Source organism: Megalops cyprinoides, chromosome 12, assembly GCF_013368585.1.
Source record: "Megalops cyprinoides isolate fMegCyp1 chromosome 12, fMegCyp1.pri, whole genome shotgun sequence".
NCBI classification, from domain to species: domain Eukaryota; kingdom Metazoa; phylum Chordata; class Actinopteri; order Elopiformes; family Megalopidae; genus Megalops; species Megalops cyprinoides.
In genome coordinates this window covers 28,159,808-28,231,896 of record NC_050594.1, presented here as the reverse complement: position 1 = coordinate 28,231,896, position 72,089 = coordinate 28,159,808, and the positions used below count along the sequence as shown (strand labels likewise).

The following is a 72,089-nucleotide window of genomic DNA, read 5'->3' as shown; positions in this document are numbered from 1 at the left end:
TTAGCCATTGTATGCGGAAACATCTAGCTCAGCCGAGACCAGTGGTGGCAATTTAAGCCTATAACTACAGCCTTCTGTAAGTCAACATGTGAAGGGATGGAATTTTTTAATACTGTTGCTCCTCTGGAGTGTGACCTGAACTTGCCATTTAACCTCACAGGGACAGTAATAACATGTGCATGTAACGTGTATCAGTGATGTACATTGGTCGTAATTGGCCAGCTTTCATTATGGTGCGGGGAGAGTACAAGCGCCTACCATTTATTTCATCTTCTTTTACATCAAGCCAGTCATCCCAGATCTTGTGTTTCCTCTAATCAAATAATGCATTCCAAATTGCTAATATCTTAGCACAACAAATTTCACTGCTAAACAGCCCCCGCCTCCCAACAAGAGATACATTACAGCTTACAGATTACGGATATCCATCCGGCATCCCCCCCATTATCAGATGTGAGAACACAAGTGAGATCACCGCAACACTATCTCATCAAGAGCCGCACGGATGCTGTTGATAAACGCCTTTTCATAACCCACTGGAGATTGCATTACCTTGAGCTGGTCTTTGTGATAATTTGCTATTTAATTAGGAGCTGGATGTCGAACATGATTGGTAATGAGAAAACCGCTGATGTTTAATAAAGTCAGTGACTGTGAGAGGGATTTAGCAGCCCAGAACTGCTTATTGCATACTTAGGGCTGCAGGTGAGGCTGGGAGTCTGCAAGAAGAGGGGAACGGAAGTTTTCTGAATCTGCACTGGAAAGGGGACATGCATGGAAAGAAGTTTTATATTGAAATTTTTTGTCCATTCTTATTATTATTATTATTATTATTATTATTATTATTATTATCAAGTGATTTGATCAGCTCTTGTGCTGAAAACAATTAATTCCTTTTGATATAAATTATGCTCTTTTAACACTCTATCAGACATAGTATCTTTTATTACCTTTTTGATAGATGATTGGTCAATGGCTCTTCTTTAGCATATGACTGGTAAAGCACTTGCTCTAGATCAAAAACGTACATGTTTTTTGTTTTTTTTTTCTCACTGTCAGAACACCGCAGACTGTGGCCACATATGCTGAGCTACCCCTCCTCTCAGGGTTACCCCTCTCATCCCTTTTGGCTCTGGAAAAGTGCTCTCTCCTGTCCCTTTGCAGCGCATAAATGACATGGTAATTTTGAACGGGATTTGTTTGCCTGGAAAAGCCGTGGGTCTTGAAAGCCGGAGGCTTGTTGGGTTATCCAGCGGGGGCCTAATTCCACAGGCGACACGGCCAGACAGTCTGAGGGCTTTGACCTTTAACTGTGTCACAGGCCCAGTGTGAGCGGGGCATAGACCCACACCACTCGGACTGCAGGGGACCGATAACGCCACACAAAAGAGGACGATTTTAATGCTTCTTATTCGCCTGGTATAATTTTTTTACCAAAACCGTCTGCTTCGGTGCCAGGCTTGGATGTACAGTTGGTTGAGGAAGCCAAAACAGGGAAGAGCTGGTTTTAAACATTATTTTCAGTTAAATTTAACCTTAATGTTATCACAGTTTTTCGATTACAGTTTCTAGAACAGATTTTCTCATTAGCGCTCAGTTACAGAAAAGGCAGTAGAAACCAAAAATACAGAGTTTATCTCAAAAAGGTTTGTAATAGTGTATTGTAAAAATAAATGTGGTATCTTAAAGTAAAATAACTGTTCATACATAATTCATGGACACACTGAGAAGTTTATATGAACCATACAGAACCTACAGAATAAGATAAAGTCAATGAATAATCCACCCCTGGGTGCGTGGCGAGTCTTCCCATTGCCGATGCGTTTCACTTAATAAGCATACTTAATAACCCGCCTGCTGTGTAAAGGTTAATGTATGATGTATACCTTCTTGGGGAAAAGAGGTTCCATTTAGATTACATATTAGATTAGTTGCTGCAGTAGACCGAAACAGAATGCCTGGGATTTGACTATAAGAAGAAAGCAACCACTGTAGGCCTACTGTATAAATTGCATATTTGTTGTGGATGTTAAATACCAAAATTGTGCGCAATTTGCCTGAGCATATTCATGAATGATTCATACAGATTTAATGACTGCATTTCTTGTGACACTAATGCGCTTACAGGTCATTTAAATAGAATGTTGCGTTGAAAAATAATTGGTGAATTTATTTATTTGGGAGACAGGGGTCCTGCTAATTCAATGTCTGGGTGTCACCGCTCAAGCTGCGGAACATAACTCTGTAATGTCGTTTTGTAGACTACAGCAGTTTTTAACAAAGCGAGTAATGCAGCAGTCATCATGATTGCAATAATACTAATGATTTCAAAAATGATTAAATAATGCCTCAATGCTCTTGCAGAAGGGCAATCCTCTCAGTCATTATGTTCTATTGACCAACTGTGATCATTTGAACTCATTCTCTGTAACTGGTGCTTAACTTTTTACCCTCAACAAAGACATGGTTTGAGGAATGAGTGACAATTCCTACAGCATATGGACAAAGTGGTCACAATAGAGCAATCGTTGTTCTGCATCTGCAGGATAATCGTTCCATTGTGCAAATGAATCCTTTCTGGTTGGAGAATCATCATTAGAGCCTATGTTCCGGAGTGTAATGATTCCTGATGATCTGTCTGAGGAATTGGCAAGAACATTAGTTCTCTTGCAAAAACATGTTTTTTAGCCCTGTGGCTAAAGGCTGTGTTTTGATTTTAGTTTGAACTGACAGAAGATGATGGCCTCAGATCAATCAATCACACCTAAATGAGGAACATGTATTGTGATTTCCAACATGCAATAGCTCTTTAGAGTTTTATTTTCTGTGTGTGTGTGTGTTTGCATATGCACAAGTCTGTTGTTTTACAAAAGACAGGCCACCACAAGGTGAATCCCTCCTTTCCAGTAGGATGGAATAAATTAAGAACATTAAGATCATAAAGAACAATCCACTTTCTCAGTAACCTTTGCAAAAATTTTTACCCAAGCCATGACATCAGAAAATAATAAAGAGATCTTATGGCAGCCAGGTGCTGTCATACTTATTGTTCCAAGCCAGTTTACAGAGATTTTCCCTGTACGTCTTAAAACAAAGGTCCTTAACACAAAAGGAACACATATAATGTGTTTACTTAATTAATGTGTTTATTTGACAAAACAGTTTCTATTAATTCTGAGTTGATGATTTATTTGCAATTGATGTTCATTGTCAAAGAATGCTGCAAAATAATGTAAACTTTTGGAAATAAAATAAGGGTGGCATGGCATAAATACACTTATGTCTTGAAGCGCTTTAAATTGTGTGTGACAGATTTGTGACGTGAATAAGAATGACCTGTGTGGATCGTGGTTTCCAACATCAAACTGCAGTCACTTTTGACCCCAGACAGTGAATAAACTACAGCAGCAGGATACTTGACAGGCCTGTGACACAAGCCTGCATGTCATGCAGGGTCATTCCCTTGATTTGTGACCTTCCAGAGGCATCGATTTCATTAGACGTGAGGCTACACAAGGAACAGGACACAGGATCTAAAAACAACATCCTGGCAAGGCCAGGACCATGTTATCTTAATTAGATGATTGTACAATCAGGATGAGAACATCATGGTGCAGTAAGACATACACAGTCACCAATCACCAGGCCTAAACAGTACTGCTTATAGCACCATTCATTTCTGTGCAGATTACGCAGGTTGGATTCACGCTTGCTACTGATTGCTACTGATAAAAGATCCCATCCCAGCTGGTACAATTTCCATATCCATCATTTCCTCCTGGTCCCCCCATAAGTCTACCCTTTCTCCACAACAGTGCTTCTCAGCAGGGAGGTGGCTGGTGGTCCCCAACAGGGTGAAATATGGATCATGATTACAATGGAGAATGAATGAGCACAGCTCTGCAGCCACTCGTTTAAGCACTGGGCCCATGTAAAGAAAACACGGATCACACCTGTGCTGTGCCATCCGGCTGCTGCGTACTCGAGAGGACTGCTGTAGTTACCAGACACACACTGACCCAGCGCCATGTGTTCTCCTTCACCATGACAAAGTGGGGACTGGTTGCAGGGAAGAGCTCCTGTTGTTTAACAATCACACCGATGACTCGCCGCTCACTGGCAGCAGATGAGCCCTCTTTTGCCGCCACACCGGGTCCCCCCCTGCAACAGGTCGGGTCTGCCAGGTCCCTTAAGATTAGATTTGAATTTATGAAGATTGCTTCACCTGGCTCTGTGGCGTAATCTATGCCGTTGTAGTAATTCACGCCGGCCCTCATTTCCAAAGCAGTCAAAGAGCCTCGTATTTCACCATGACAGTGTAATCACAGGTCCACATTAAAAAGTCATTATTGTTTAGAATCGAGCTCAGCTTGGAAAACACTTACTATAAAATTCTGCAGCCTTTGTAGTTTATGCACAGGTTTACCCAAGAACACAGGGTGGAGTGATTTAAGCCGTCAACTTACAGCCTTATTGATTTCTGGGGAGATTTTGGTTTTCTGTGGCCCCAGCCGATGCATGATTAGCAAGTAATCACAATAATGAACTCTGATCTAAGGAAATAAATACAGCACGTGAGATTTAATACTTTAAGCAGGGTATAATCTTTCATGGCTGCAGTGGCTTTTTGTTTCAGAAACTTGATCCGGCGCTCCCATTTTTAGCCTTGGATGAATGAGTGTTTTTATTTTCTAGTCAGCAAAATTTACTCATTGCTTACTCATTGGTTGCTTTATGTATGTAATTGCGTCCATTAAAATTCAAAGTAGCCTGACAAAGCCTGTCTCAAAATTACATTTTGCAACTGAGTTTTGTGCCCTTTCCACAAAGGGAGGTTCTCTGTTAACATTCTTCTGACGCTGTTTCAAGCATAGAATAATCATGCCTGTTTTCACACTGCTTCTGCACCCCTCTGTTAGCTTTACCTGAGTGAAAAAGACCCAAAGACCAAAATTGTGCATGTACAAGCTGGGATGAAGTCCTGAGCCATTGTGTTTTATATCTAACCCCCCAGGCCCAAAGCGAGTGCAGATCATGACCCCAAGGGTCATTGTCCTTGACACTCCTGGGCATCCAGGGTTCAGAGGACAAAGAGGTTTAAGAGTGAATAAAAGGTGATTTACTCAGTGTTTCTGCAGCAATGACACTGGGTCTAAATTACATGTTGGGCTGCCTTTGAGGAGGATTAAGACTTAGACAATAAGCGTGAGCCAGAGGTGTTCACTGGTGGAAATCACAAAGATGACGTGCCCTGATAAGAAGCAGAGCACGCTGCACTGAATGCTGGGAACAGCTTCCCTGTGTGTCTGAGCCAGCCACCCTGTGCAGGCCTGTGCGCATTCATTTTGACAAAAGCAGATTTCATTATGCATCTACATCTATCTGCACAGGCAGTTTGTCATGGCCGTGATCAATTCCTGTCTCATTCCGTTTTACAAATTTGTTCTCAAAGCCTATCTATAATGTATTTGAGTGTCTCATATTTCTCATTAATTGGGAATTTTCTTTGCAAATCAATATGGTCCCTGATGTGTTGCATCATAACCCCACCCCCACAGCGCCATCGCCTTGTGACAGGACGTAGCGTTGAACCTTTACGTTCTATTGATTTCATTTGATTTCCTTCCTCGCCACTTTCAAAAGTACACATTTGTCATTTTCCCTCAGAACAGCCTGGATATCCATACTGTGTACTGTTGAATGCTTCAGTGAAGGCAACTGCATTCTCCAAAACCATGGAATCACACTGTTGTGTGAATCACACATCACACAACAGAGAATGGACTTTTACTATATATTCAGTTACTATGGGGTAATCAGAGGCCATTTTGGGTTTTGCCTGACCAAAATTATGTGCTCTTAGCAATACGTTGCTCTAACAAGAGTCGCAAGGTGTCTCACAGGACGAGGGTTTACACAGAATGTTGGCACCTGGGGATGAGACCGGTTTGCCAAGCCTTTGTGTGGGTAGCGCTTAGTTTCTGCTTTGATTTACGATCAAGGGGGAGGGTGAACGAGGCGGGCGTATGCGTGATTACTGGTTACCTGCTGATTTATCACTGGCTTTTAATTACGCAAGGTGTCTGTGCCAGCCACCCCGGGGGCTGAGGGGGGCGGGGCCGTTCCGTTTGTCCTCTCTCCACTGCCACGGAGAACCGGTTGACCTCCTGATGTTTCAGGAATGCTTCAACACTTCCTTACTGCTGGAAGAACCAGGCCAGATAGGTCAAACTGAAATTCATTGCTGATATGAGATGTACCATATCTGGTGTTTGTTAATGGAGTTAATGGAGTTTTGATTGAACATGTAGTGCAGAGCCTTCTTCAGGACTAGAAAAGACACTGTTGAAGAAAATACGCAGACTGATGTTGGTGTCTACTCATACAATATTGGTGTAAGAGTAGAGTACAAACAACAGGGGTGTTTGTATGGGGTGTTGTGGTCTTTGTTAGTGCTTTTTTGGTCTGATCATCACCTGACATCAAAGTAATCTGAGATGCAAATCCTGTGGGTGGTTTTTTTTAACTTTAAACCTTTACCCTGAGAATGAGGAGAAGCTTTTACTGTTATCAGCAGCCTAAATGCAGACTAAAAGAATACATAGAATCAGGTCATTTGTTTAATTGGGAAAGCAAAAAAAGCCATAAAATGAAAGCATGCAGTGTGGAGAACGATGCCAGCTTTCTGCATCATGAGCAGCCCCTGCCTGGCTTTACAGCACAAAGCCTGGCCTGGAGAATGGAGTTGTGTGTGATCTCTCATGGCTGCCGGGGAGAGAGAGCGAAGCGTAGGGCGGACGACTCTGTGTGCGCAGGCGATCCATCCCTGTCTCCTAATGTTTACACACACATTGCAAACAGGCGATGCAGAGCAGCCCGTCTCTCCGGGGTAAACATATGTGTCCCTAATACTGATTAAATGTTTCATGCTCCCCCTGAGAGCCCCTCTCCCAGCCTATCAGAGGAATGCATTCTGCGCTTTCCTGTCTCCGTACATAATAGGCACGCAAAAGGCTTTGATGCTGAGCAACATTTCCAACTTTCTGGTGTTGTTACAGTCATCTCCACTGCAAACCTTATGATATTGGCAAAAAACACATATAAAAGCATACACAATTTGCCCACACATTTACAGTTTTATTTGCTTTCTTATTTTCAAATTTAACTGATCACTATTTTACATATGTTATTTCTTTCTTATGAAGGCTGGTTGCCATTGCATTATCATTTATTTGCTGGTAAGGTTTTTACTTTATCCATTTAAACTGCTGTTTGAATGGTTTTCACAATTTAATTCCCATGAAGTTGCTGAAGTCCCATTGAATTTCCATGATGTTGCTGAAGGATACTATTGCCGGCCTGGGAGTTGAGCCTGAGGATTAGAGGTTTCAAGTCTAGGTTCTTAACCATTTTGCCATATTGCCATTGCATAGTGCATTGAGCTGAAACATGTCAATGACAGTAACCTGAAGGAGCTTCTAAATCTCTCCTGCACTGGATACAGGGCCATGATATGGTAAATTGATATATTAAGACTCAACTAAGAGTCAGCCATTCCAGAGTAGTCAAGGAGAAAAATGATCACAGCTAAACAAACATGAAGTCACCTTTAAAACTGCAAGCAGTGTGATATGCTGTGTCACCTGCACTTTGCCCTGCTGCCAGAGCACCAAGGCATTTGACCAATCAGATGGGGCAGTGACTCAGATTGTGCTCTAGTGGAGACATGAGGTAAGCATCCTCTCCCTCTGTCTGATGTCATCTCCAATTAAAATCAGACCCCAAAAAGGGCAAAAATACACGTTCATGCAAAAGAGAGCTGGCAGGTATGGTTAATGTGGGGTTTACCCCCTGTCATTTTAATTTGTTGCCCAAGCAATCAGTAGCTCATCCCAGTAATTTCACTAATGAATGCTATTAGGGTTCCCATAACCAAAGACTGCCCAAGAGGGTTATTTTTCATGTGGAATCTCCCGCCATGCTCTTTAAATCAATACTAAGCTGTAATTCCTTACACATTCTCTTTATCCATGATGGGGATATGGTGGAGTGGATAGCCAGTACCAGGGACAGCACTGACAGGACTGATGAATAATGTCAATAATTTTGAGAAATGAATTATTCGGTGTTATTAAGTTAATTCTCCTCTCCGTGTGATGAAATGCAAGCAGGCTGGCCTTTGTCTGAACTGTCTGATTACTGCAGGAATAAAGCAATCATGAGCTTAATCAGTTTGGACTGAATTAAATTAAGCATAGGAAGGTGAGGTGGAGAAAGTGTCGTCAGGTCTTCACCAGTGAAGTTCACTCCGCTCATATGGCTTCTCCATTTGCAAACACGGTCCTATACCAGCAGGGATGCAGTCTTTCCCGGTGTCAGTGTGCATGCACCCCAGTTGTCACAGATTGTCATGGTACTTCATGAAGGCATCAACCGTGTCATGAAACAAGCAAGACTATGAATTGACAGAGGAGATGGGTTGTGGCTGGTGGTGACAGGTACAACTAGTCCACCTATTAGATAGGAAATCACCTGCAAGTGACCTGCACGTTATGCTGACACACATTACATTACAACTGCACTGCTGAATTCAAGAATCCAGAGCTTACACATTACAGTTACACTTACAGTTTGGAAATCAGAGAATTGTACTTCGTGCCACCCCCTCAGGACTTTCAGAGCCATTACCCTATAATGATACAAAGCCACTTAACATTTAACATGCATGTTACTGTCTCTCTGCCCTTCTGAGCTGCACAACCTTAGACTGCATGCTGGGGACTGCATGTATGAAACACCTGGCACATTTGTTAGCTTAGTTTTGCTAAAATAAATTATTCATCTTCCACATGTGTTTTCAGTTTTCTCTCCCTTATTCTATTTTACTCTTCATATTCCACAGAAGATTGCTGTTTTTGTAGGGTTGGTTTGCTTGAATATTACATTATCATTATATATTGCATAAAATATGTATATTTTGTCACTACAAGCCCTACTATGAATAGCAATGGATGAAAATATCCAAACTGCTCGATATGCCCTTGAAGCTTGTATGGTGCATGGAAGAACAATTCACCACCCGTGGGGCCTGACACACCACACTGGGGCATGACTTCACTGTGTGTGCCGAATTCCTCAATAAATTGCAGAAAACTTGCAGCAAACTCAAAAGGCCAATTAAAGGGGCTAAATGTAGGCTAAAAATCATGGCCTAAATGTGAATTTAGCAGTAGCTATCAGCACTGGGTGGAGCTGCAGAAGGAGAGAGTTCCTAGTACACAAGCATGTCACATTCAGAAGCCCACGTGCGTTGTTTGATTTGCCCAGTTTGTGTTTTCCGGTACCTCTGCAGATGCTTTCTCTGAAGTCCTTCAATCTAATTTAAATTTTAATCCCTTTTTGATAGCGATCAGCAAGGACTCAAGTAGCAGGTAAATGGATGAAGATTGTAAATTACAAATGTTTTTTTAATCCTTTCCACCCGTTCATTAATGCTAGAGATGACGGATTGGAAGCACCCAAGCCCTGTTTGGTGTTTAGGGAGGAAAATCCATTTCAATCTCTATAAATGGTGGTCTCATGGGGAAATGGCAAAGGTCATTCAGCCTAATCTCATTAAGGTTGTGAGCTGCAGTTAGCACACTCTCTTATGAGTAAATAAAATAGGAGAGAATATGGTTGGCTGTTTTCGTTGTTGTTGTTATCTTCATGATACCCACATATTACCTCCATATCACTGTTTCCTTAACACTGAGAATGAGAATTTCCTTATCATTGGTAAACCACCACAGAAAGAAGGTATCATATTTTCTTGTAGTATATTATATTTATTTTAGCGGTTAATATGGATTTTTGGTAACTTTGCCCATGGTGGTAATTAACTGTGACAATTGGCCTAGAGCACATTTGTGTCTGATTCGTTTATGCTTGTCAGACTTCAAACACTCACACATAATTCCACAATAATAAGGTATTGTTTTAATACCATAAGCAAATGGATTAGATATACTAGATATGCCACACAATTCATTCTGGAAGTGTTTTTCCACATATGTGTTTTTTCAAAGGGCAGCCAGGCTGTAACGTTTGGATAGTTCTGGCTATTGCCGTGGTCAAAAACATGTTAAAATAAATACACAAACACCTATTAAACACAGCATGAAATCAGTCCAGGGTGTGCAGTCAAGGACATAACTTGCAGATTGTGCTTACTGCTAGTAATACCATTCGGTCTGGGCTTATGAAGATAAAGCTTCATTGACTCTGTTTGAAACCATTTCTCTGATTGTTTGTCTGTGTTGTTAATAAATCCTTCAGGCCCAGGTATGTGAATTCATCCAAATTCTTGATAACAGACTGTGGAGACAAATAAACTATGGCCTGCGGGTAAGCCAGCACACATTTACATAGGCAGTATGATACATTGACAAGGCATATAATAATGTTCAAGTGATTATGAGCCCTGTAACATACTCCTCTTTAAATAAGTGCATTGCATCACTTTCATAAACGCATTCAATAGGTGGCCGGGTGCCCACAGAGCAGTACTTTGCAGCTGGGTCTTACAACAGAATTGAAAAGACATATTTATTTTCATTTTGTAAAAAGACAGCCCCTTGGATCCTCTTTCCAAATCAAACATAGACATACAGTATCCAACACTTTTTTCTTCATTGGATGTGGAATGTTATTAGAAATGGTTCTAAAGTGATGTTGCCATTGTAATTAAGTATGGCTGCATCCCTTTGATTCATCAAGATACTGCCATATTGGCATGGTTACTGGGATCAGTGAAGTCCTGGTGTACATCTGTACCACTGCCTGGTCTGCTGGTTTGAGTTTTTGGCATTGTGTCTGGCCCCTCTGTTCAACTCTGTCTTGCCCATGGCTTGATGAGAAGGTAATGGGCCATCACCAATGACCATGTTTAGAGAGGGTGAGAGAATAGGGCAAGCTCTCGAGCTTCCTCTCTGGCTGATTCACAGAGCAGGCCACAAACACATTGCAGCTCATAACATGCAGTTGTTATGATTATGACTTCTATTAGTGGTGGAAGTATTGTGCCTATTATTATTATAAATGAAGACTTTCCGGACCCAGGGGGGTGTAATTTAGCGGAAGACTGTTTTTGCCTTTCCTAATTATTTTTAATGTCACTCATTAGGGCTTCCCTCAGGGAGCGTTTGAGCGCTCTTGTCTGTTTGGACATGATATCATTATGACGCTGTCTCTCAATTAACCTTCCTCTGCTCCCTAATCTGTTTCATCTGCCTGCCATTTCTTCTGTGGATTAGGGGAATGGTGACCAGGCATTAATGCGAAGAGATGGAAAGACAGCTCAGAATGCACCTCCTGTCTTTGCGAGATTATAGAGTAGTTCCAAGAGGGATTCTTTCAAACCGGGATTCTTATCATGTATTTTAACAAGATTTCCCTTCATACGTGTATTTTTTATTCATATTGGTTCATTAACTGGGGGAAATGTCAGGGGGATTTGTTCAATAAGTGAATGGGAACTGACACAGATTCGGGTTTGAGATCCATAGTAAAAAGACATCACTCTCTACACGCTGCTCACTGTTGCTGGCCACTTGGGTTTACAGTCCACAGTACATGTCATTTGTTGAATTGACAACCACCGTCCCTAACGGATGTTCCCTGACTTGAAGGCCAATGTGGCCTTAATGAGTCTGCATTAGATTGTGCCATATAGCACTTTCTGGCCTCATACTCATTCTGGCCCTTTCTGCTAGTTGTTCAGCATCTGCTTCCGTTGCCCATTTTTATGCTGCTGCCTTCACTAGCACCTCCGAGACACCGCATCACATTCCAGCATGCACAACAAGCTAGATGAATCACATCCTTTTAAATGGCCTCCTCTCGTCTCCCGAGCAGGGCTAAAACTCATCAGCTTGGCTGCGGTGCAGCCAGCCGCCAGGCTCAGACAGGTCCAAGAATACTGTCCAACACTGACAGTGCAGTGGGGCAGCGGTATGTGCCATCAGAGGGAATGTAATTACAGCCGCATCTCCTGGAAGCAAGATCATAAATTTGAATGGGCCCCTTCATCAATACCAGTTGATGGGAGCAGTCATTCGCATTAGTATTTCATTGAAGAGATAAGCAAATCAGGTGTCACTGGTTGGGCTCAACACCCCTGGGCTGCTTAAACACTCATGGCAGTCCTGCAGGCACTGCCAAGCAGGCTAAAATAGTGAGCTGAATAAACAGTGATGTTTCGTGATTAATACTCCTGTGTTTCCTCCCCCTTTAGTCAGATTGCTGATGCAAGCACCCCGGACGTTCTCACCGCCGCTCTCTCACATTTGCATAGTTTGATCGAGAAAGACCTTGAAGCCATTTGGCCTGTCTGGGTCAATGATGGTAAAATGATAGCAAGAACAGAAGAGCACGTGTGCTATGATACAGCATCACAGCAGACAATGAGATGTCTCAGTGACAGAAAATCATCCATTCATACGCAGATGGGAAATGGATGCGGATGGAGTTATATGCATGGAATTTGGTTTTTACTCCTGTCACTGTGTGTGCCCTGAAGTTAACAGACAATTGGATTTGATTGTGTCACCTTCCTGTGTTTGTTAAATGCCATCCTCCTGGAAGACATATTGGAGGGAACTGGCTGTGAACCAGAAATGTTTTGTCACCATGAAACTCTGACTCTCCCCTCAGGCAGCTAAGGAGTTTGTCTGCCATGTGTAAGGGTTTGGCCCATGGGTGTGCATCTTAATTTGCACCCAGAAAAATACGGGACAACTGCAGAGATTAATATGAATTTACAATCTGTTCACTTTTTGTAGAATGTGACAAAAAATGCAATTTCCTCCTCTGTGTTCCTTTGGCTTAATAAATATTGATATCAGTCCTCTGCTGCGAATCGAAACCTGGTCCAGAGAAACACCTCGAAGTTATATCCTCAGCGGGAAGAAAGAGAGGATGTTTTACCAAATAAACCCTGAGCCAAATCTGTGAAATCTGCTTTCCTTCCTCCGAGGGGACACCTGCCCATTATTCACTGTATTACTGTCCTCGGCTCCGTTGGCAATGATGCAGTGACTTATAATCGGTAAGTAAGTCTAGCATCAGCATTTCTCAGCAGGCAGGGCCTGTCTCCTGGGCTGGTGACCTAATCGCTGGAGCTAGCAATGAGAACGCTAATCCATCAAAGTGACACGATCAATCCCTTGCGCCCGGCGACCACGTTTAGTGCGTGTTTTCAAACAAACCCAACAGCAGCCCCCTGCATTTCCAGATGCAATTACACTTGCTTAGCGGGCGTGGAGAAAAAATACGATGTATGTGAAAACACTGGGTGGAGTTAGAGGCAGGGAGGGAAAGAAGACAGCATGGGGTTAATTATGCAGTGTTACCTTAGAGTGCTGCCAGCCCGAAGGAGATTTACTTTCTTTAGAAAGAATGAAGTCACTGCTTTTAAAGTTGCAATTTCTTTTCCTAATCTGATCATCCTGCCTCCCATTTTTGACCCAGAAGTCCAAGGTAATCCCATTACTATGCCTCCCCCCCCCGACAAAGTGCTGTTGTTCTGCCTGATGCCTCTGCACTCAAACGCAACGGCCCAGGAAGATAGATTTAATCAGGTGATATGCAAGCCATTGATTTTCTGCTTTTCTTATTACATTTTGAATGAGATTTCTATTGATGTGATCAGCTCTAGAGAAGTGAGGAAGAGGAGGGGGAAGGCAGCACAAGGCGAGGCAGAGCAGCGTGACAGTGCCCTCTCTCTCTCCAACTCTCCACGCCTCCCTCCTTTCTCCCACTCTCCTCTACACATCCCCTTCCTGTATATCTCTCTCTCTCTCCTTCTCTCCACACCCCTTTCCTAGCTCTCTGTTTTCCCTCTCTCTATCTCTCTCTCTTTCTGCCTCTCCTTCTTTTCACACCCCTTTCTGTCTCTTTCTCTCTCCTTCTCTCCACATCTCTCTCCCTTTCTCTCTCTCTCTGTCCTTGGTATACCACTTTGTGTGAAATTCTCCAGGTCCTAGGAAATGCCAGTTGCTATGTCACATTCAGAGGAAGGGGATGTCAGCTGTTTCACCAGACTGCTTTCCTTGGCAAAGTTATGAAGCATCAGATCCTGCTGTTATTTGTTTGCTGGCTTTTTTTTTTCTTTTGCAGAAGTTTTGCTGAGCAAATAAAAAGGATACTGGCATAGAAGTCACTCAGGAGATTTTATTTATTTATTTATTTATCTTCACTCCTCCTGGGCCATAGTGATAGTGCTGTTTACATAAGCAAAAAAAAAAAAAGAAAAAGGATAGGTTTCACATGGCAGTAGGTTTTTCCCCTTAGCTGATGCCCTCATCCAAGGCAACTTGTAATGCTTAGCAATTTCACATCTATGCCAGCAGTTTTGCTCTTAACTTGTAATATATGGCTAATTCTACAGTTCAGCAACACATTGGTGTAAGCTGTGTAGATGCAGAGCAATTACAGCTATGACAGCCACATTGGATGTAGCAATGTCCACAATCAGGAAAACATCACAATAAGAGACAGTGCTTTGAGACTCCCTCAGAATGGAGTTTTATTACAGCAGAGGTAAAAGTGCACGTTCAGCAAAACAGGGTGAGAGAGGCCAAACATTTGTACATATGGACCCAGCCCCCATCCCCCAGCCCCCTACGCTTGTTTAAAGTAATGGGCCTTTCCCCTCCTTCCCCATGCTGTGGTTTGTTCTTTGAGGAATTAGCTGGCAGTTAAACTGAGGGATAGACTATGAAAGTTGTGTGGGTGCATCTAGTGGTCTGCTGTATTTTTATAACTACTCGAAAAAGGTAATGAAATGAAGGGGGTGGCCAGGTTGTTACCGTGTCCGAGGTTGGCGTGAGTGGCCCCACATCCCCCCAGAAGGAAATGGACAACAACAAAAAAAAACCCTGACATTTCATTACATGAAGTCCATTATCTCACCCGCAAGGAATGCACTTAAAGCACACACTTCATCAAAAACATGGAGCCGTTACAGCACCTAAAGAGGTGATTGCATTACGGTCTGGGGCTTTATGGGCTACTGCCCAGTGAGGCATCGTCATCAGCCTCAGGTAGCCTGCCTTTTGCCTTGCCTTGCCTTGCCAAACAATAGTTTACTAGCATTTGTCCGCCATCGCATTATTTGCGTTTAATGTTACGGAAATGTGATCAAAACAGGAAAGTAGTTTATTTGTGCAGATGACTGTGGTGTAAGTCACACTAGGTTTTTGTCTGTAATGGCTTCATTTCTCCTCGGTTTGTACGTTAAGTGCTCATTCTGCCAAAATCGATTCAGAGCTCTCTGTTAGTAACGGTCATTTGTGTTTTGCCGTCTTCAGCAGGTTCCACAATGAGTATGCATTTCTAATGAAGGAACCCGGAAGATATTGGAAATTAATCTTACCCTTAATTATGCCATGCCCTGCAGCAGTTCACTTGACTTGATATTTGCTACTTGGAGTAAACACACACACACACACACACACACAAACACTTTTGAAGTTCCATCTGAAGAGGAAATGAACACATTTTAAAACAAGCAGAGATGAGGTTAGCAGTCTGTTTCCAGTACTGGTGCCACTGGGATGCATTTCACTCTTGTTACATCAGAACTGGCCCCCCAGCTCGAGGAACATAGTACATATTACACTACATGTGTGTTCTTTGTAAGTAGCAGTCAGAATGATGCACATTGTTCTCTTGCTGAAGAGGCTTGAAGGCACGAATGCACTGCAGCAATGAAAGAACATTATTTCTGGACTACATGTATGTCAAGAATCTCTCTAGGCTGAGAATCAAAGCAAAGTGTGGGATGTGTGGGTGCATTTATTCATACTCCTAAAGCCTGAGCTTCTCCTGCTGTAATTCATTCTGCATTTGACTTTAAGCCAACTTTTATCTGGTCACTGGTAGTCTGAGTGAAAGTCACCCATTTAGTACAGCTGTGTGTGTGTGTGTGTGTGTGTGTGCGTGCAAGTGTGTTCGTGCGTGCTATTCTCTCAGAAGAATCACCAAGAGAACAGGTCATAGCATATGAGTAGCTTTTTAACTGGGGGGAGACTGAGGCCCCAGTGAGAGTAAAATGAATTTGACTTCCTTCCTTTTACCCTTCACAAGCCACATGGCAGGGAGCTAAAGTAATGAGTCCCTCCTCTCCAGTGGTCTCTGCAGCTGGACCAGAGCTAACCACCACACAGAGAGGCTGAGCTCAGATCATGGTGTATTTGAGCACTGCAGAGACACTGGAATTGAATTTGCCTCCCAGAGCCTGTAATAATAAAAGCTTGATCATTGCTTGATTATTCATTCATGATAAAATCATTCCTTTCAGTGATTTTATCTGTAGTGACATAAAGAAATAGAGTCCCGAGATAAAAAGGGAAATTAAATGGTTGGCATAATGCGGAAGATATCGTAATTACCCCAGTAAAAAAAGGGAAAAAACTAAGCTGGATCCTCATACTGCGGACTTTTATCTTTCTGAAGACTCAGCAGACAAAGGCATTGAAATGAGTATGAATAATCAGGCAGAGGGGAAATCAAAGCAATGCAGGACAGCTCTGTGGTAGTGCAAAGACATAAAGCAGGTGTCATTTCTGCTCTCCAAACACTTTTATTTGTGTAGGCTGGTAGTAAACAGGGCAGGGACAGGGCTCGTCTGAGCAGAAACGCTCAGTGGGAGAGATGGGTTTATTTCATGGTGAATATATTCCCCATCTCCTGAATCTTTTGCTCTCAGGTTTGCTTGTGTTCTCATTGTCATATTGCCATTGTGTGACTACTGTCACAAAATGTTCTCCTCAGACTGATGATACTAGACTATATCTAACAACTTATACTTTCCTCATAATAGATAGATGTACTTTATAGTTAATAGAGGATGTGGCAAAAACAATTTAGGTGTAGGCATAAACACATTAATTGATCAAATTCCTGATATATCTTTAGTGGAACTGTGGGCAAGACTATACACCAGAAGCATGCATATATGGACCTATAGAATTACCTGTCATTTCACATTATTAAATTCCCCAGCTATGTAGTCTTCACACACTGCTTATGCCAATCTCATTACATGGTCCATCATACAGTTAAAACAAATAAATGTGCACAAATACAGGTAATTGCTCTTTATTTTAAAATGGGTGCTTATAATTGAATGCAATATAAATTAATGAATTCTCAGTGAAAATGAATACATTCTGAACTCTAGACAGACTGTTCAACACCCACCACTGTTATCACTGTGTAATTGGCAAATTGCTTTTTGAAACAGATTATTGCTCAGTTCCAGTACTTTTCAGATTGAGGACCCAAAAGCAGCAACTGGAGAGTTGTACTCCACAAAGTGTGTTTGTGATCTAATGGAGGCCTTGGCAGCTTTGATTACTGTCTGAGATTGTCTTGTAATTACTGGTGTGGAGCTCCATGCAGTGAATCAAGAGCTTTGAAAGCAGCCTACTTCTTGTCTTGACCATGTACATCCTCTTGACTGATCCAGGTCAATGGCTATGGTTCATGGCTGTGGCCAGCACAAAGCAGGACCTGTGACGCATATTACTAATGATCCATTCGCGCGGAAAGGAAACACAATAGAATTCCATTACAGATTAAATCACCAAAACCAGGCCCTCTGAATGACTCGTTTTGCAAGGTATTTTAAAAGAAATGCCCTTGTTATCATCATCTTTGATTGCGCCAGACCGCTCTCCCACCAAGAAAGAGGCTCCGCAGGCAGCTGTTAGTGGATTTCCCCTGAGCCACCCCATCACCCACAGCGGATTCCTCCAGTCATATTTCAGGAGCCTGCCACAGATTCAACCAGCTTTACCTGCGGCTGTCATCCGTCAACGAGGCAGAGGCCAGCTTTGTTTTAAGACACTACCTAAACCCCTGGATGTTGCTCCCAATTGATCTCCGTCTAGAGCGTTACCTTTATCCCATTTTTTTCCCCGGTCCCCCTCTCACCGCGGTAATGCAGCCCTGTAAGAGAATGAGTTGAGCACCTATGGGAACGGTAGTGTTATTAGTAGTAATAGTGGTAGAAATAGTTCTGTTCGTGGAGAGGCAATCACAGCCCGGAACTCAAACTCTCTCAGAGGGTACCTGTGCCTGGTAATGTATGTGCAATTAGACTGTTTTCTTTGCCCAGGTTTATCCCCAATGGCACCACATCTGCTGCAGCGAAAGCCAATTATTCTGCCAATAAAAAGAGGAAGTCGGCAAGCCAGTGGGGCTGAGTTTTTTGTTCCTGTAGAGTACCTCTCCGTTCTGCTGGGAAAGGAGAGAGGTAATTCTCGCATGCTAAGCCTCTCTGGGACCACCAAGCCAACTATATGTTTGCCCTCCATATCATTATCCACTGAGGTCTGAGAGCTATGCCTGTCACTGGCCGTGTGTTTGTCTATGTGTGTCTGTTTTAAGAATATTACATTTCCAAGATGTTTGCACACATGTGGTTTTGTAATTCCAGTCATGGAATAGGATGTGGAGCTTGCCAATTAACCGTCTGCAGTATAGTGACTGACAGGTGCGGAGTAGCCAGTCAGTTGTTGTTGTAGGATCACGAAAACTGTATACCAAAAAAAAGTCAATTGAATCCATTCATCAAATATGACAAAATCATTCTTGATTATCCTCTGTCCATTAACCTGAATGCTATGTTATGCCTTATTCTTTTTTATGTCTTTACATCCAAGAAAAACTGGATGTGATTCAATGAAAAAAGATTGAGGACTGAAGACAGTATGAATTAATTTTCTTTTATAAATTGTATAGTCATGCCATGTTGCACCGATCTACAACAGAAAGTGGATTCAATCTATCTTGTTACGTACAGTAATGGTTGCTGGTGTTGCCTGTGTAATGTGCATCTAGTAGTCTCATGTGATGTGCAATGGATGGAATTACTAAAAGCCTAATGTTCCAGTGTACTTTCACTTTCAGGCTGCCATAACCCTCATGCGCCGCCCTGCATATACCCCCCACCGCATTGCATTAACAGGATGACATCATACTACCCTCCATCAATGGGTAAAAGGGGTCGTACAGCCATCCAATCACAGGGCGATGATCACACTCACATCTATCAAACCCAAATCAGGAAGCACCCCCCTGGGCAGGCAGCTCTGCACGCTGATGCCATTGAGCCAAACACAAATCGCTGCAAGTGCCTGTGACCGTGGTCTAAATTAGACTGTGGATATGTGCTGGAGCGAGCACATCACATTTCAAATATGGAGTGGGTCCGGCATTACAGAAAATTACTGATACAGCTCATCTGGACAGGCACTGCGAGCAACAGGGGTCTGTCAAATGAGAAACAGCTTCATTGTCCTCCTCACAATAAACAGCCCAGCTTCCGCGACTCTGAGCCGGGAGAGAGGGAAAGAGAGAGAGTCCGAGGAAGTGAGGTCACAGAGATTAGAACTGCTCTCTTATTTCACTCGCTGTTGATTAGGCCTCTCTTGGGGTGTTCAGCCCAGTCTCCCCTGACAAAGAATGAATCAAGCCAGATTCTCCACAGCTGTTTCTTCCAGCCCATTGAACGGAACAGTGAGTCGGTAGAGTCTGGAAGATGAATGCTGAGGTTTAGTCCAGTTCATATTGCATTCTATTGACCGAGTCAACTGGAAGACTGTCCACTGTTAGTATGCTGTAAATCCCCTTTAGATCTGTAGGCTAAGACTAGCCATTTCAGCACCGCGGTTGTGTGGACAGCTCCCTGAAAGCATTAATTGGACACCGTGGGTGCTGAATGGAGTTCTGTCAAGCAAAAGGGGGGCTATGATGAGATGGGAAATTGTGCAGAATTGATTTTGGTCAGACCAAGCCGGATCCATTTAGCTTCTAGTTGAATGAGGGGTACAGTTGCTTCACCGGAGTACACTGTGATGGAGGCCATTTGAGGGTGCCGGATATTTAAGGTCTATCTTATATTGATAAAGCGCTCGCATTACATGGTAGAAATTGTATTTTTTATTATTCCTTACAGAGGTGGAGCAGTAAAACCTCCAGTAATAAAACTAATATTCCAAGGTATTTATCAAGGAATTTTACAGTATACTGAATACATTTTTCCTGGAGGGAAATTCAGCATTTTGCAGAAACCTTTTTTTTTTATTAGCGCACAATAAAACAGATGCTTAGCAGAGTGGAATTAAAACAATAGGCCCACTTTATAGTCAAAGGAATTGATGATATAAAAATGAATGCTTGACTGATGACATACAGGGCGGATGTGTAATATGGAGCCCTGAAATGGAGGCAGCGAGCGAGTTAAGGGAAATGCATTTCTCGTGTATCCAAGCTGCACTTTGTTAAAGTTCTGGCTTTCTTACGGCTTTCCACTGATATTGCTGCCCGCTTCCTTTTCCAGTGCAATTTTAATAGCATCAGATTACGGGTGCAGGTTTAGATTGGGCCCATTCTTCTGGTTGCTCTTACGCTGGCTTTGAAATTTCTCTGTGAAGTGGCCTTTTGGTTTTCACACGGCAGCAGCGAATAGATGACAGCAATTCAAAGCTGGGGGGGTCAGCATTTTATAAAAGCCGAACGGTGACCCAGTCATTCTTTCCAATTCCACTTGAAAGGCCGTGGAGCTTGAAATTCATCAGGCTTTTTTCTTCCCAGAACAGAGAGAGCGTGATGGAATGGCACGTCACAAACAAGCACGCTTTAATAAATACATTCTTTTAGTCTGATTACCATGTGTTTGGATTACAAATTACTGCAACAGATGCTTGGCACAAGAAGAAGATTGGTTTTATGAGTTCATTTTTGTTTTTTTGTTTTTTCCATCATACCTGCTGAAACATATGGCAGTAAATATTTTTTCAAAATACGCTGTGTAGTAAGTCAGAGCTCATTAATGATGTTTCCAAACTTCTTAATATGAATTGTATTTAGTTTAATATTGTCAAATAATTTGTTTTATTTATGCCCTTATATAGTCTTGCTTGTGCAATTTTGAAATATCAAATTTATTCCATTTCCATTTTCCTTACTTTTCTTGATGACTATACATGTTATTGAAATAATATTTATCCTAAGTGATTAGTACATAAATGTGCTATAGCAATTTATTTGTATTTTGTCTCAGTCTTTCATCTTTTAATTTAACAAATTGACTTTTATTTAACTAATCAAACTAACCATATGCTGAGAGGAAAAACTGAGTTTAATTATTTAAGACTTGTAGGACTTTATGTAAGCACAGTCTAATTAACAGGAAAATCTTGGAGTAATGTAGTGCATTTCTTTCAGTAAGCTCGGTTAAATGTATCCTGGCTTGGTGAATTGAACACAGCATCGTACTGTAAACTATGTATGCTGAATTAGGAAAAGAAATTGCACACAGTACAGAAACAGAACACAGTATGTCTCAGTAACATGCAAAGGTTTAATATTACATTTGAAATTCATATCTAAGTCAATAATATATTTGCCAAATGTTACAAACCAGCTTCTTGTTAAATGTCAAAATGCAAATCACTTTCAGGGTTCTCTACACTACTGGAGTTGGCGGCCAGTCCACTGGGGCACAGGAAGGCCTGTTGAAATTTTAGCAACATGATTATTAATGATCCAAAGGTGGAATATTTACAAGTTGTTGTGCAGACAATAAAATCGAAGAGCCCCCCCCAGGTTTATGGTCTGGCGGGGTTACGCTGAGCTGTGGTGAGGAGTTGCTGGGAGGTTGTCCATATCGATTCCAGACTGTGGTGGAAAAGTGCGGGTCTGGCCTGAGGCGGTGTAAATCCCGGATCGTACCGCGACACTCGGTGTGGCAGCCCGTCCAGAGGTGTGATGGAGGGAGGGGCATGAAATCAGATCAATAAATCTAGCTTTTTATCAGCATTGAGGAAGAGTGGCAAGTGGATCCTGGAGGGGCCCAGGAGAGGGGTGGTGTTGGGGGGATCTAATTAAACACTCCTCATTAGTAAATAACAGAGGACTTAGCACAGACCCGAGACAAGGGGGTTTCATCACAGAGGGGAAAAAAAACCGAGGAGCCAAAAGCGTGAACTGTAACCATTCCCGGTGGAGGTTAGACATGGTCACATGAAATAATTGCAAGAAGTGTGAACACACATGAGGATAGGAATACGCCCAGGGGCATGTGTACTGCGGACTTCTGTATTTAAGGAATTTTTTCAGTGGGAATTCCTTAAAATTACTTTTTTTTTTCATTTCTGTGAGCTCAATACGCTAGTGTGGAGTCAAAATCCATTGAAGGTGCCGTGCATGTGAGTGGCACTTCTGAGAAAGGAGTCAATCTGTTTGGAACAACGTAAAAAAACGTCCATTGCACTGCACTTGTGTTAAGAGATACATTCATTCAGATAGTGCTGTCAATCAGGAGCATGTAAAACACTGTCTGTGGAGTAGCTTGCGAGATGGATTCTCGCCTCCGGCTCCGGACCCCTTGATTTGCTTAGTAATGTATCCCGCTTCGCGGCTCGTCTGAATTATGAGCAGCCCGGCTGAGCTGACAGTCTCAGGACTCTTATCGCACTATTCCCCATAATCACCAGTATCTCCAATCTGAGGCTGCCTCCACTGTCCTTGGTCCCTGGGGATCAGGGCAGCATGCTTGACTGTCAGAGTCATATACTGGGAGGGAGGAACCTGGGCAGCAGGCGAGAATGGGCCCACAGTGGCCATCAGCATGGGGGAAACATTCAGGTTCACACAAGACACAGAGATACAAGGTAAATGCAGGGCCACTAGGGTAGATTAGATTGCAAAATACTGGTTTGATAAACCTTGTATTTCATATAAAACTACTCAAGAGATCTGTCTATAACTTCTGTGTAGGAGTACCCTCTACATGAATCCTGTGTTATTTTGGAAGTTCCATTGTTCGGTTCAGAATTAAAGCACAATTTTTTTGGTCAGATAATATTGTTGCATCTGTGTAAGAGCCACAGATAAGTTTGGACTCATATGAACATCTTTTCTTCCCCGATTCTCTTCTAGCCTCTCTGAAAAGATGAGCCAGGGGCCAGGACTACAGACATATGGATCGCGGAGCTGTAAATTCAGCCAGTGGTCCCACTTGTTTACGGCTCCATTTTCCACCAAACAAACTGCTAGATTTCCCAGGAGGGCTCCTGGCCCACGCTGTCACTCTGGAACGGGCAGTGCTTTACAGCCGCGGGCACCAAATGAAAACAGTTAACATACAGTTTTTTAAAAAGGGCGATGCTCAAACATAGCCAAATTGTTAGCACCAAGCAACGGGGGCGTCCCATAAATCTCCCTGCCGATCACTGCTTTCATGCCTCTGAATGACCCGCCTTGATTCATTTCCGAGTCAAACCATTACACCCAAATTTTATTCTAATCTGTCTCCTTCCTCAGCTGTCGAAGGCCATATCAGTCAAGCTGAGAAGAGCTCAAAGAGAAAGGTCCGCTCATTTCTCTGGCACGCCGGTACAGCTGATATGCATAAGCTTAGGGAGATGCACGTTTTCAAGAGGAACATATTGATAATTGATCATGAATCATCTGTGCAAATTAGATTTGGCAGGGTAATATTCCTTCCAGAGGACATCATCTATATGAAAGTGATCTAATGCTGGATGTATGCCTCAAGGAAAACAGTGACCATATGAACTGATTTAATCATCATCTGCCTTCACCATATGCATTAAATTAATACTGAATGGACGCTCTCATTGGAACGAGCAATCTGCTTTTACTGGCGCTGATATGGGTTTTGATTTGAGTGTATTGCGCTGACAGTTTGTTGGAGGCCTGCTGGCCCCTTGTGTAATGTGAAACAGCCTGATTCGAACCGGCTCTTCAGAGTAAATTTATCCCAAGAAAACACCAAGTTCAGTGAGAGCTCTTATGTTTCCCTGTATTAAATCTCCATATGTAACTGAGCGCCTTCCGAGTCTCACCATCAGTTTAACAATAACATTTTGAGAGTGAGCCATTTTCCATTTATACAAAAGAAAGTTTGTACAGCTACACAGGGAAATTCATCTCGGGAGGAAACTTGATGAATAGTTTGACATTGTCACTCTATGAGGAAGAAAGCACAGATTTCATTAGCTTTGCTTCACAATCCCACTCAAAGCAAACACTTTGAAATGTGCTGTAATCTTTATTTTTCCCCTGCTGGGGTGCTTTACTGTCAAGGAGGCCCACTGACAGGTCGGGCGTATTTCACCCCTCAAGGACGTGACCCTGGTTATTTACACTCCATAATGAGAGTGTCCGGTGGTTTGACGTCATCGTAAATAACCCAGCCACAGTGCGGCTCGCCCTCCAATGGTTGGGAAGACCTTATCATTTTAATACAAACCAGGGACCACAATCAGCGGCAAGTTATGCCATGTTCGCTGCTCATATTCTCATAACATCACTGGAGGTGTCCTCCTTTAGCTCTGTAGTCTTAGTGGCAGATGCCACAGCCCAATGCCTATTCCTCTCTTTGTCAGATTTTCATCATATAATTTTATGCTGGATCAGTAGCTCTTTAGTGGTAATTTATAGGAACACTGAATCCTATTCCTAGTAATGGCCACTTTCCCGGGGCCCCACTAGAAAGAGTTAAACTATGGAGTATAGTTAATTACTGCTCGGCTAGCCCTCATCTTGTTGACACACAGTAATTATATAACACCCCGATACTTATTAAGAGGGGGGTGTAACATGGCAGACCACTGAATTTCAGAGGAAATGTGAAAATCTCTTTCGCAGAATGGCCATCTTGCAGAGCCAGTGTAACATTTCTTTGCTCCTTATTAAAATGGCAAGTGAATATATAACAGCATGTGTTTTTCTTGTTGTTGTTTTAATGTGGCAGAAAATGAGATTTCACGATGAGAGGCTCTCGTTTATCACAGGGAGGTGTGTTCCTGTTCTGTATCTTTGATTATCTCTCCTGGCTGAAATTACAAAAAACAAGGCTTTCCTCCACGTGGGCTTTCAGTGTGTTTAGAGGGGGTCATTTTGTTGATGTGCTGTCTGTCAGAAAACTAAGCCACTGCTGTTTCTGACCATATTTCAAAATGTTTGTTGTTTCACAACACAACCAGAAACAGTTTGTTTGTACATCAAAGTCAGCTTGACAGTCAACCTCTGTGATAATGGGGTGTGTAACAATTAGATCAGTCATTAGGGGTCAAACAGCTGCCTCCTGATTGCAACCTAATACAAAGGGTCTTATAATCTAAGTGATGCAGGGGAGAAGCACAAATGAGGTTGAGCCTTTGTTGTGCCTTCTCTCCAATTGGCGTTATTGGTGTTCTTGGAGTGCCTTGATTCCCTGCTATCCACATGCTTACCAGCCTCCTCACTGAAAGCAAGAAGCTGCTTGACTGGCAGGGAAGAGACATTTCTCTGGCAGAATGTCTTGGCCACAAAATGACTCTTTCACCAGGACATTTTAATCCAATCTCAGGCCATAAGTGGACTTAACCATAAACCATTTGCTTTAATTTGCCATTAATGAGTGGAGCTGTGGCAACAGCTGCTCGTTGGTGCCAGAACATCTTAATCAGGTTAGATACAGGAAGTTCCTCATGTGTTTTTCTTGGACCTTGCTGCAGCTCTTAATTATTACTTTGTGAACTTCACTAAAACAGTGGCGAACTGCTGGTAACCTTATTACACATAATTTGGAATGAGTGAAGTAAAGGGGTGAGAGCAAGTCTTCCCTTGATGTGTTTTTTTTTTTTTTTTTGGTCATGGATGTGAAGATGAGGTCACCTAACAAAGAAATGATGCGGGGGTTAGCCCTTTTAAATAATTTGAAAATGTTTCATATCAAAGCCTGACAGGGAAGAGACATCAGGAGGGGATGTATCATCTGAACTTCAATTGTCAGAGAGGAAAGGAGGAGGAAGAAGCTATGTGAATACTAAGCAGTTGACTCAGTTTGTAGTCTTTATATAATGGACTCAAGATTGTTTTGCTACTGGAGCAGAGCTGATTTTAGTCAGAGGTGGCTTTCTGCTTTGACTTCTAGAAGCTTCCAGCTTTAAAGGCCCAAGAACTCAAATGAAATTAGAAGTGTGACTTACACTCATATCAACACACGTATTATTCTTTCTGTAGTCAGAAGGCGTTAAAATGTGTGATTTGATTGCGGAATGAGAGAAACAGATCTAAAATGTATTTCAGATGTGAGATAAGCGTGAACCCTGTTTGTGGCCTAACTGAGGTAGACCACATGTTTTTCAAACTCTAATTGAAATGTAAATTGCTGTAAGATGTAAAAGAAGCATCATTTTCCTAATGCATGTAGTCACAGGGAGGAAAGCTAAGTCAGTTCTCCACTGCCAAGTCATGTATACATCAAATGAGATAAATTTATTCATTACCGGGAGCCTTCTGCATGGCAACAAAGATTGATACCCTGACCCTTTTGTGGAACCTGATTAAGTAAGCCAGATCACAGCAGTTATTGGGTGATTGTTGGAGTGGATGTGCTCTGAAATGTGATTTGAAAACCCACGGGCGTGTGATGGAATCGCATGTCGGAAACCAGGGAGTCAGCCAGCAATGGCTAGGAGTGCAGTGGCTCTTGAAGCAAGGTTTGATGGGGTGGGGTGGGATGGGTGGGATGGGGGGGCGGTTGACTGATGGCTGGAAGAAGAAAGAAAGAGGTGCACATGGCGTCATGGTGCATGAGCTCACTCTCCTTCAAACTCTTCAAAGCGCAATTGTGCTGTGAACAGGCTGGCCACCTGCTGAGTCTGACCAGCAGAGTAATCATCATGGCATTACTGCAGAGATGAACTGTAATCAGTGTTTAGGTGGGCTATGTCTGCGCTGTAGGAGAAAGGTGTGTGGGTGTGCGTTTTCATGCCACTGAAGTGCTGTGTTATTGTCGACTGACCGTTCCAATAATGGCACCAGAGACAACAGAAGTGATTAGATGGAATAATGACATGAGGGAGAGAGCTGAGGGAATTGATCGAAAATCATCAAATGTGAAGGAGTATGATGATTTAGATTATCATATTCATGGCACATGTAATCTTCAAATGCTAAGAGAGCACTCCCCCTTCCTTTCTCTACTTATCTTACCCAATAGTAGCTGAATCATGCACCTCTGACATTTAATTCCACTGCTGTTGTTTCAATTGTTTTACATTAGTTTCACAGCAAACATTCTGTACACTGGAAGCGCTTGATTCCCAATCAGATGCACAGCCTACTCTATCGCTGCTCTCTGTAAGGCAATGCATGACACAAATCGTCTGAGGGAAGTGAGAGCAGATTGATTGAATGGGCTGGAGTGTTGTCCAGATCTCTGATGTTTTACCACTGCTTACAGCATTTTAGAGCAGACCTCCACTCGGGCCTCCAGGAGAGAGATCTATAAACCTCTGGTAGACCGCTAATCTACAGGGCCCTGACCCTGTACCCATGGGCCATAGAAAACAATGTAACAAAGAAATATTATGGCCACCAAATAAACGCGATCAATAAAGATATTATTTGTGGTGGCTCTGCAGGAGGTCTAGTCAGCAGAAAGGCTGATACTCTATTGAGTGGGAGGCCAGACCAAGGCATGGGTAAACTACTCACATGTAAAATGGGAACTTTTCAGGACTGTTAAGTAGCTCCATTCCTAAAACAGACTAAATTTTCTGGCTGATAAAATTTTACAGCCCTTCATCCCCGTATTGAGGAGGAAGATAAAAGTTATGGTCGACAGTGAGGGATGTTACAGCTGGAGAGAGTGGCCTGGGTGGAGGATGAGAAAACACATAAACATTTACTGCAATGTGATGATGTACCAGTCTTAACACTAGCCCTCCAACCTCCACTGTAATCCTCTTTGTATTGAGTTTTCATAAAGCGAACCATGTGGATTTATTAACCCTCTTCCTATCGAGCGTTCATGGAGTGCACTGCATGTATTCATCAGTGCTCTCTCAGCAGTCCGTTCAGTTACCTACACTCTGATATTAATTAGCTACACCATGAGTTCTTCACCATCTTCTTCCTGCTTTCATGGATCTGAAGTGCAACACTTTACTTTTGTGTACATTTACTTTATGTGTCTATTTCTTATGAAAAATGTATTCAGTGATCATTTAATTTTTTCAGTTAATTTTTCAAGCTCATTTGTTTTTGGAGCGGGTTGCAGTTGTAAGAAGGTGAAAACATGTTTTACTTTTCTTCCACCTGCAGATGTTATGTTGGCAAATTTGTGTTATTGGTAAGTCAGTGAGCAAGGGGTATTAAAAACTGGGTATCTGAAGCATGATCACACCCACACATGCATGCAGGCTGTGGTGGTGAGCAGTCTGCCCTCATCACCTCACAGGTACCTACTGTGGCCTGTACTACTATGGTGTTAAACAGGCAGGCAGGTTTTTATATGTACAGCAATGAATATGCAGCGCACTTGTTGTGGTAATTAGCAGTTTGTACTTACCCTTTGGATGGAAATAAACTTCAGCTGAAATCTGTGCAGAAAAGTTTGTCCTGCTGTTTACATTAAAACTAATGATTGCTAATGATGGAAATGAAAAATACTATTTGAATAATGAAACATGGTTGAGTCCTAGGAAAAAAAAAATTTTAATCAATTAAAAATTCATTAAGAACAGGAAAGGGGGAAGGGATTTCTTTTGTTATTTGAAATCCCGTAATTATTTGCTTTGTGTTTTTAAGGATTACATATTTATATGTAGTCAGTCATACTAATTTAGTTATTAATAAAAATTTTCATGGACAAATTTTTAAAATGTGTATTTACAATGTTAATTAAAATTTTATTGTGGTTTAAATTGAGAAGGGCTAATGTGATGGGTCATCCTATTTACAGAGCAGGGGCTGATGGGTAGAAAGCCCTGCATATAAGTGTAGTCCCAGGCACAGCAGCAACCAGGGCAGACTTTGTCTTTGGAAGCATGAGATTATTCAGTTTCCAAGATTTTATGATTGTTCCTATTATTGTTTTCAGTCAGTTTCTATGTATATGTCTAGTTGTTTATTTTTGTTTACTGTGAGTCTTCAGTCTTGCTTAGTTTCTGTCCACTGAACATACTGTCTTCCTTTTACTGTGAGGCGTCCATTAAAGATAATCCTTTTCCACTAAGCTACAGTTTTTTGTTGTTTTTTATTTGCTTTTCCTATTGATTGACAAATATCCCATTTACACACACACACGCACACACACACCCACACACACACACACACACACACACACACACACACACACACACACAGAGAGACCTCTATCTGCAGACACTCTGTACTTGCATGTAGTCATTCTGTATTTTCATTGGGCTGTCATTGCGAGATACGGCCTTTCCTGGAGCATTTTGAAACTGTCAGACTCATCTGATCCAGATATCCACAGCAGCACCCTGACAGATTGGAACAGAACCGGCAGCCCATGAGCCCTACTGGCAGCTCTCCCACTGATTTCCTTCTTCCTGCCTGAAAATTGATTCATCCATGCGGATCTTCACAGGGTCTCAAAACATGACGCAGCGACATGACAGGGGTTTCAAAGACTCTGTAGAATTCCACACACTTTTTCAGATGGAGTGGCTATTTCCATGTTTCCATTGGAAGAGCAATCTCAATCTTTCTGCATTGGGGCAAATAACTCCTACTGTATGTACTTGCATCAGTCATACAAAAGCCATACTGGAGTTCTTCCTGTTTCCCACATGTTCTCTTCACAAAAGCCATGAGCTTTTCTTGTTTGCAACCGGTCGATGTGCACTGCCTCTGTGCTCTGCTGTACAGCTGTAGGATGTTCAGGCGTAGGCTGTGTGTCTGTGCACTGTACATTATGGGCTGCGTATCTTCAGTACATAGTGCGTCTTTAATGAACAGTGCACTTTGCGCTGTGTGTCTGTACGCTGTGCGTCTGCTGGCTGTGTTTCCGTGCACTGTGGAGGAAGTTTGCTTCGGAACACTTGTCACATCGACTTGGTTCGCCATCGAAGGAATTTAATTTGCTCTAATGCAGCGTATTAATCAAAAAGTAATTTTGTTACTGTCAGGAGCGATAACAGCACTGCCTGCATTTCCTCGTCTCTCATCTCCCGCTTTGTTTGCCAGTATTCTAAATGCTGTAATCTGCGGGGTGATCGCCGGCGCTGTCCCTGCATGATAAATACCTTCCACAACAGCCTGGCTGCAGCCCTTTAATGACATGTTCTATTGTCTTCCCCCAGCCACAGAGGTACAAATTGGACTAGACTGCTGAATTCTGATTGGCTGTCAGGAAGACTTTCTGGGCCTGACTTTGGTTGCTCCGTGAGGAGGGCAGAGACGGTTTTAGCGCGTGTGCACTCACCCTGACCTCCGACGCCCGTCTGTCGCAGTGGATGATCCTCTTCCTCACTTCTGAGAGTAGAGTCCTTGTTAGGAGTCTTGGAGTCACTCCCCGTGTCACAGATTACATGACTTGCAGAGGGCTATTTTCATGTAAATTTGCTGGATCTTGCATCCTTTCACTCATGTCCAAAGCTCATCGGAAGTTACATCAGAGAGTTTGTTTGGCAGTGCATCATGGCACCATAGAGGCCACTTACTGCTTGAGAGTTTCGCCATGACATTAATAACGTGGAGCACAAATCTACCGGCCTTCACATCTCGGTGGAGACCGACTTAACATGCCATGACATTTACTTTTACCATTTATTACAACAAATCACCGTAACCACTTGATCTCGCCTTTTAGGGGAAGTGGTGAAACTGTACAGGTCTGGATTGTGATCAAATAAAGGAAAGGATCAATGGAGACAAAACAGCTGCATACCCTCCTGTCACAGTAACGACACAGGGCACGTTCCGGGGGGATGGAGTACGCGCGCCTCAGTCTGACTGACACGTGACTCCTGTGACTAACTGCACTGAGGCTCTCTCTCTCTGCAGAGGCAGTGCATGCTGGGTATGGCTCTGTGTTAAGGGTGACCGTACCCTACAATTCACAGCATCCCATCAGTCCCTGGAGTGTGTCCATTACCACGGTTATTATAACTGTACAACCACAACGGAGGCCGCCTCGGCTGCAGGGTCTGATTACACTGTTGGATCATCACTGGGGCTCAGCAGGGATGTCTCTCTGCACCGAGAAGGAGACAAGCACCACTGCGAGCTAGAAAAAAGGAGATGAAGAAGTGGTCAATGGAGACAGAGGTGGACAATGAAGGAGAAGATTATGATAAAGAAAAAAGATAAAGATGGTGAGGAGGAAGCAGAAGGAAAAGAAAGTAAGTAGAAAGCACTCTAGCTCTCGGGCTTGCATTACAGCACAAATGATCCTGTTCCATTTTCAACAAAATACTTTCATTCCACAAAATACTTTCATTGTTAGATGAAAGCTTAGCATAGTCAGGAAGACACTAATAACAAATGTTAAACTACTTATTCATGCAATAAAGCAGATTAGGTAAATTGCCTTCAATACAGAAAAATAATACCCAGGTTGTGTGTGTGCAATGTTTAATGGATTAAAGGTTTCTGGGGAAAAATGAACAGCATTTTGAAATGTTTAGGCACGGTTTTGTGTTCGAGAAATTGATTGGATATCTCTGCGATTAAAGATGGCCTGAATTAGCATGTCTGGTTGGTTCGGAGCTTAGGGAATTCCCAGGCAATGGCACCATTTATTGGAATCTGATTGCTGTGTGGTTTAATTCCCTCAGCAATCGAAATCCTCCGATTTGCACAAAAAGGTGCAATGATGGATTCCTTAGATACTGCACATCATAATTAGATGACTTCCGTTTCAAACAATTCAAGTGCAAGTGATATGAGAGAGAAAGTCAGTCTGAATCGATCCTTTGAGAGAAATAAATGGTGAATTTTGGTTTGCACAGGCTGTGATTCCTCTCTAATTAGAACTAGTTTCTGGGGTCTTCTCTATTACCCCTATAGCTCACCTGAGATCGTCTACCCCAGAAAAAGGCACAAGGGAGCAGGACAGGAAACAAATTTGTCACATGGTGGAACATTTTCACAAGCTTTCCCCATGTCAGGTGTTCCTCATCTGACAGCTAAAAATGGCATCTTATTTGAATACTTTCAGCAGGGTCTGCTGTCAGCACATGCAGTTATCTGGAACGTGTCACACAGTTTAAGAATTATGATTGACTTACAGTGAGTCTACTTTTAAAAATGAGCAGATGATCATGATTTATGCATCCACACATTAATGGTTACCACATCGTCCTGAGCCAGAGCCAGTCCAGCAGGCACAGGGTACAATGCGGGACCACGCCCATAAGGACATCCGTCTGTCACTGGACACACACATATGCACACTGCGTACAGTTTGGGAATGAACCTAAACGGCAGGAAACCATAGCAGCTGGAGAAAGCCCATAATGTGCCTGAGCCAAAATCTAACCCCAGGAGCCGCTAAGCAAAAGTGCCACCCACCTTGCCACTGTATCCCCCCAAGTCATTCATTAGTCCCTTTTTTTCCCCACATTCCTCTTAACATCATGCACTTTTCTGGATGGAAGCTGCCAGTTGTGAAGCATCCATGGGGGATATTTCATCCAAAAGCTGTGCCAAAGGAATGAATCAGTCATGCAGGCGACCATCACAGACCAGCCCCGGCTCCTCCCCATGCCAGCGGGTTCCCAGGGACATTAAGGGACAGTCGCCATCCAGGCCTGGCACGCTCCAGCCAGAGCCAGACCCTCTGCAGCTCCCTTTATCTCATGTTACACACCAAGGCCCTGACACAATGAACCCATCATTATTTTTCCACTCATTCTGGTTAATGGGGGAACAGTCCCCCCATTGGGCACAGGCAGGGCTGCACAATGGCACAGTGACACTGGCAGAGAGGGCGTTGTGATGAAGACATCCAGAGGACTGCAGGTGCAGCTTGTTAATTCTCGAGCGGGGCCCGACAGGCGCGTCCTCGGAGGCGAGTCGGTGGCCCGTCACACGTCCCGTTCCCGCTTTCGGCACAACAGAGGCTTCAGTCACCGCCTCTGCGCTGTGGACACGAACACAGGGAGTGTTGAGTCGCACACTAAAGAGCTGGGAGCAATTAGGAGGGAGACAGCGCTGGGAGGTGTCAGTCAGAGCATTCGCACTCTGATCACTCCCGTGTCTGACACCTGCGGGTACATTAACATGGACAGGGTGTCCAAATCGAATTCCCCACTCACACACGCAAAACACCGAGTCTCCTCTGTGTGGCCTTGTCAAATAGAGCCATTAACACATAGATCTGAGGTGTTCACTGCTGGCACATACAGTTTCAAGGCTGAGTATTATAGTGTGATATGTTTGTGTCTCATATAAACCATGTTGCTAATCTAACTTCACCTTGTATAAGGTGTGATTGCTTTCCTCTCACGCTGTTGGCATTTCTTGCCACAATGAGCATGTACATGATCAGCTGTGATATCCCTCATAATGTTTTGCGGGATGAAGGGTGCCGTGCCATGATGAGTGGCTTTAGGGAAATGGGAACAAAAGACCCAGGTGTCCGCTGGTAATGAGCGCGGCTGCCTCGCTGGCCAGGCAGAGCCCGAAACTGGGATGGGGCCCGCTGGAGCCCTGTGTCCATCGCGACCCACTTGAGGGGCACCTGCGGCTCCGTGCGGGCTCCCACCCTCCACAGGCCAGCCGCAGTGCTCGCCGGAGCCCGCTGCCAGAGGAGCAGAGAGGCAGCACAGGAGCGAGAGATGGAAAGAGTGGAGGACCGAGTTAATTGCCCGGCGTTTGATGCTGTCACAATCACCCAGCAGTCAGAAAGGCTTTCAGAAGTGCATTATATAATTGCGTGAGACTGATTAATTCCACAGTGGGCGGTAAATGGCAGCCTGCCGCAGTTCACAGTGTTGCCCAATTAGCTCCCAAAACTACACCAATAACTCTGTACACTAAGTACCGACCAGCATGCTTAGGGTGGCTTTAATGCATCCCAAACAATGCGGAGAAGGGGAAACAAACACATTCAAACAAATATGTGGGAACAGGCGCTTTAATTTGGAGAGAGGAGTGCGGCGGAGCTAATGTAACACCTGTAAAATGACACTTTAAACTGTCACTGGGGACAGAGAGAGAGGGCCTTGGTGGATTCATCATTTTTTTTCTCTCTGTGGCAAAATTCAAACGCTGCATCCACTTCTGAGTGTCACCTAGTCAATGCCAGTTGATTTCAATTGATTCTGTGCCAGCAGGAAAAGAATGGATTTAGCTGCATTGTTTGTGCTTACTTTGAGCTGACTCTGACAATAAGAAGGTCCTATTCCTGCTTGCCAACATATAGGGATAAAGATGACTATGCTCCCCACTGAATAAGGACATTTTAGATGAGGAGAACCAACCATTCAACCTCCCTTAGCTTGTATATTGCCCCTATTCACCACAGTAATTAACATTCTATTTACATGGCTTTTCTTCTGTATACAAAATAGAAAAAAAAACTTTTAACTAGTTTTTGCTTTGAATTCACCTCTAATCATGCCCTCTCAGGTTGTGATCCATTCTGACTCCAATTTCCATGGTTTCCATGGATTTTAAATACATTTAAATAAATACTCACCTCTGAGCCTATTTTTATTGAAGACAGTAAGAAGCCATATATATATATATATATATATATATATATATATATATATATATATATATATATATATGTAAATATGCACGCAGGAACAGTAGGAGTATAGCAAGAGGTAAATAGTAAATTTAACAGAACTAGTTATATACAGCGGGTTAGTATGTGGTCATTCTAAAGAAGCACCCAATACACACATCGAGCACAATGAACGGCATGTTACCTGGCCAAAGTCCTGAGATCAGCTGGAGGTGTGGTGTAGTGCTGAATGCTTTATGAAATTCAGAAGAGGCAGGAATTTTGGTGGTATTATCTGATGTGTGACCCAGGGGCAGCACTGCTGATCTGATACAAAACACTGCTGCCTTTACATGAAGCTACATTGCATGCATGTGTATGGTAACAGATTACATCTCCTAAACATATGGGAATATGACTAGCCTGAGACATCAGAATTATGTCACAGGCAGGCCACTCCAGCATGAGGAGAAATTGCTGACAGAAATATATGGAGACCTGTGGAAATGTGTTTTTAAAATAGAAATTGTGCATTTCCCTTTACAGATCTCAGTGTATTAACCTCATAGCTGGAAGAGTACAGGACTTGCCTTAAACTAATGCACAATATTTTTTAGCTTTTTTATACTAATGCACAATATGTTTTAGATTTTTTTATATATTTCAGTACAATATTGACATTCTCTATGGTTATAATTTTGTTTCTGAGAAAATTAATTGTTTCTATGAAGTAGCAGAATAAAATAATGAAATAGAAAAGTAAATTTTCATTAACGTGCGTGTTGTTAATATTTTATTTGGGAAGGAGTTAATATATGAGACAGGGAGAATTTTCTACTGGGACAAGCTGTTATCAAAATGGACCCTCTGCAGCTGAGGCACAATAGCTCAAACTGGGCACAAGGGGGCGCTGGAGTGGAAGAAAAGATGAGAGTCTGAGCGCAGACTGGAGAACAGCACATTTAATGTATACAGAAGCAAAAAGCCCAGTCTGTGATATACATAATGAATAAGGGTATTAATTATGTAATATTTTATCAAACCTGCAGATGAATGTATATCCTTCACAAGCTTTCATCAGCAAGTCATGCATTTTTTCCCTAGTTTCTTGCCTACTTAAGATTTCCCAATGTAGATTAGATAGATAGATAGATAGATAGATAGATAGACATTGTGAAATCTTAAATATGTAAGTATAAGCATCTTGCTTATATATAAATGTAACAGCCGGTTTCATTCATTCTGAATAATACTGTGTTTCATTTTACATAACGTTTATATTACATTCATATAACAGTGTGACTTCCAGCACAAAAGACCAGAACTGTAGGGTTTTTATGAAATAAATTATTTCACGCACAGGGAAGAGGGAGGACAGAAGCGTGTGCTTGATCAGGCTGGCCGTCACTGCAGCATGTCCTCCACTGTGAAACAATACATCAACTGAGGGACCGGGAATTCTGACTAGCTCTGTGCTTTATGGGAAACTCTCAGTACATCCTAACAAGTTCCTTCAGTCAGAGTTACAGAGAGCATGTGATGAACATGGTCAACAAGGTTTACAACCAGCTCCGTGTTTATCAGGAAAACCTCTTAGGTCAGCTAATTGACTTAAAAAGAGACAGATGGAGCCAGCGTTTACTACTGATTACATGGAGATCATAAAAGCCCTTCAATAGGTGAAGAGCGGCAGGCCAAGCCCATAAAAGTCAGAGAGCTTGCAGCTGGATGAAATTCTGCCAGGCAGCCAACAGACTGTTTAGTATGAGATGCAGGTATAGTGAAAACCCACACTGACAACATCCGACATAGTCATGAAAACCACGGTTACCTTTCTGTTTGTCCTGATATATTCTAGTAATTTAAATGAAAAGTGACTTTGTTACAGAATTTTTATGTATTGGTTTAATGGTTGAGTTGAGGTTCCCATTATTATATATTCCCAATTATTTAAGACATTGGTAAAGAAATGTTGGGGATTTAATTCAATTGGTAATGCACATAATATTACGAGGGAAAATATTCATTACTATTTTATATGTCATTCTTTAAATCTATCCATTTCCCCTCATGTTGCAGAAACAGAAACACATTTAAGTATAATTCCCTTTTAACACAGGGCATTTCATTGCCCATTCTGTAATGATACAGTGTTAGCCAGTGTGTCAAGCCATCACCAAATAATGCTTTCACACAGTACCGCTGCAGGGAAGAACTAAGTGAATCGGTAATCACTCAGGGCAGGGATCTTTACCTCCTAAGAACGCTCCATTGCACTGCAACATGTGCCGTCACCAAGTGAACGTGAAACGGATGTGGCAGGAGGTCCGTTCTCAGACAGCCGATTTAGCTCCGGGTGCTGCAGACACAGCGCGTGAAATGAGCGTGCGCAGACCCGATCTTACAGGAGGTGCACTTCATTCGGCTGTTTCCCTGAGCAAAGCGCATTTACTGGCCTGCTCAAACCAAGCTTCTACACTGACAGCCAGAGCAGGAATATCCATGTGAGTAAATATTCACTCCATCGTGGACTGCTCGTCTGCCTTTGCAATGGAAGCTGAGGGGATCGGGTCCATAGTGTGATTAATGCCAAATAAATCAGGGTCCCCACTGCAGGGTCAAGGAAATGGCAGTAAGAGGTTTATGAGAAATAACTGCAAAATGGACACCAGTGTGGCATAATGAGGTGCTTTGGAAGTGTCTGCGTTACCGAGCTTATAGGATCAATTTCTGTGCCATTTTACACAACCAAGAACTATTTAATAATGTTGTTTCCTCCTGAAAAGAGATGCTGGACTCAGCTCTATCTATCTAAAACAGCTCTGAGAATCTATTTGAGGGAAATCGTCTGCGGGTTTAGGGAGTTTATTGTTCTATTCATTTTGTTTACAAGACTGTAAATGTCCCCAGTTGCCGAGTATTAAAAAGGAAGGGAATATTGCTTGTCATATAAAATTGACAGCATGCAGGAAGTCAAGGCATCAGACCTGAAAACGAATCATCTGTGACAGTGCATTCTAATCATACTCAACTTTTTGTCCCAGGGTTCTGATGGACAGGGGATCAATATTCCAATTACAGGTAGATTCCTATTCCAAAGCAATTGAACACACATTAATGCATGTCAGTGCATTACTAAAACATGCGTCCTGAGTCTGACTTGGTAGCCCCTGCACGTCTTGCCATTTCCCCCATGTCTTCTCTTATTAGCTCAAAAATTCAATCAATGTAAGTAAAATCAATAAAACACACCTCAGAAATTAAAAGGGAGAGCGTCCATAAATGCAGCCTTTGATAAAGTAACAGATTTTAGAAGAACGGATAGTGTTTTTCCATGGTCTGTTTGTGAAACAGCTTGATCAACACCATTCTTATTTGCCTACATTCTTATTTAATCCTGACTTCTGGAACAGGATGGTTTCCCTCTAAGGTTGTTACTTTAGACACAGAAAAGGAATGACTCAGATTATTAATAATGGCAACTATCAACTCAATTCAATCTTCAACACATCAGGGAAGTGATGCTGCTCTTGTTTAGAGTACCATAAGATCCCAATAGATGTGATGCCAACCCTAGTTCCAACCCTAGCCAACACCTAGATTGTCTTCCAGACAAAAATAACATGTTCCTAAAGACAGATAAACCCTTTCAGCCTTTCCACATCTATAGTAGTAAGCCCCCTTGCAACTATTTCAGGTAAGCTAGATCAATCCTCTGGTCACCACCCACACCAGGAACTTTATTCCACAAGACCACCTTGTCCTACACTTCACATACAGTTGACCATAAGTGGAAATTTCCTTTTTGGCTGTGGCCAGGTTTCAACTGGTTAATAGCTATTGATGGTCAACAAGCAATTTGTCTTCTTGCCATATGTAACAACAAAAAATGCTAGAAGTGTTGATGGCCTTTTTCGAAACACATCAACAGGTTTGTAAAATGTACACATAATGTGTATATAAATTTATGCGACATTCTGTTACACAATCCAGACAAAAATAGCTTTGCACAATGCATTGTGAACTGAATGGCACGGTATCCCTATAATGGAGGAGCAAAGGAAATATGAGATTACTCATACAGTGGTACAGGTGTCCAGCCAGCAGGTGTCCTTCCTGTTACAGAGTGTTCATTTTAGCTGGGTTGAAATTTTAATTTTAATAAAGTAACTTGTCATTGCAGTCCAAGAGCTTTCATCACCACCCCCACGGGTGTCAGTCCTCCTGCCAATCCTCTGTTGCTTGACTGGCCAGCTTTAATTTCTCTCTCACATATGTCGTGAGTAGATATCCATCAGCAGCCTGATCAGTTGTTTGTGATTGGCCCACACACCCGGCACCAAAGTCTGCTTGTTTTACACGATTCTGGTATAGATGTACAATGGGACAGTTGCCAGTGTCATTAACATTAATTGCAACATCTGAACTTCGGTTTGTATGCCAGAAAAGCTGAGGACAATGCATTCCTTTCGCAAGCTTTGTTCTATTTCTATTCCGACTGCACACTGATGAGGTGAATTTGAACAGTGGCATGAATTAAAATATAACGGCGTGTTGATACCGAATGCACAGTATGACGCCTGTGAAACATTTATGATTTCACTAATGATTTGAGGATGATCATCATCATCATGGTTTGGTATCAAAGGTCCTCTTAGGGGAGGGGAGGAGCACAGTAAATCATGTCCATTTTCAAAGAAAACACAAATTTGTATTTTGTATTAAAAGTACATCATGCACTGCTGCATACACAAATATACACATATATACATATATAAGCCTTAAATACAGAAATATTTGGTCAGATGTCTTTAGTGCAAAAACTGTAGAACCCACAGAGACACACAAGAAAAAATGTTAGGATTCCTACATGTGCAGCAAAGGATGTTTTTGACTTTGACTTTTTCATTTTCCTGTCTCGATATCTTATCTCTAAGCAGGTGGCTCCTTGCCATTTGTGATATATCCAGGAAAGGATTATCTGTCCAGATATCAGTCTATAATAGACCTGAGCGGGTGCCATTTCATTTTCTTAATTTGATAGTTTGCGCATCTGGCTGCACGCTGTAGGCCTGGAAAGGTCACTTTGGGGACTGGCAATATGAAAAAGCCTCAACCGTAAACTGGCCATTTTCTTCTTTGTTTGGATTTTCAGCAAATATAATTCCATTTGTTTTGGTCTGTAAAACCCTCTCAAGGGAGCTGTATTCAGCTACATTCAGCCTTACGGAGGCTGGCCTGCTGGAATGTGAGAGTGTCAAAAAAAACAGCAGCTTCATAAAAACCAGAGAATAATTACGTTTTTCAGGCTGCGAAGAATGAGCTGTATATTTGGCAAATTTTCATGGCCAGAAACAATGGAACCTGCTTGGAAATGTTCCCAACCATGTCAACAATCACAGTGCATTGTCATGACAAGGTGAGAGTTTTGGCCTCGTATGCAACAAACATTGTCACACCATATGTGGGCCTTATCATGGTAATGCCAGAGGTGCTCTGTATTTGAAACGCATGTTAGAGAGAGGTGCTGAGTCTGTTACTGGCTGTGATTGGGATACAAAGACATTAAATTTCATGGTATTTTTGCTAAAATGTTGACACGCCTGAAGATATTTTGCTCTGTTTAATGTGAAATCCAATGATACCCAGCAGCTGTTAACTGCAGAGAGAGGTTCTTAATAGCCTGATTTTATTTTGTGTACAGATTTGGTCTGAATGATCCAGAAAATAGGATTCCAGCCTGATTTGTGACCTAAACAACAATTCAAATGCATCCTTCCATCTCAATCAGATCAAAGGCCACAGTTTTCTATAATACTGGTTTTGTCACTAGCAAATGGCAGCGGGAGTGTCCTCCCCCACAAATGCTCAATCCTGCTTCCCAGCCAGAGAGACTTGCCATGACTCCTATTTGCATAATCAGCTCCCTTAAGTCTTCTTGATGCAATTAGCCCAAACCTGACAATCCCCTTTCAAAGCCTCGTCAGACAAGCCAGCCATGCAGTTTTAATGCTCCAGATGATTTTAGGGGCAGGGTCTGAGGCCATTAAGTGCCCATTCAGAGAGGGCAAGGTATGCTATTAACTGGAATCAGGTATAATGGGAGCTGACTGCACCGATTTTGGCTGTATTTTCTATTTCTACTCAGCGATGATGTCAGGCATCCTCTGGGACCACATTAGGTGACAGCCACTCCTATATGCAGGAGTACACATTCATTAGCCATCCCTAAGTGCTCTAGGGTTTTCACCCTCATTACTCTTCCATTGGTACAAATTGCCCTTTTTTACCTTGATTAGTAAACTGTGAAGGAAACGCAAACATTTGGTCTCTCACATAGCTCGGGCAGATAAATATTGGTTGTCCTTGTTTGGACAGTGAAAGCTGGTTCTCGCTGTCTCTCTCTCTCTCTCTCTCTCTCTCTCTCTCTCTCTCTCTCTCTCTCTCTTTCTGTCCCTCTCTCTGTCTGCACATGGGAGAATCTAATGTCTCTGTGTTTCTAGTGACAGCAATGCTGTACCTGATTCAGGAGTGTTCGATTTTATAATCCTGACATGAACAGAGCACTTTGTTCTAGTTCCTACCTAAGCCCGTCTGTGAAAGGCTTACATCATTATTTTACAGTCATGTATTTTATTAATAAGTGATGACTACATGGCAGCAATCTCAATCCTACCTCACGCCCACACACAGGCACGCACATACACACACGCACATGCGCAGACACACGCACACATACACACACACATACAAAACACAGAAATACACGAAAAATTCCTGAACCTGTTTCTACTATCTTAACATACCAGCAGTAACAACTATACCCACATGTATAATTGTAGAAACGTGAGCCTGTATTATTCTGTGGAGCTGTGTAAACCTTTCCACCAAGGCACACTGCTCTCACTCTGGCTCCCATTACTCACACATGAGGCAGTGTGCCCTGTCAGTACGTGGGGAGCCCAGGGATTGGCTAAGAGAGCTGTCAGTCAGCAGTCCCCACTCTACCGCCAGCAGGCTGCCTCCCACTCTGCGCTGACTGAGGCAATGTGGAGGGAGGAGAATGGAATGGAGCTGTCTTTTCCAGCTGGATAGTTTGTCACAGCCTGTTCCCCTGCACCTGCCCTTGAAAGCCTGGATAGATGTGACTCAGTCTGTGCTTCCTGCATTCACCGACTGCCTCTCCTCTTTGCTCAGGTGTTCTTTTTTAAATTATTCACTGTTTCTTTTTTGTTTTTGTTTCCTGGAGTGGAGTGAGCGTTCTCTCTGGCCAGGAGGCTCAGATGGGAGGCGTCGCTGAGCGGGCTGGCTCGTCATGCTGAACGGGGGCAGGGAGGGCCTGTACGAGCTGGGCAGGCAGCTCCAGCAGCAGGGGGAGTCCCAGGCCGCGCTGCACTGCTTCCTCAGCAGCCTGCTGGGGCTGACGCACGTGCAGAGCTTCCACTCGCTGCCCAACTGCCTGCACCAGGTGAGGCACCGATTCCCACGCCGGCTGCATGCAAATGCCGATGCAAATGCGGACCCAATGTCACCCTGTGAGGTGCCCGGGTGTAGTGCTATTAGCATGCTCGTTTGTGTCTTATCTGCTCCAGGTGAGGTCAGAATCTACCCCGTCCGGGACAAGGACAAAAGAGTCCGGCCCCGGTTACATGCATTTGCACTTAATGCATTCAGGTGCAATGGATGCTGCACTGTTCTGGTGTGTGCTTACAATGCATGAGTACAGCAGCACTTTCTTTTACTCTCTGTTTTGCACCAGCTGACTGAGCTTCAAGCACTAATGAGTCAGGCCAGGCACCATGAGTCACGTTTTCAATTGTGAACAGCAATAAATATTTAATGCACTATTTAAATGCATGGAGGATTTAATGCAATTAAAACATAATGGATGTGGATTGCTGTAAAATAATTTTGGGGGGGTTGTTTGTCTGAGGTCTGACCTTCAGATAAGAAAGTGGCTGAGCTGATTCAAGATAATAGTATGTGCTATATATGTGTGTGATCCTTCACATCATGTTGACATGATACCTCATTCATGCCCGTTGTCGAGTCGGTGAACCATGGGCTGAAAAGTTGGAGGAGATGAGGAATCTTTACACAGGACCCTCCATATTTATTCCTACCCCAGAATAAAAAGATAAACAAAACATGATATACAAGTATACATATTGGATCATTTTCCTTCTTAAAAAAATAAACATGTTTTACATTAATGTTAATACATTTGCACATAGGAAAGTCATATTGTTCCTAAATAGCACATTTTATTGCACAAAACATGATGGGTAACATTTATTTACACCCCTGTAGTTCATAATTTGTAAATCCTCCTTTCATATGGATTTCACGTATAAGATGCTTCTAGTATAGTTTTATGAGGTTCTGGTACTTTTGAGGGAGGAATTTTTAACCATTCTTCCTGTATAATCGCTACTGAGATCTTATGCTTTTCATTTTGGAACTGCTTTTTGTAGTTTTATCACAAATGTTAGATTGAGGTCTGGAAATTGAGATGGCCGGCTGCAACAAGGATTTTGTGCTCATTTAACCATTTCTTCTTGGGTTTGGGTAAAATCATTGCCAAGGCAGAATGTCAATATTCAGCCAAGCCTCTTGGCAAAGGGAACCAAGTTTTTGGTCCAAATGTGCTTGTTGGAGTTCATGACTCTCAATATTAACAAGGGCTCCAGGACCCATAGATAGAAAATAACCTCAAATCATAATGCACTCTCTGCCATATTTCACAGTGAGCATGGGTTCTTTCTCAGCATAAGTTTTTACTTAGCACCTTTTTACACCAAAAATAACAATGATGAGCACACCCAAAAAGCTCAGTTTTCATTTTACCTGACTACAAGGCATACTTCCTAATGTCATTAAGATGCAGTTTGTCAAATTATGAGTGTATTTGTTTTGTGATTTGCCTTCAGACGAGGCTTCCTTCTTCCAGCCACATCATGAATGCTGCAATCATGCCAGCAACCTTGAATGGTACTTTTTGACACTTTGCACCTTGAAGATGCCAGTTTGTTTTGGAGGTGTCCAATTGTTGTTGTTATATTCATGGTTGTGTTCTGAACCATTTATGTCACAGCTTGTGTGTGCAACATACACTTGTGTCCTCTTCCTGGCAGGGTTGCCACTGTACCACTAGCCTTGCATTTTTTTTAATAATGAACTCTACAGTAGAATGCATTAGATCAGCTCTCCAACCCTGACCTTGATAAGGTATGCTGCTAATGAATTTATTCTGTGTGTTACATCTGTGCAACGCTATGTACATATGTACATTTTACTTCCTGTTTAATTAAGGGGTATGAATAAATATGGTAAGAGTTCAGTGTTGCTGAGGCTTTCTTATCGGAGGCTGTCATCAAACACTGGGGTTTGTTTTGTCTCTTGGGTCTTGACCAGCACTTGTTTTTTAGAAGCGGCCAAAGGAAATGGATCACATTTTTTGTCTCTGTCTGTTTCACAAGAAATTATAAACATGTCAGGCCTTACACAGATTAAAAGGAATGTGTGGCATGATGCAGAACAGTACGGTGGCAGAGAGCATAGTCCCCAATAAGAAGGCCTATAGTTGTTTTATGTAAAATACCTGTGTGCAGCTCTCCTTGGTTAGTTTTTCCAACTAAAATCAAAATAGTCAGAGTTGTGATACAACATACATGTGAGAGGTTCTGAAACTATCCAAAAGGCTAAAGAAAGCTGGTCTCTCTATGAATAATGGCCAATAATGGCCAGTCCAAACAAGCACTTATGACATAACAATGTACTGGCCTGTGCATTTGTATGTGTGTGTGTGTGTGTGTGTGTGTGTGTGTGTGTGTGCATGTGTGTGTGTGGGTGTGTGTGTGTGTGTGTCTGCATACTTCATAAGAATAAAACAAGAACCATACTGTAACTTCCTCAGTGGCTAAATCACCATATGAGAGACCTCTGTCCGTGTGAGTATATATACTATTTATCCATGCTGTAAAGGGGAACTGAAAAGCAGAATCACTGGAGGAATGCTAACAGGAGTGTACTTTCATAAACTCTAAATATTAGTGTCAAAGCTCCTTCCCATGCCTCAGCGATGAGTCAGAGGAACAACTCAGGACTATTTTTGTCAACCCAAAAATACTTCAGTAACAAAAAAACTGAGGTAAACAGCAATTCAGCAGCATGCTGATATTACAACTTCAAGGTGTGAATGTGACCCTGTCAGATACGCCAGTTGTGTAAATTAGTTTAATTGGCCTGACAGAAAACACACTCAGACATGCTGTGTCATCCTTCTCAGAGATCCAGCCCCATCTTGCACAGGGCACGTTTTGAGGTCTCACCCCGTCTTTCACAAAGCTCTGTTCATGTCCCTCGTTGCTACATCACCCCATCAATCACTTGTCTTTCTATCTATTGCAGATTGCTGAGCTCTTCATCGAGGAAAAAAACTGTATCCTTTTGCTTTGTAAAAGGGCCTGCAGTGAAGTCAGAGTAGCAATGCCTGAATCCCGGACCGCACCCAGCCTTTAGAACTGTTAATAATGTAAGAGAATGGAGCCTGTAGATGTAGCTGTAGATGTCTGAGCTATTAAAGAGCCACGTGAAACTCTGCAGCACTGTAGGTATGGAGAGTATAAATGCGTATACGTGTCCAAAGGAGACTGCAGCTCTTAGAGGCAGCGTGTAACTGCATGCATGGGTCATTATTTATTTATGGTTGCGGCCCCGACTCTGTAGGAGTAGCAATCAGGGTCTCCGTGGCTCTTGCTCTGTTACTGTGTTAGGAGGATTTGTTAGCTCTTATCTCCCTACAACAAGGAGCAAGGCAGCTAATTAACCTGCAACTGCAGTACCCATGTATTGACAGCCTCAGGGCAAAGTATAGGGCGTAGATAAGAAGTGTGTAGTGTTTCATGATATACATTCTCCAGTCCTCTCTTTGTCACTGAGCCTCCCTCTTTACACGCTGGCTCATGTTCTCCACAGCCATGGGGCTCGACTCCATACATCCACTCAAGCAGGTCATTACACTCAGCCAGCTCCTCAGGGGTCATCTGTCACCACCCGTCCTTCTTCCTCCCAGCTGAGTGGGCTTAAAATCATTCAAGGCTCTTTCAAGGCTCTGTTTTATCCACTTACATAGCTAGGGAAAAGATAATGCAGAGCCCTGTTCTGATTGGTTGACAGCAAATGCATACTGACATGGCGCTGTCTGGTTTGCTAGTGCAGCCACCAATAGCAGCAGTAACCTAAGATCTTAGGTCAGGCTTATGAGAACAGTGAATGTCCCAGCAGTCCTGTCCAGCTGTGGAGCGACCCTTCACAGTGCCCCAAAGTTTATGCAAGCCTGATTAATCCCCAGGGTGGTGGAGGGGGCGTAGATTCTGTCACTCCCTCCAAAAGGGTACAAACAGTTAAGGCTAATGGCACATTTTGCTTCCCTTCCTTTCACAAATGTTTATGTCTTTGAGGGTTTTGTTTTTATTTTTACTTTTTTAGGAAAGGCCATTGAATCCCATAATGCATTCCCTGGGGATACAGGGTATTTTTGTAAGGATTCACCAGAGAATAAAGGAGTTGAAGAGTCAAAGCCACTGGGATTTGGACTGCTAGGAAAAGATAGATTTACATCCTGGACCAGCTCCATAGTTATGACGGATAGTTCATGCTCTGCTCTCCCCCCTGCTAGTTTCTCTGTTACCTGACCCAAAAGAAAGAAAACCCCCTTTTTAAAAGTCAGGTTTCCATTCCTGAGGACACTGAAGGAGTTTAAAATGGCATTTATCAATGGCCAAGTCAATAACTACTTCTATTTAGTGACTGTTGTTGTTTTGTGTATTGACATTTCTATCCTGGAAAAGGTACTTATATGCCAAAGAACTAGAACCATATACTGAATACAAGACATGAACAAATCTGAAGAGTACAATTTTTATTTGTCTTTTAATAAAAGGACAAGCCTGTTACATCCAAAGCACGCTGAAAGCACATTTGAATCATATTAAAAACTAAACATTCTCCAAGCACCAGGTGCATCATTAAGAGATGGGTCAAGTCTCTTATTGAGTCTGATCCTAACTGGTATTGCTACTATCCTCACCTTTTATAGATGTCAGGTTTAATTTGGCACTGATGGTGCGAGCAGCAGGTGAAGGAAAGAGACCGTTCCAAAGGAGCCCTTCCTGTCACCAGGGTTTTTCCCTTTAAAAGGTTTGATCTGCCTTCCCCGACAACCTTGACCAGTGTGAAGGTGCAATATCATGTTCAGCTGGCATGTGATTGTGGTTATCCAGTTGGTCAGGGATTTGTAAGTTTCAAGAGCAGAGGAGGAGAGAGATGATGTTGGGATGTATTTGAATTGCACCTTCTGAGAATCAGCTTAGCACCCACTCAACTGCATCTGTGTGGGCTGGCATTGTTGTTGGGGCTTGTTAAAAATATCACAGGCAAGCAAAGATACTGGTTTCAACACTGATGTCATCTGTGGTTCTTGAGAGAGCAACCCTGGTTGCCAGTAGAACCCTGGACTTGCCTTTCAGCAACACAGTGGTCTCTCTCTCTCACCCTCTCTCTCTGATATATTGGGGTTAACATAAAGTAGGGCATTACGCATGGTCCCTCAGGGTGATTCCAAAGACAACCTCCAATTCCTGCATGCTGAAAATCTTTCAGAATCCATCTTCACAAGATAAGACAAAGGAAAGTAAACATCATGGCAAAAATCCATTCAGAATTTGTTTTACTCATAAAATTATTCCATGTTTAACGTGGCATAGAGAATACAGTTTTGAATTTCAAATGTAAGAAGATTCTTCTCAGGAACCAGACATGCTACAAAGCCTAGCTGGACCTGTGTTTATCTATCAAATTAAGTGTAATTAGCTCTTTTAAAATCAATACTGAATTAATCATTCACAGCTCCTCCACAGTCCCTAATTTACTGGAAAGTGATACAAAGTGCTCCTTTAATGGATGCTTGAAAGTCATCACGCTCATTAACTCAGCAGTACAGTAAACTGCTCTATAGCTGGACTGTCAGCATTCCAATTAATGCCTCAGCTGCTACCTAAATATAAGCAGACGTACATATGCTGCTGAGTCTGTAGTTTCAGGAGATCGTTCTTTTGTAAGAGGGCGCGTAGATCTATTGTTTACCACGAATAACAGATTGCTGTCTGCTGTGAGAGCCATGAGGAATGTTCACAAGTGCAGCACACTGTGTCCCGAGAACATTGATGTAAGACTCCCCTTCAAGTGAAGCTGGAAGCACCATCTTTTTCTTATGATGAACAACAACATGCAGATTCCTGTACAAATTTTCCCTTTTCATCCACAGGTCGTTCAAAAAATGTTTCAAAGACAGAACAACAGAGCAAGAGAGTGGCTTTGCACTCATGCAGCGATAATGATCTGAATGACCACAGAGAAAATGGTCAACAAATGAGCCAGATAATACCACCCTGAGGGCAACTTCTGTAACAAGTGGAGACCATACATATCAGCTTTGAACAAAGCAACCTGTACAAAATCTAACTACAGAGACCAAATTTATCAAAGAATCATATTCTGCATGTGAAAACATTTCATACTTCAACAGTATACCGGCAATATACTGGCAAATTACTATCAGGTGGTTGGACCTAAGCTAGCTTGTCAGCCAACTGTAGAGAAGGTAAGGTAATGATTGTGGAAGACCAGAACAATAAAAAATCACCAGAAACACTCTTTATCTAATGGTTGAATAATTACTTTTACATGAAGAAAGGATTTTGTTGGCATGTGAAGACTTCATAAATAAATAAATAAATAAATAAAGTTACTAACATTTAGAGAGAATGAAAAATAGTATGTACAAAGCTATACACATACATATACAATATATATATATATATATATATATATATATATATATATATATATATATATATATATATATATATATATTTTTTTTTTTTTTTTTTTTTAAGTGACAATCAATCTGCACAAGTTATAAAACATTTGGTGGATCTCTTTCCATGGAGAGCAATCTTCTGTTCATACAAGACAATCGGGTATATGTGTATACCTAGCATCACTTTTTACAAATTATACAGCTTACAAAAGTATGTTAAAAAAAACCATTGGGTTCCTGTGTCACATTTAGAATAAACACATGCCTAGGAGAGGCCATGCAAGAGACAGGGAGACGAGGAGCAGTTATCACTCAGTAACTGAACCTGAAAAATACACAGAGGAGCAGAAAAGTGTGTGTGTGTTTTGCAGCTGTTTGCTCAGCTGTGAGCTGGAGCACCCACTCGCTACCTGACATTTCAGTGGTCTCCATGGTTATACCGCATGGACCCAACACGGCTTCCCCCAGCCTTGTTTACAGAGAGAGAGCAGATGAAAGAGGACAATGGGGGTGATAGCAATAACTGACCTTTCTGTCTGTGACAGTATCAGAGACATCTGGTGTTCTTTGCTACTGAAATATAGTCTTAGATGCAGGGCTATTGATGTTCTTCCATCACAGCATGTCAGCAAGCCCTGAAGTCAACCCGTTATTCGCCCAGGGACCATTGTGACATGGTGTTTTTGCCCATCCTTTTAGAGCCAGTTTAAACATCCCTTCACAGAGACAAACCAGTGCACCAACAAGTCGTATCAGTGCTAGCGAAATGTTATAGCGTAGCAAATGGTCCTGGTGTTTATCGGAAACTCTCGGAGTATTTAATTTTATAGAAGCTCTTTATTGCTCTTCTGTTTTTATAGTTTCTTTTTAAACTGTTTATTAGACACACAGATGTGGTGTAGCTGGCTGAATCTTGTTGTTAAGGCACGTGCATGAAAACCTTCCCACTGTTAAGTAGGTCATTGAAACCGAGATTTACATCTGTTTATTTTGAGCACATAGATTGTTCCCAGCAATGTGCTTTAGTTTCACCCAATCGGTTATGAGGGGTGTCACCTTACACTGGGACATTCTCTTCTATGATTGTGCATAAGAGTGTAAACTTAGGCTGCTGGTCTATTTTTAGTACCAGCACATGTTGAATTCTCCCTATGGAGATATAAATAAGCTGTGCACACAATACTAACCATTGGCAACACGCGAAAATACTTCCCATGAATGGGACCAACTTACTGTAATGGAGGACATCGCTGCCCCACCTCTGACTTGTAAGGATTTAAGACTTCTGACTTGTATAGCAGGTGGATGTTTCTTGTCTTTCTTTTTCTCCTTCTTAATCGTTAGGGCGCATGCAAGAGGAAGAGCTGGATGACCTGGCTCGGCTGTTCTTTTCCATACCTCACCAGGGCAACTGACACTGCTGTTAATCCTTCACAAATACAAACAGATGTGAAAGCGCTCCAGTTCATTCAGGCGGAGAAGATGTTCTACGAGGTGGCATTGCTCGAGCTCACAGCTCTTCAGGGGAGTGCAGGTAAATTAACGTTTTAAAATGCATTTACAGCAACACTCATGCTGAACACATATTGGCTGAGCTAAAATGTGTGAATATCTCATCCACATTGTAGCAGACACACCTTCTCTGAGTAAAACTGGTACTGTTGTCAGATATTCAAAGGACAGTGAATATTAGTTTGATAGTAGATTATAAATCTCATTTAAGGGTTGTTTGCCTTTTCATCTCATCTTTAGCATTACTAAACCACATTGATTCATGTTTTCAAATTGAATGTACACTGAATTGATTCACTGCTCCAAATCATACCATTGATAATTTTTTTTTAAAGATGATTTAACCAAAGAAATTCAGTTAATGTTTTTGTGAATACGTAATGAAAATGTGTACCATTTAACTGTACAAAACCTGAACAGAGCACGAGAAAATGTTTTACAGATTTTTGCAGTTCTTCTAAACAGGCCTATTTGACATGTTATTTAAACTGTTTCAATTTGCTTATGAAATTGAGTATTTAGTGGGCATTGGCATATCTTCTGTTTAAGTGTTCTTTTTGACACAGTTGTCAGTAGTATGATTGCATTTGGGGGGCTCTGTATAAATCCCATAACTAATGTACATTTACGGTTTCACCTTTAAGTATAACCTGAGGGCTGAGGGTGTTGCCACAAAGACTTCTGGTCATACCCTGTATGGGTGTGATTCAGTGTTTATGTGCCAACAAGATGAGTCATAGCTTTTCATAACTAAGTGACTCTCACAGGCCAATAAGTGTGCTGTACATCACTACACATGCCATGCCAATCATGAATGCGTTGATGACTGCATGCAATTGCAAGTTTTATCTTCAGAATGTCACACTTGTTATTTATATAATACATTTGACCAGAAAATGCTCTTATCCAGGCTCATTGACATAACCGACATTTTTAATAATGTAATATTATCCATTTATGCAGCTGGATATTTGCCAAAGGAATTTAGATTAAGTAAGTTATGACAAAGTCCTAAACTGTGACAATAAGTCTGACCAAGTTTGTTTCCCAGTGTTTTGGTAGGGACTGTTATAAACTTGATTTGATTGCAACTTTCTATTCAGTTTATCTTACTTTGCGAGGGCAGTCGCCAGAAAGAAGTGATCTATCATCTGGTACTCCTTTGTAAGACTGCTGCCTCTTTTTTGCGTGTGTGGTGCTGATGCAGCTACCAGCCTTTCCACGTGTAGCATGTAGCTGCAAGGGACACAGAAGACAAATGGTCCTGCTCTGCATTATCTGATTAAGCAATGCACAGCGCCATGGAAACCAGAGGCCTCTGAATCAGCACTTCTGTCTGTTTCCCAGCTGCACCAGCACCTCGGTCTACCTGTTCACCACCCCCCCCCCTTCCCCTGTCTCTCTGTCCTCCTCCATCTCCCTGCTTCTGTTTCTTCCTTCCCTCTTTTATCCATCCTCTTCCTATCTGTTCCCAAAGTGCCTGTGGCACCTCTTTCCCTAAGCCCATCCCCCTTTCTCGTTTTCCAGTTCCCCTTCTCTCCTTTGTCACACCTCTCTCTCTCCTACCCTCTCTCCTTCACCCCTGTTCCCTCCCTCGATCTTCTCACAGTTGTGACTCATGCGTGCTGTACCTTGTGTAACTGAAAGGGAACAACACAGCCCAGCTCCTCTGCTCAAATGCTACAGTCCATCTAAGAGGAGCAAACAAAAGCAACTTTGTACCGTCGCCACCCGTGGTCAGGCTGTGTGTGTTTGTGTTTGCGTGTGTACGTGTCCGCGCGTACGGGTGAGCGCGAGCGTCTCCCCTCTGATCTTATCTGCACTCTTTATCGCCGGCCTCCCGCTCGCCGCTGCCCCACAGTGACGTTGTGGGGCTGCGCGGGGCTGCGCGGAGCTGCGGTGGCCACTTGCCCGCACTCGGGATCTTGTTTCCTGGGCGAGGGAGGATGGCTGTCTGCTGACGGACTCTGATTACACCGTCTGCCACAGGCCCCCAGGACACGGCTCCGCTCGGATCGGAGGGATGGGAGTCTCCAGAGGAGCTGTCGGAGCAGGCCTCTCAAGCTCGGGACTATGAGAGACTCGCCCAGCTGTGCATCATGAGCAAAAGGTAGGCTCCCAGTCACCCACTGATCCGCGATCAGAGAATGCTGGTGGCTAGCCGTCAGTGTGAAAACTCTTCATTGTTCTGCTGTGTTACACCAGGCAACACTGTCGTTCTGTCTTACTGTCATCATTCATCTACCAGACACTTTAAGGTCAGATGCTGAGAATTTTGTTTAGGGGATACAACTTTTATTGATATGAAGGGGTTAAGGAGGATGGGGCATTTTCAATGCAGGGATTGACCATGACCCATTGATTAGTGGCCTACACTGATACATGCGGTAGCTGGAAGAAGGACAGGGGAGGTTAGCACTGTACCCTGTTTGGATGTCTGCCACAGAGTCACAGCCCACTGCGTTTTGGGCACGGTCCCGGGGTCCGTGGAGCGGCGCTGCTCGCTGGCCGCAGTGACACGGGACATTTCTGCCGCAGAGACCACTTCATTTATTGAAGTTGCAGGACCGTGTTCCAGGACACCAAAAGGGCTGATTATTGTGATTGTTTTTTAAGATGTTATGCACCTACGGTTTATGAAGGGAAAGGTTGCTAGAGGTCTGTGCATTTTCTGATTTGTTTTGCTCTTTGCACTCTACTAATATAATTGATTTCTGTTCCTATTATTATATGAGGCTTGCTCCCTGAAAACCACACTGCGAGTTACCTATGTCTTAAGACAGAGGTTGTATTGGTTATCACCCCTTGTTCTTCCATTTACATCACTTATGAATAAATTAGATGTCCTTTATTGAAAAGCGGACATAGGACGGGAACATCGATACTGTCTGCAGCTACTGAGATTGTGTTATTTTGTCATTGAGAGGAAGATTTATGGTTTTGACCTTTTATAGTGGTGCAAACACAGACACTTAGGCAAATGGGATGGAAATTTCCCTTGCCATATATCAAGCAGAGAAGTCTATGCCCCAGGCCACATGCAAAAAAGCACTTCAATTCCCCTGTAGGCCCATGGGGAAAGAAAACATACACCACTTCTGTTGTGAGTTTCGAGTGCTGCAGGAACACCTGAGTCTGGTGTCCTTTTTCCCCACGCCAAACCTGATGCAGAAGTAATTTGTTAGGCCACAGCGTACACAGAAAGACAGAAAGATGAACATTTATATACCTGCATCGTCATTGGCTGGGAGATTAGGGCATTTAGCCTGATTGCTTGGAGGATGATGTTGTTTGAATGGTGGAAGGGGGAGGCGGGGGTTTAAACTTGAATGAGGTGTGGATGGTTTTTTGCTGTGTCTCTGAGCTTAAGTTTCCGAAGATGCCAGGACAGTATGATCAGGCTGGTGTGCTTTGTGCAACTCTCTGAACATGTTTATTTTAAAACCAAAATTCATTTCCAAGTGAAATATTTAAGATGTACTCAAGAACTTTAATGGATAATGCATCCAGTTTTCTCTTTTCCGTAGCCCTGTTAGGGAATTTCCAAATATCATATAAAGAGAAAACGAAAAAATGTGTACTTATCAAAATTATACAAAGCATGTGAGAAAGAAATAAAAAAGAAAAGCACAAAAGACCATATATGGCAGAAATAGATCTATCTGTGACAAGAGGGCAAAAGCTGACTTTTCTTTTTCACACTAATCATAGATTTAACCTGGCCACTGAATTAGGTAGGAACTGCGTTACCTCCTGAATCTTTCAACGCAGTGGCAGGAAGTTCTCCCATCGGTAGGTGCACCTGGAAGCCAACGATCGAATGTCGAGAGGGACACTTTAAAACAGTGCACCCAACACCCGGCTATTACTTATTTAAGAGGCTATGGTTTGGAACAGTAGCGCTGACATCTGTAGCACTAAATACAGCTTGCTCTACATTTCTAAGTACACATGGAAGTGATGGATGACCTTGCGGTTGCCGTGGCAGGGTGGGGCTCAGCCGGGCCCGGCGACGCCCACCTTGCTGCAACGCAGGGGGGATTGGGACGCCGCGTGTAATGAGAGCGGCGGGCGCCATGCGTCCGTAACGCTGCCCGGGCTCCGGCTGCAGCGGCAGTTGGCACTGGCCGAACATTTCCACTGACTCCCGATCCGCTCCGTGTGTCAGGCTCAATGCGCTAGCACACAGAATCACAGCATGCGTGTGGTCAGATTTGCTCCGCAGTACTGACTGCTTCAATTCTTGAGAGAAGCACGCAATAAATTAAAGGGACATTTGTGTTCTTTAATTAACATGGGGTCCTGGGCCCTACACATTTCTTCACTTGATTTGCCTAAATCAGTTTAATACAAATATTACTGCAGGTACAGTTTTGGCAGTAATAATTTTGTGGCAATATCTATATGTGTTACCAAGTGGCAACAAAAACATTTCATAACAATAGCAAACATAGCAAACAATACATATATATTATATTTTAATTTCCTTAAAATATTTTCAAAATCTTTCATACCATCAATTATTATTTTATTATAATGCAAGGGAAAAAATTAGATTCACAAATTCTCAATTACTGGATTTTATTCCCAAAAATATGAGTCACCTTTATTTACATCCCTGTAATTAGTATTTCATAAATCACCTTTTGGCATGGGTTACACCCACAAAAATGCTTCCTCTGTTATTTTACGAGGTTCTGGCAGTTCTGAGTGGGATTGTTTACCATTCCCTTGGCAAAAGTTTTCATGTCCTTCAGCTCTTTTAGTTATCTTTTATGATCTTTCTTGAATCCAAACCACAAATTTACACTTGGTCTGAGCTCTGGAGAGTGACATGATCAGTCGAGAACATTTATTTTGTGCTCAGTTATTCCTTTCTAGATTGGATGAATGCTTTGGATTGTTGCCATGCTACAATATGCATTTCCAGGCAAGCTTGAGCTTCTTGGCAGAGGGAACCAAGTTTCTGGCCCAAATGTCATGTTATGTGTTGGAGTTTATGATTCCCTCCATCTTTACAAGGACTCTAGGACCCATGGATGTAAAACAACTGTCCAACATACAGTAATCACACCCTCACCCCACCACCACCACAACCACCACTACATTTCACTATTGGCGTGGGTTCTTTATCAAAATAAGCTTCAGTATTATATGAAACATAAAGCTTATGATTATGTCCAAAAAGCTAAATTTAAATGTAATCTGATCACAAGACATTCTTGTGGTTTGTCTTCACAATAAGCTTTCTCCTGGCATCTTGGCCATGAATGCAAAAGTACTGTATGTCACTTTGAATGGTTCTTTACAATACTTTGTAACCGGTAGATGTCTATTTGTATAGAAGGTTTCCAACTGTTGCTGTCCTTTATGTTTCTCCAATCTTCCAGCTTGTGGAGGTCAGTTATCATTTACCTGCAGTCATCAGAGATCTCCCTGATTGTAACTATAATAATGGATGCTACCAATGAATCTCCTGTGTGTTACCTCTTTTATACAGAGGCCTTTAAATGCCTCTATATAGTCCCAGAGGCTTCCATTGAACTTCCAAAAAGATTCCATAATATTGATGACACCTTTATTTTGCCTGATTTTATTTTAAGTATGTGAATAAATGTGACCCTCATGTTTTCTGGATTAAAATGTATTATTTGAGAATATGTCAAAAATGTCAAAAATCTATTTTTTATTCAGGAAAAATAATCAGTAGCAGGAGTATGAATAAATTTGGAAGGCACTATATATATGAGTGCCTTCCATATTCACATATAAACTCATTCATATTCATACATACTGGATATACATATATTCTGATTATCTAAAATGTACTTTAATGGTAAATTTTCTTTTCTGTGCACAAGATTCCCTGCTACTATGTATAAGCATCTGATTTAAGCTAAAAACGACACTACTAATAATATTAAAACATAGTTCCACAATCATTTCATGTATGCATCTGACAACCATTCCCTTCCAGATGTTTGTCTGCTGTGACATTAGGCAAATAAGAAGACTATGATAGAAATGTTGTGATGAAAATCAAAATGTCACCAGTGACATGAATTCCAGATACAGCATCTGCAGCAGCTTTATCATATTATCCAGCAATAAAAACAACATGGGACTACTGTATTAGGGTGTTTTTTTCCTGTAATTTCCTGCCATTTAGTCTATGGGATACTTGCACATTGTGACCCACAAATCACAGCCATAAAAAGAATGACAAAAACAAAGATTAAATGATATTACATTGCCGGCAATAGAAAACATTTGTCGTGATCAGTGCTGGCCTAAAGATTTCTGGTCAGTACTGGTTTACAGTGATAACCACTACTGCAAAAAGACAGAGAAAAGGGCAGCTCTGCAGCTGCTGAGCACCTCAGTCACTGCTAAAGTAAGATGTTCATCAGCTGTAATTATTGCTGACAGGGGGAAGGGGAATGGGGAGCTAGACTAGCCTCGTCTGCTGTACAGGTGACGCAGGACCTGCAGACAGTGGCCTTATGCTGAGTACCCAGTCTGGTTAGAGGTCATAAGAGTTCAACAGGCCGATCAACCTTGAAGCTCTGACCTTGTGTGGGGAGGAATTCACAGTGCAGGTGCAGCAGCAGTAGCAGCCCTGACTGGCTGTGTGTCTGTGTGCTTTATGAAGGGTGGCTGGGAAGGAACAAAACATGCACACGCACGCACATGCGCACACACACACATACACACACACACACACACACACACACACACATAAACACACACACAATATGCATGATCAGGAAATCCCATCCCACCGCTGATACCATTAGAGCATGTCCTGGGACACATAGGCATTTTACAAAACACACACACACACAAGACAAAGAAGCAATGACTAATGAGGAGTAACCATGTCTATTCTTTATTTTTTTTTTCAGACCACATCTTGCTTTAGAATACAGCGGCAAGGTATGTATAGTATCACATCACATAACGTTCTTTCCTACCTCAAAAGATAGGAAAATGTGTGTAGGAGGTTTTGATGTGACATTTATCTAGATAATGCTACATGACAGTGTGTACATGCTACATGGAAATGCTTCATAAGACAATCACTTAATTCCGTGCTGTTCTGTAACTATAGCCCTGAGCACTGTTCTTTCATAGACCATAAATTAGATTACTATTGTCCTGTGAATGACATCTCTGTTTCAATGATATGCTGACACAAAGCACTGAGATATGACGTAAATCATCATTATTGAATCTGACTCTAATGAAATTCTCCCCTCCCATGTTTGACCTTTCGCTGTCTTTGTCTCTGTTTCAGGCCACTAAAATTCGACAGAAGGCATTTGGCAATGACCACCCCATCACAGCCAGGAGCCTGGAGCTGCTGGCATCTGTCTATGCTGAGATAGGCAAGACTGAATATTCAGGTAAACACTGTACCTTCACTCTCTGCGATCTGCAAGCAAACACCACATTCTGTCGAGCACAGAGGAGTCCTACTTTGCATACTGTTCAAGGGATTGTCGCCACATTATTGTCAGTTTCTCTTTTGAAAACCTCCGCTTTGTAGAACTTCTGAATTAGTAAACCTAAAAGTCACTGAATAAGGTATAGTACAATAATTAAGAGATAGACAGCGTCATTCTTTGTGTTAATGCTTCTGATTTTTACTGGCAAACAAATAACCTCTGAAATTGATTGGCTGAAAAAGTACAGGCTAAAGGAATGCAGTTTCTCCAGGGCACACAGGAATAAATAAATGCAAATAATAAGCAATGTAAATAAGTACATTTTTGCTATACAGTTGGCAATTGAACTTACCCTTGAATACATAAATGAGCATTAATAGTGGGTCTCCTTTAATTTAAAAGATATTTTCAGAATGAACTTTCAGCTCATTAAGTGCCTATTTTAAACTGTTCAAATAACACTACAAGTGTCATTACATGAGCAAAAATAATATTAGATCCCTGCAGGCAAGGGAAACCGATCTTAGGCATAATGAGGTTTTTATTCAATTTGGCTGATTATGTTAATAAGCTATTAAGCAAACGAGCTGGAAAGGCCAGATGGAACATTCATAATACATACTTTGCTGTCATACAGCAGTTTTGGAAACCTTTGGCAAATTTTTGGGAATTTTGTACAATGTGCACCTCTTGAGAAGATATACTGTGAAAACTTGGTCACCAGTGCCAACATCAATATCAGTCTTGACAGTTAGGCTCAGATTCAACTTAACTACAATGTACTTCATTGTTAACCTTTCAGCAACAAAGTAAATCAATCTGAACAAATTGTACTTTTTTCTTCTCTTATATAAGGGTCGCAACTCTGGCAGCCGTTAGAATGACCCAACACTGTTGTGTAAAGGCAAAGCTAGACTGCATGGATGAAAAAGGTTTCTCCCCAATAATTCATAAGGCTTCTATTACATTGAGTGATAGCCCCTACAGCAACCTATGACATGTGACATGTATCAATATAGCACATTCCCTAAGCTCAAGCCTTCCAATTTTTTTCCCTTTCAGTGTGGAGGCAAGGTGCATGGGTTTCATTACAATGTAGACTGATAAAACTGAGTTATTGCTTTCTTACAGTATGCATTGCATTGGTAAAAACCTATTCAAACCTGAAAAAGGGTTCACTCTCCAGGAAGTTATAGCAACAGACAGCATATTGCATTTCCAGCATCAATAAGAAAGAATACACACTGAACAGCCACTTGCACAGGACACACTGCACTAAGCCTAAGTATCTGCCATTAATTTAACAGGTAAAACATGCCATTGTGCACAATTATTTTCATTTTTATCCAAATAAACTGTATTAAGTTTTTGGAGCATTTGGAGGAAGCCCTTCCAAGCCACGTCACATAGTTGCACGGCACCAGTGACTGTTGCAGAAATGGCTGGTGGATCTACAGCCACTGCTGGAAACAGTGTCAGCAGAATGAAATGATACTCTATAAACAGTCCAACAGAAAATGCTTATCTGAATTTGACAGTTTGAGGCCAGTGTTTTATGGGATCTGTCACAAGACTGTTCTGCTGACACACCAGAAATGTTTTTTTTATCATTGTCCGGCAATAAAGTACATCAAGAATTTCTCCTGATATGTCTCAGCTGGTGGATGCCCTTGATGTTGTAGTCCCAGTCACAGAGAGCAGTGTATATCTGGGGTGTATAGGATTTCAGTTATAGTGTTTCAGTGCCAAGGAGACTGAAGTCTTCAGCATCTTTGCAGACTGTGGTCAGTGCTAGCAGAAGTATCTCACCTGCTTGTTACTCATTGTTATTACAACCTTTGTTTTGTACACAGCAAGTGCGTCATCAGTGACTCAGGCTGTACAGTACGTGGTGTGTTGAGGACTTTTGGAGGTGACACGAATGTATATGAAGTCACATGACAGCGTTTCCACGTCACAGCAGTTGTTCCACCCTCGTATACCTCACTGATTTGTAAACACCTCTCTCTAACATTCTGAAAAGTGGTTTTAACACCTCTGTGCTGGCATGACCCGGTTGAAACGGCACCTCTGGGATGTCTGACCTCCACAGACTCTTTGGGCCAGTGTGTGTCGGCGCTGTCCAAGAGGTTCGCTGCGACGGAAACATTCAGTGACGCGCTTAACGGTGCCCCCCTGACTCACCGGGAGAGGCGCTCCGAGGTCCGGCATCACCACAGAAAGGACACGCATCACCAACAGGAAGCATCAAAACAGAAGGTGCCGTCTTCACATTCTATTTGTGTTACAGTCAGGATTTAAACTGATCAAAATTAACACTGTAAAAATACATTACATACATTATGATACACTACATGCATTATGATACAATAATACAATGATCCATTAGCATTACTTATTATTTGTATTATTTGTACATTAGTCATAGACATATTCAGTGGCATATTAGAGCAAATTAGTAAAAGTACAATTGTATCCTACATAGCATATTTTCTGAAATAGCAAATATTCTGCCCTCTAAAAAGTAAAACATATAGCCATACTGTCAGACACATTATAGAATTATACCTGAATAATACCACTGATCTTGACTATGCCATAGATTTAATGGTACTATTATGTATTCATATTAGTTAGGTAAGAGTTAATTTCCAATAATTTGCCTTGAATTAACATGTTTGCACAGTATCCAAAACACTTTTAAATCCACAAACCTGGTGTCAGATAAGTGATGCTTCTGATAAAATGTCCAAGCACTACAAGATAGTTAATTCTAACACAAAAAATTATTTATACCCTGAGATAAAGGTTCTCACGACTTTTGCCCATGTTGTTCGTTTCACATTAATTTCAATTTTACAGTTCTAGATATTTTTGCATCAGCAGTTGTTTTTCTGCTCTCCGCCCTGACGTTCTCAATGCATTGTCCCAAACCCTCCACCCCACCCCCTGTCCAGATCACCAACTGTAAAATTCCCACCTCCATCCTCAAGAAGCCCAGCTGCGGCGGTGCCGACTCGGAGCTGACTCACCGGCGCAAACCGGAGCGGCGGGTTCGCTTCCGGGAGCCCGAGCTCACTGTACATGGTAAGAGCTGACTCGGGGGTCGAAGGCTGACCGCCAGGGCACACCAACCATACATCAAAAGGAATTTGCAGTCTAGTCAAATGAGTCAGGTCAAGACTCAAGATTTTTTCCTTCAGTCATCATGTTTTTTAATCAATCACCACCACTCCCCTTTGGTTTCAGCGCTGTGTGTATTGCATAGAGTTTGCTATGTTAAAAGTTCTTCAGAGATGGAGTGCTGCCCTCTACTGTCTAACAGTCTCCACTCTAGCAGTAACTACAAAGAGAATTGAGTACCAGGGCTGTATGCATTGCATCAGTAATAATGACGTGAATGTTATGAGAGAAGTATTTCAATTACTGAATAATGTCCCTCCCACACCAACCAACTACAGCACCTGCTTTTGATTCATTGCTTTGTTGAAAGAGCTCATTTTTAACAGCCTTATCAGCTTTGGGCCGGTCAGTTTCTTCATCAAGATTAAGCAGGGAATCTTAATGTTATACCAATCCACTTTTAATCCCTGTTTCTATTCTGTTAAACAACTTTAGAGTAGATTTACCATTACCCCTTGAAATTATTTATAGTAGGTAATTAAAAAAACAATGCATATAAAAATCTTTGAGTGGACTTGGAGTGCAGTTCACTCGAGGACAGCTGTCCCGGTGAGTATTGCTGAATTCTGCAGGGAAGCACTGTCAAACCTGCATGATTTGCATTTACAATGAGCTATTAAAGCAATAGAGCCATTTCGCACTCTGTAATGACAGAGCCATTACATTAAAGAGGCCGTTTGTAACCGTGCATGCCTGTATGCACCAGTGACTGTAGCTATAGCGTTAGCTCAGCATAACAGTACCCGAAGCTGCTGTCATGGAGAGGAGGAGATACTTACTTGGCAATCATCTGTCCAATCTGCAGACATTCCACACTCTGACTGTTCACTAGGTAAGTGGGACTAACAGATTGGAACATGGCTCACTTACCGCATGCAATTCCGATGTGTCACTCACACTGATCAGCAATAACAGTGAAAATGTGCAGGGATGAATCCAGCAGAAGGGGACAAATCACACAGGCTCTGTATTACAGGAACAACCCTCTCTATGCCACCTTAAACCATGCACAGCTTTTGGCACTCCTGTTAAAACACTGATGAATCAAAGACCCAAAGAATGGTCATCAATGTGTGATAAAAACAATTCCATACATGCCTAAAAACATAAAAACGAAGTGAAGTTATTATGATAGCAACAATAATGATAATTGTAATACTAAGGAAGCATTATTATAACAGTTGGACTATTTTTTTGTTTGCTTGTTTGTTTTTTTGCTTTTCTTGGGGGGGTTTCTCCATGTATGGGCAATTGTCAGGAGTTGTCATTTTCTCTGTTTAGCTGAGTGGATTCCACTCTAGTGGCACGTTATTGTTTCTCAACACTTGATAATGGCTGATGTTATTCCCCTACCCATTCACCTACTCTGGGAGGATGAACTGTTTCATGTCACATTATTTAGTTAACCATAAATGCGCATATGCATGGCTATTTTGACTGTTGGTGTACATGACCAAAAATGCCACTGTATGTTGTTTTCCCCTTCCCAGCAAACATAACCTAACCACAGTTTTTTAACATTGTGATAAGATCATGAGGTGGCAGTTACACATTATGAGGGCACAGCACTGAGGAAACATTGGTTTCAGGATATGTACTAAGTTCTTACATGTATGTGCATAAATATGGCCTTGGCCAGTATGTATGAAGCACATACATGATATCAGTTTTTCATTTTTGATCCCCTTTAAATGTCTTAGTGCAGTCTGATTTTCACTAAAATTTCACTTGTAGGATCCTGACTGACAACAGACATGTATGCTGAAGGTGGAACAAGATAAATATCCTCAATGCTGTGTTGTTCTGCATTGATTACAGCGTACGACACCTCCCCCAGCCGCCCGCACCTGGCCCTCCTCACCTGCCTGTTCCTGCTGCTCTCCGTCCTGGGCGTGGCGCTGTACTGCACAGACCGGCGGCGGCCGCAGCGCGCGTGTGAGGAGCTGGAGGCCATGCTGGCCGTCTACCTGCTGCAGATGAAGCAGGTACTCTGGGGCTGCTGGATCTGGCTCACCATGCAGTAACTGTGACCAGCCAGAGGGGGAGCTCTGCACCACCCCCTCCCTCTTCCACAGCCTCGCCCAAGTCCAAAAAATGGCTGGTTCCTCCTATAAGAGCACTGCATCCACTCTCTAAACACGGTGCTGAGACGTGCATCACAGATTGTAGCACTACGCTTGCTTACACCGACATATAGAAAAATGTATATTCCCAGAGTTATGTAGCTGTCATGGCTTTGTAAATACTTAGGTCATTGGAATGCCTTGTTTAAGTTATGAAGTCTTTAGCACATCACGAGTGTGTTGGCACTTACAGGTTATGCCCACCAAAAATCTTCAATTTATGTACATTTCAGTACAATCAATATATGTGGATCATATATGTGAATATGGAGGACAAAGTTTGAAAAACTGAGAAAGCAATCAGTCTAAAGAGAGAAAAACAGTAGGATATGAAAACTGTCAACAGCACTTAAAATTAAGCAAAGGATTACTGCATGAGAAAGGCACTAATATTTTAACACCTTCTGAGAAAGACATCTAAGAGCAGACATGACATCTTATCAGCACAGTCCGTCTGGCCGTAGTCTGGCTTATCAATCAAGATCATCACTATATTTAATTTACTGCATATGATAAGCAGATGTGCTGTTAAATTAATATTAAAAAATCACCTTTAATTTACAAAGAAAGAAACTGTCTGCACAATAGTTTAATTCCAACCACATGGATGGTACATTGATGAGAGATTTTAAGTTCATATTTGAACTGAGAAGAGAGTATCTTTCAGCACAGAAATATATATTCATTCAATATGACAGACAAACACTGTATCTGCTTATGAAAAAAAATGTGATTGGTTTTCTGTAAGAGTGTATATGCCTTCTATACTTCGAATCTTCATAGATATAGTTACTAAAATGCCACAAGGAATGACCTTTTCCATAATAGAGGAAAGACTACTGTATGTGTATTCTGTATATCTGCATATGTTGAAGTTAAATATCTCCTTTTGTTTGAATTTAATTACATTTTGTATAGATTTTGCAATCTGTTATTTTTTCTATTTTTTAATTAATCTTTGGTATTCAAATTTTGAACTTGTGTAATGCTGTTCAAACTAGCATTACGGACTAATGAAGTCCTATAAATTATTAACACATAGAATGTTTGGTGCAATAAAGTTACTTCACAAAAATTGTGAGGTATTGTATACAGGCAAGCACAGAAAATAACTGTAGAATGTAGAACATACACTATAGTCTATATAAAACACAAAAACTACTTTTTGGGGAAAAAGTGATTATTTCTTTGAAATGTCCACGTATTTCAAGTTGACACCTTCCATTTTACCCCTTATGAAAATACAGGACATTGAAGCTTCTATAAAAATGTAAACACAAGTACAGCCATTTTAAATCTATGTTATGTATGCTTTTAATTTGAAAGCAATGACAAAAAACACAGTTTGCAATATGTATTCTTTACATAACAGGTTTCAGGGAACACATTTATAGGTAGCAAGACAGTGTCTAAATGTTACATGTCAGTTTCAAAGCAATATGATGCAACAGCTGTCCAAGAGGATATACCATTGATATTACCACAGAATGATTATTATTAGACAAATCCTGCTGAACTGTCAGCCTTCTCTAGCAATAAAAATATCCCTAAGAAGTTCACATGGCCTATCCTTGCTTATCTTTGTTTTGTAGCTGTATTTCACTCACTTTTTAAAGAAGTGCCTTTTTTAAGGTTCTGTTTGTTTCTACCTTTATTTTTTATTTGTATTCTTTTAAATAAAACTGTCTTTGCCAACCAAAGTGTCTCCCACATCTTGTGGTATAGCACATCACAGCAAGGTTTGAAAAAAGGCTAATATTGATTAAAAACTGAGGCAAAAGGCCTGGCCAAATGGGAAATAGAAACTATAGGTATGGACATACAGTCAAAATATAACTTAGGGTAAAATATATGTCTTTCACATAAATTAATTACATAGAGAAATGTAATCTTTACCATTGGGACAGGCTCTAATAGAGTATTCAGGTAAGAGTGAGTATTCATGTAGAGAGCACTCAGCTTTAAGAATGTAAGGCTGTCTTACAGCTGGGATAGCAGTGGCTTGTCTATGCTGGGTTTGGGGCAAGATGATAACTGCTGGAGCCATTTTGTTTCTGTGTCATAAAGGATTTTGAAAGCCTGGTACGGAATTAAAATACATTTTCAAGTGTCTGTCTTTTGAGTCACCTCCTGTAAAATGTGACAAAAGTTCATTATGCAACTGTACACCAACAAACTGTCTGAAACAAGACTCACTAATCCACCTGTGAGAAGCTTAGTGCCCAAGGAGTAAGAAACAGTTCGTATGTAGATAGGTAACGATCACATCCGTGCCTTTATAAAGTTCTGAGCTTTTTTACAAAATACAGTGCTTGGTAGTTGTGTACATGTGATACTGCGAAAGCACACACCACGTCTTGTAGCAGCATGCAAAGTACTCTGAGTTTACTATGCGACCGGCTCAGCAGAACAGAACGCAGATACCGGGAGCAGGCAGTTACTCACAAACCTCCACCACCACCACCATCTCTCCCCAGACTCACCTGTTAAAGAGCTAGAGAGAATGACCCAAGATCCCTACAGACATAGTGCAGTGCAAATAGGAAAATCAGTAACACTGTATTTCTTATGAGGAAAAAATGAGTTGTATTTATTACACTGTATGTCTATGTTCATGTATGTAGTGCAGGTAAGACCAAATATTTGTTTACTGGAAAGACGGAAAAACTGTGCGATATCCATAATCAGTAGCTTGGATCAGTGTTTAATTCTTGCTAATTAACAATCAAATGAAGAAAACTGAGAATCCAGAAATAATTTCTTATAAATATTAATGAAGGAGAGCCATAGAAAATTCATTGATACTATTAATTTTCCTGTCTGAAAGAGTAAGTGAAAGCAAATCTCGAGCCATTACTTACATAGGACAGGAGTTTAATACAGTGCTTGGGGTAAAAGTGAGTTTGATTATTTGAATATTCAGTATTGGGAGCCATACAGTAGAATATTCAAATATCACATTACCCAAAATACATTTCTGTAGCATATACCAAAATCCAGTGACAGCTGTAGGGCCCTGTCTTGTTCTATTTCCAGCCCACTCATTACATCACCACGGACATACGTAGCATACTGTAATACTGGAGCCAGTGGATACCACGCAACAAACACTTCAAGTAATATAACCTCCATTGTACATGTGCATCATGTCAGGTGAGAAATAATGATCCATTTATTTTTTCTCCCTTTTGAAACAGCTCAGTGGGGAATTATCAGCTTTGCACTGCTGAACTAGGCTTTTTGCTCGTGGTAAGAAATGCTCAATGCAGCGTTGTTTTCCCATTTAACAGCTTCTTGCTGCTCACTTACGCTTCGGTGTGTGCCTTAGGGGGTTAAGATACGCTTCCAGTAATATATAAATGCTTATACAGAACCTGCACATAAAAAGGGCTAGAGTGGATAGCACTAGAGCTGGTCCTACATCCTATGTACAATCAGAATACAACTGTAGCACAAAAGAGGATAAGAATTACTGCACAGAGGATCTGCAAAGTAACACAGTGGACCACTATCATTGGTGATGGGATTGGATCAAAGGTTTCCTGGGACAATTGCGTTCTGTTGCATTTGCTTTGCCTCTGCCTTCCCATCATCCTCTGCTCAGCCTGCCGGTGGTGGGAGAAGTTTGCGGGTAACGCGCCCCCTCCGGCGGGGGCTAGATCATGCCGCTCTTCTCATCCGCATCTGAGCCACGGCGGGGCGAGCGGCCCAGCAGCAGCTCCTTCTCATGGATCAGGCTGTCCAGCAGGTCCTCCTGCCGGTAGTTGTGGTACACCTTCAGGAAGGCCATCATAGTGATGCCCAGCCAGGTCAGCCAGGCAGCCCACAGGCCGAACTGCAATGACAGAGGTAGGCGCCTGTTATATACCGGCCACCAGACACCAGCATGGCACAGAGTAAGATTCTCAACCGGAACTGATTCAGGAAATACAAAGACTTGCAAATGACCAGAGAAATGTAGGCAAAGCTGCCCTGGATGCAAGTATTTGCTCAGCAAATGCATAATGCAACCTATAGGAACCCCTCACAAATAGGTGATTCTAAGGGGGCTTTCACATCAGGGACCCAGGCCCGGATCCGAGTACACTTGACCCCAAAGTCCAGTTTGTTTGATTAGTGTGAACACTGTGTACTGTACCCGGGCCCGGGTCCACTTGAAAAGGTGGTCTCAATACAGTTCATGTGTACTCGGGTATGGTTCGCATCAGGTGTGAAAACTACTGTACCAAAACATGGAAGTGGACTGCTGTTTAGGATGTGAATGTGAGGTGTACTCTTCTTCTTTGTGTTTATTGGCGGATCGCAAACCAACTAGGTGCTGCATCGCAGTGTGTAGATACGCAAGTGTACTCAGGTACAGAACAGCATAACTAATGTGAAAGCTGAGCGGCAGGGGAGTGGAGAGGGGGGGGCAATCGTACTCAGGAACGGTACGAAGCAATCATACCTAATATGAAAACGCCCTAAAACTGCCGTGGAACTGGCAGCATAGGAACAATTACAACTTGTGATCATGATGACATCTTGATCCTAGCACAGTGTTGTGACTTATAAAGTGGCCTATTGTTGCAGATTGCCATGACTGTAACCCCTTGATAAGCAGGGGTTAAAAAGCTTCACATTTATATGTTAAATTTACTTCTTCTCTTACACCTAGGCCCACTCACCTCACTGATTAATGAGGGTTATACCATGATGAGTGTACCACGAGTGATTAATTGAAACAAGTAATTAATATGTATATATACAAGCTCATTTACCAGCCATACATTGTACTGTAAATTCCTTTACGCAACTGCACAAGTTGTACGTACATCCAAAGTCTGACCCAGCCATCATCAAATGACTGTTTTTATGCTACCAGCTTCAGATTCTCCAACAGTGAATGATTGTGATGAGTGTGGATCAAACTGGACACTTACGCCCTAAGTAAGTTGAAGTAAAGACATCAACACCTGCAGTAAGCGGGAATTCTGAAACCTACCTATTTGTAAGATCTCTGACAATGAGATCTTAGGTAAATTCTCACATTTTGTCTGAAGGACATTTGATTTTTTTCCCCAAATATACAAATCCAGCTCACATGGGGTTCACAGAGCATGTATAGCCCTGCCCAAACCTAACTGGAAATAAACATTAAACGGATGCAAATATGACGGTTCTTCACCAGGTTGTTTTACTTTCCTGTAGACTTAATATTACAATGCATGTAACAGTAAATCATGCCCCTTTGTCCAGTGTGGCTTTCCCTGGATCCACTTTCAGTAATAAACTGATTAATAATTCAACACTGTAAATGCTCAAGTGAACACAAAGCTTGACAACGGTATCCGATCAGAGCAGCTGGCCAAGCGCAGCAATAATTAGAGGACAGCATGCTGGGAATGGCTGCACTAGCCAATGTTAAAAGCTTTAGGGACCTACAAGCGACAGGCATTGATTTAACTCTAAATGTGTTTCATTGTTGGATGCACTTTAAAGTACGGTGCAATAACCCATGATTTTTTTTTAATAAATTGGCATTTGGTTACATCAGTCCTTACCTGTGCAATAGCAAACTGGTCATAGAAAGAGGAGTTGTCCAGGCCAAGTTCCAGATCCGTGTCTTGCAAATCCTCACAACTGGAAACGAGTGGGGAGCACAACAGAATTTAGGTGTGAGTTTTCTGAGCCAAAAATTCACTTATGGTACAGGCCCCAGACAAATTATCATTGTTAACCCACTGGCAAACCATCTACTATGAACCACATAAAATACAATTCAGCAGATACTGATTTCCACACAATCAATGTGTTAGGGTTGCATTTCATGTGGTTATAGCAGTCGTTTCATTCGGCTTGGAGTCTGATGACCCCCCCCCCTCCCCCCCATATGGACATCACGAATGGGGGTAGATGGGGTGAAGGAGGGACACCATGAACAGCTGATGCAGAAAGCAAGTGGTAAGTGGGATTTTTATAGTCATACATAGGACCAGTTTGTCTAGGTTTTGTTAGTTGAGAAGGGATTGTCTGAAAATTCTCCCCCCAAATCTTTATTTAAAAGTTCAGTTTATGTACATTATATAAGCAACTGACATGCTTTGGTGAATTACACATTTCAATGCACGGTGGCAGATCACACCAAGTAGTATGGGAGCTGTGTGTTAATTAGAGCATAATTCAACACTACAGTACAATGCACCACAGAATTCTGTAACAGAGGAGCCTCTGACTCTTGGTCTAGAATTAGCTGCTATATCTGGGGTGGGAGTATGGTGTGCTGGATAAGCAAATGAAATCAAGCCAGGAAGCTTAAGATTAGAATCCCATGTAGGGATTGTACCCTTGAGCAAAATTCTTGACCTGAATTGCTTCAATAACTATCTTGTTATAATGCAAGCTACCTTGAAAGTGAATGGCTGCCAAGAAGATGAATAATAATATTACTCTGGCCTTCTGATAGCTTTGTGTTAGCATAGCTTTTGGTAAGTGGGAGGTTGGACGCCGATCGCGAAGGAAGGCCTACCTGCTTGGCATGGTCCCGTCCTCAGTGATGGCATCACACCACAGGTTGAAGCCCACGGTGACGATGGTGCTGGCCACAAAGATGGCAAACACCACAAAGGAGCTGAGCAGCAGGTTGAGGAAGGCATTGAAGATGGAGCTGTAATTACAGTGAGAGAACGGGATCACAGTGAGAGAACGGGATCACAGTGAGAGAACGGGATCACAGTGAGAGAACGGGATCACAGTGAGAGAACGGGATCACAGTGAGAGAACGGGATCACAGTGAGAGACTGGGATCACAGTGAGAGAATGGGATCACAGTGAGAGAATGGGATCACAGTGAGAGACTGGGATCACAGTGAGAGAATGATATCACAGTGAGAGAATGGGATCACAGTGAGAGAATGGCATCATAGTGAGAGAATGGGAAACTGAGAGACTGCATGCGTTGCTGCTTGTTCAACCACAGTGCATCGCACTACCTGTTCCCCATACAGTCTATGTAGCATCATGGAGACGAGCTATGATACTCTGATTTGTTGAGACAGCTAACATCTGACAGAGAGGGAGAGGAAAGCATCAGCTGTCTTACTGGCAGAAGAGAACAGGGAAGATACTGTAAGTTCTCGTTTTAATAAAGCAGGTTAGAATTGAATGTTCTTGTAATTCGAAGGTGTGTGGGTGGACTTGTCTCCAATTCATTCCCTGGATGACTTCCTCCCACACGCTGCAGTGCTGTATCAGAAGCACGCAGTAATATGAATTTTCAGTCAACTCAGGTTGCTCGACTGGTGGAGGGAGAGAATTTGGGGTTGGCACATACAGATAAATAGGAATATAAATGTGTACCTTGCAAAAAAATATTTGCATTCATTATGAAAAAAATCACCAAACCTCTACATCAAGAGATCCAAATAATTCTCAAGAATCCTTGAGATAAAAAAACATGCAGGCACTGTGTGCTAGGCCAAAGCAAATCAGATAAATGATCCACAAAACAATTTATCAATCAAACAGTTTTGTAACTGGATTATGTATTATTCAATTATTTTATGCTTGGCCCATCTTTCTCTAAACAATTCAATAATGCTTGGTGATTGGCCTCTGTTATGCATCCATTTCCTGGGCATACATTTCAAGGAAGATAGCAAATAAAGCGCACGTATTGGAGCATACGACTATATATGCTTTCCGCATCAATACCGGCCATCTGCTGTGATAAATGCCTGAGGGGTGATGTTGTAGCAGGAAACCTCTGCAATGTAGCAACGACAAATAAATGTCGATTTTGTTCTAAAAAAAATCAACATCCTCGTTTCTCTACACAGCGAAACAATTATGTGTACAAATGATTACAAACAACTATTGAAGAACTCTTAAAACCCGCACTTAGACTATCAATCTATTCCATCTATTCCAGCTATTATCAATCTGCTCCATCTCTATTGATTATGGATGCTCAAGGAATGCTAGCTGGGTGCGGTAGTGCAATAATGCTTGAGCTTTGGTGTTACCATGCCAACTGTCGGAGGATCTCGTATCTTATTTATAATTTCAAGGTATTTTGTATATAGCTGCATATAATTTTGTACATGGTGTTGCATATTTCGTTGAGAATGAGAAGATGTGTATCGACAGCTGGCTAGCAACTGCCAGCTAGCGTCACCCTCACTAGCCATTAGAATTATAGTATAACACATAAAACACAAACAAACATAAATATCAATGCTAAACACTGACGTAAAAAATGAGACTCACTCGTCGTGGCCTTTGCAAAGAAAGAAGAGCAGTCTCCACGCCTGGACCGCGGAAAGAATGAGGGAGACTATCCCGACAAAAGTGATGAAACTGCAGGAAGACTCCGGTCCCCACTCCTCAACGATGAAACGTTGCTTGGCCACTGTGATGTTCTCGTTCTGCCACATGCCCCGTGTGAAAAGCAGGCATTTTCCCTGGAAGTCGTCACTGTTTTCGGAAAGTGGCACGACGGCAATGAAGCCGAAAACAAACGCCAAGAAATATAGGATGCATTGTGCAAAAAGGAAATTATCAAGAGCCATTTTCCCCTCTTTCGGCATTCACGCTGGCTACCGACAGCAACGGCGACTGCGCAGTGAGACACTGACGCATAGAGCAGAAGCATCCTTCAGTGCGCACCACAGCTGGCCTTGAGAAATTACTCGTTCATTTAAAAAAGTCATCTGTTTTATTTGATTAATTAATTTATTTATTCATAAATCTGAAATAAACATTTCAAATACAGACATTACAGCTGTTTAATGGTGCAACAGTAGTCTATCAAAGAGCCTGAGGCATCCTCTGCGATAAGTATAGGGGGGGTGAAGGGTCTCCCTACAATATTTGGATTGGGTGTACAGTTAATTGGTGGCCAATATTACCCAAGAGAATGTTTGTTTACTTTTCATTTTAAGTAAATTATGAAATGAGAACATAGTTCAGTCACACTGGTGATTGAGAACCTCAATGTCCAAAGATACATCTGCATCACACATATCATACAAATCATCCTTTCTATTAATATCAGATACTTTCACAACCACCACTACATAAAAAAAATATTCTGTGCAGGGATCACAGGGCACACATTAGAGAGACATTGAGAGGAAGATCATCAGGAAGCAGGCAAGTGCATGTCTATCACTCTGAGAAACAGCATAGGGGAGACATTCACATAGATGTTCAGATATAACGCTATCTGTGTCACCTGTTTACAGCATGTACTAATATTGCGTTACAGTTCTTCTACATCAGCCCTCTGTAGTGATTCCAACACTTTAAAAACACTCACCTTATTCAGGTGCTGCATTTCTGTGAAGTAAACACCAGCCACAAACTGATAAACATTCCTTAAGTAAATTGTAGACTGAATTTAGGGT

The 72,089-nt window shown here is 42.1% G+C and overlaps 2 protein-coding genes across 3 annotated transcripts; one reads left to right on the top strand and one right to left on the bottom strand.

The window, feature by feature from the left end:
• The first annotated feature begins 41,692 nt into the window (after positions 1-41,692).
• Positions 41,693-63,501, top strand: c12h14orf180 (chromosome 12 C14orf180 homolog). Of its 2 annotated transcripts, XM_036541532.1 has the most exons (10): positions 41,693-42,023; positions 44,966-44,996; positions 49,885-49,971; positions 51,939-52,059; positions 56,855-56,885; positions 57,247-57,355; positions 59,490-59,656; positions 60,355-60,484; positions 61,386-61,412; positions 62,399-63,501. In XM_036541532.1, the coding sequence occupies exons 1-10, from the start codon at positions 41,871-41,873 to the stop codon at positions 62,602-62,604; spliced, it is 1,062 nt and encodes a 353-aa protein (XP_036397425.1). In that variant the 5' UTR covers positions 41,693-41,870; the 3' UTR covers positions 62,605-63,501. The 2 variants fall into 2 exon arrangements, with proteins under 2 accessions (XP_036397425.1, XP_036397426.1); XM_036541533.1 differs by lacking the exon at positions 61,386-61,412.
• A 491-nt stretch (positions 63,502-63,992) lies between these two features.
• On the bottom strand, positions 63,993-71,303 carry LOC118787077 (transmembrane protein 179-like). Its single transcript, XM_036542497.1, has 4 exons — positions 70,951-71,303; positions 69,212-69,349; positions 68,247-68,325; positions 63,993-66,538 (listed from the first exon to the last, which is right to left on the bottom strand). The coding sequence occupies exons 1-4, from the start codon at positions 71,268-71,270 to the stop codon at positions 66,359-66,361; spliced, it is 717 nt and encodes a 238-aa protein (XP_036398390.1). The 5' UTR covers positions 71,271-71,303; the 3' UTR covers positions 63,993-66,358.
• Positions 71,304-72,089: the final 786 nt, after the last annotated feature.

Excerpts from the sequence above, each read along its gene's own strand:
- c12h14orf180 (XM_036541532.1), top strand. The coding sequence starts at position 41,871 with ATGCTGAACGGGGGCAGGGAGGGCCTGTACGAGCTGGGCAGGCAGCTC. Across the intron at positions 44,997-49,884 it reads CTTCATCGAGGAAAAAAACT|ATGTGAAAGCGCTCCAGTTC; the intron begins GTATCCTTTTGC and ends AAATACAAACAG. Across the intron at positions 52,060-56,854 it reads CTGTGCATCATGAGCAAAAG|ACCACATCTTGCTTTAGAAT; the intron begins GTAGGCTCCCAG and ends TTTTTTTTTCAG.
- LOC118787077 (XM_036542497.1), bottom strand. The coding sequence starts at position 71,270 with ATGCCGAAAGAGGGGAAAATGGCTCTTGATAATTTCCTTTTTGCACAA. Across the intron at positions 69,350-70,950 it reads CTTTGCAAAGGCCACGACGA|CTCCATCTTCAATGCCTTCC; the intron begins GTGAGTCTCATT and ends CTGTAATTACAG. Across the intron at positions 66,539-68,246 it reads ACCAGTTTGCTATTGCACAG|TTCGGCCTGTGGGCTGCCTG; the intron begins GTAAGGACTGAT and ends CTGTCATTGCAG.